Source organism: Pinus tabuliformis, chromosome Q, assembly GCF_031772625.1.
Source record: "Pinus tabuliformis cultivar Carrire ecotype Pingquan chromosome Q, CPIR1, whole genome shotgun sequence".
Lineage (NCBI taxonomy): Eukaryota > Viridiplantae > Streptophyta > Pinopsida > Pinales > Pinaceae > Pinus > Pinus tabuliformis.
The window spans coordinates 459,361,274-459,433,362 of NC_142296.1; positions in this window are offsets into that span (position 1 = coordinate 459,361,274).

The window sequence follows — 72,089 nt, forward strand, 5'->3', positions numbered from 1 at the left end:
GTTGCCCCCTTACTTAACTGACTTCTTCTTCTTCTTCTCCTTCCCTTTCTTCTTCTTCTCAGCTACTTGGTTACTAGTATCACTATTTTCACCAAGCGAAGAGGAAGAAGGGGAGGGAGAAACAAACGAAGAAGAAGGCGAAGGGTCAATTTCAGTATCAACTGGTTGCTGATTCGATTGCTGAGGAATCACAGTATTTTGAACGACAGAGGTTGAGAATAGCCATACCGGCAGACCAATTGTGATTCCTGGAAGGGACAATGTGGCCATATACAGAGCACCAATATTTCCCCAAGAAGAAAATGGACTAGGATTCCCCTCAAGAGGGATTCCATGATTGGTGGACTCCATTATCTCAACCTAAGATCAATGAAGGAACAATGATGTTATTCAGAAAGTGATAAATTTTAATGATGCTTTGACACAACTTTGCTTTTTCAATTTTTAAGAGTCGAGAAAAAGCTAAAGATGACTCTAGTCCCCTTCGATTTTTAATGAGCCTGAAGTGACAAGTGCTTAGATGGAACTTTTCTTTTAAGGAGTCGAAAAGGAATGAAAGTGACTACTTTGGAGATCTAGACAGAGGGATTACCAAACCAATCACAAAACTACAAAATAGACCTTGGTGATAAATTAAAGAGAAATTACCAAGGACTTATGTACATCATTCAATCTTCTTGAATGTTGTGTTCAATGCACTGCGATCGATAGGGCGATAGACATGACTTCTTATGGATAAAGGATATAAGCCTATTGTGGTCTCCCAATATATACTCGATGGTACGGGGAGCACAAGTCCGTGCTAGACCTCTAGATGTGTTGCGTTAGGTTCCAAAACGTTGTTAAGTTAATTGAAATTTATTTTAGAGTTGATCTTGTTTAGAAGTTTGCCTTTCAAGGTTCACCGCGTGATGTAGATGTAAAATTCCTAAATATGCAATCTAAAATGATAAACAATCATTGTTTATTTTTAGCAATGAAAATCCTAGCTACTAAGGAAAGAAGATTACGATTCTTTCAAACAAAGAGCAAAGAGCACACACTAAATGCACTTTTCTTAAATCAGTTTTTGCACACAGTCTAAATGCAAATGAAAATGCATGTATTTGTTTTGCATTCCCCTTAATGTATAGAATGCCAAAAGGAAAACTAAGTATAGATCTGAAATATTTTCTTCAAAGTGACACTTCGACAATTTCTTTTCAGAATGAAAGGAAGGCTAAATGAAACTTTTCAATTTCGAATAGAGAATGCTTTCGACACTTCAAAATATCAATAAATCAAATCAAATACATGACAAAAATTTCAATCGACTATCCATGGAAAGAAGAATCAACGACACTTCTCTTTTTTGATACAAAACGACAGTTACAACACTTTTTTGCACCAAAACAATAGTTCGATTTAAGCAACTTTTCAACAAAGGATTACAAATGATGGACAAATACATAAAAACATTTGCTAATCCTAATCAATGGAGGCTGAACTATGTAAAGCAAGGAGCCTTTAGCAATGAGATACTGTTCATAAGTAGTAAAACAATTGAACAGAGCTGAAAACAAGGACAAAAAACCCAAATTTCAAGGAGAGAAATAGGACTACTCAGTCATCGCACATGTGCTTCACAGAAACAGGGATGCATCTGACTTGCTACACTTGGGAAGTGCAATGCATACTGGTTTCCAGTGATAGATAGTGCGATGGGCCAGGGAGTGCAACTGAGGTGGGTTTTGGCTCAAATTTGCAGCTAAATTCAGTGAGTTAAGCTGAGCTATTATGGACAGTAAAGAACAAAGTACATGGGTATGATCTTGGAAGGTTATTGAGCTACCAAAAAGGCATCTAGAATGCTTGTAAGTCAGATTTTCAAATCATAAACTAAACCGGAGATCGACTAAAGCAGCATTCATCTACTTTGCAATTGCAGAGAAAGAGCAGTTCGAAGGCTATCTGGCTAACATCGGGCTCCGTCTATAGTTTATAAAACAAACAATCAACAACAAACAAACAAACTATTCACTCCCCAACAGAGTCACCATTTTGTTTCTGGGAAAACTAGTGCCTTTTCGATCTACTAGTCCCACTAGGATTGGTAGTTATCCTAGAAACAACAATCAAAGCAATTTGTGATTTCCTTTATGTATGATAGATAAGAGAGAAGCAAAGGGACCAACCTGGATCTTCCACTTGACTCCTTGCTCGATTTCTCTATCCCTTGATAGAGCTTGCACCTCTTCTCCTACTTATCCCGTTCAGTGAATACCTGTAGAGACAAAGTAAAAAAACACCATCAAAGCATCTTGATCTATTATATCATAAGAAATGCAAGATCAAAAATACATTGAACATACAATGGCATTCACAAATAACAATATTCACAAATACACGATTGTATGGAGGAAAACTCAAATAACTTTATTAATAATAGAAGGGAGAATTACAACCCAGCTGTCTGATCCAGCATCATCCTCCCAGCATCAAAGCCCTCTTCACCTCATGAAAAGCAAGATCACCCAACAATACAATGCCTTTTCTCAAAGACAAATTATCAGCACTTCCTTACAAAATTACCAAATTCCAGCCTCTAGATCTCTCATATGAGGGATCCATTAATAGATGTTTGCAAGGGTGTGAGTCATCTCTGGGTTTTTTATTAGCATCATTCCACTTGTTGGTCTTGGTTCCACTTGGAGATTTTTTGGATCTCTTACTCATCCCTGGGCGAATTCAGAGAGGCAAGTGTCATAGGAGAAGTTTTTGAAAGATTCCATGAGCATCCACTTAGCAAACTGTCTCGGACATTTTTCCATCCTTGCTTGTCGCACCCTATAGAAGGCCTATTCAGTATGCATCGCACCTGGATAGTGTAGAAGTCAGTATGCATCGCACCCTAACTATGGAGCAGTCAGTATGGTCCAGTTTTGGCCAGTTCTGAGTGGTTTTTCAGGTGGAACTTTTTGGGAATGATGTAATCAGTTGACCATGATCCTTTAGGGTATGAAGCAACACTTTTAGGTGTTAAAGAGCCCTTGGTTTATCGACATATAAGATTGGGTTTGCAGTGCCCAAATATGTCTTTAACAAGGTGTCTGCTCAAAGTGGTTGCAAAACAGAGATTTGAAATATGGGCTGGTATGCCTTGATAGAAGGTGGAGAAGACTTAGGTGACACTGATTAGATGAGTTCCTCCATGCAGATCAACAATCCCTGCAATAAAACTTGTTTTTATTTTCATCTAGGCATCACTACATATCAACATGGAAAAAATGAATTGAATTTGAGAAAGCTGATCTATATATTTCTAATGACTAGATCTATGAAATGGAATGCCTTTTTAAGCTATAGAAGACTTAAGAAACAAAAAAACAACTACAGGTGCATCCAAGAAATCATATATGGTGATCTATCTAAAAATGAACCCTAAGCTATGCAATGACCAAAAAATACTCTGTTTTTGGGGTTGTGAGAATGAGATCCTCTAATCATGATCCCATGAGGGAAATGAGGAAGAGGCCAATGTCACAAGATTTTCTGGAGTACCTTCCTTCACTACTGTACTTCTAATATACTTCTTGAAACTAATGGAAACAAGATTAAGTAATCATTTAATTACTTGTTAAGCTAAACAAAACATAAACAACTTCAATAACTAACTATCATTTTAATCTAAGAATACAGGTACAAAAAGAGGAAATTCTGCTTCTAGGCTGTTGGGTTGTGTTATATTCTTTCCATGAATAGCTCCCCTAGTTAACCAGGGGGTTATGGGGGGGGGGGGCGGAGCCCTCCCTTCGTTGCACCGATTGCACAGTGGGGGGGTCACAAGGGGGTTTGAGGGGGGTGGTTAGCCCTCCTCTACCGGGTCTGGGGTAGCGCCCTTGGGATTTTTTTTTTGGACCTTATATTAGGTGGGCAGACATAGCTATGGTTTTGTGCATGGTTTTAGGCACGATGGTTTTCGGTCCATGGTATTGGATGCTTCGGCATGTATATATATGTATTGTAACATTGAAAGGAACATAATGAAAAATCAAGTTGTTAGTCCTGGTTTTTGGGATCCAGGGAAAGATATTTGTGTATATGTGTTTTATGTGTTATGCTCTTGCATTGTTTATTTTCCATGTTTTAGAATTCATATGCAGGTAATTTCCGTACATGGTTAAAACCTACATTTGGTATCCAAGGTGTTTTAGCTTCAAGGGGACGCCTTTGTTGCTAAGGGGTTTCACTCGGGCCAATGGTAGATCCTGTTCAGTGGGAGATCTGCGGGATCAATTCTAGTGGTGAAAGAAGATGGCAAGTAGTGGAAAGATAATGATTGAGAAATTTAATGGTCAGAGTTTTGAGTTGTGGAAACTCAAGATGGAGGATTTATTGGTGGATAAAGATCAGTAGATCATGGTAGATCCGGGTACTAAACCAATGTGAGTGTCTGATGAAGAATGGAAGAAGTTGGATCAGAAGGCAAAGAGAACAATACGATTGTGTGTCTTAGATTCAGTATTGCTAAATGTATCAGGGGAAGCTACAACGAAGGCTTTGTGGGACAAGTTAGGGACTTTGTACCAATCTAAATCTCTGGTGAATAAATTGTTCCTACAGAGAAAGCTGTATAACCTGAGGATGAAAGATGAAAGATGGAGACTCGGTGATAGAGCATCTGAACGCATTTAATAATGTGATAAGTCAGTTATTATTTGTTGATATTAAAATTTCAGATGAAGATAAGTGCATCAATTTATTGTGTTCTCTACCAGATTCGTGGGATAGTCTGGTTATTGCAATAGGTAGCAATGCAACTGCCTTGTAGTTTGATGAAATAGTCTCATCCTTACTGATGTAGGAGATGAAATGGAAAAATATGGAGAGCCAGAATGGTGATTCCTTGTGTAGAAATTTCTTTACAGATCAACTATCTCTGATACCATGTAGAAATTCTCACTGTAGATCACCTGATAATGCAATGTAACTAAAGAAAAATACTTGATCTACTTCTACTATCAACCTTTGCGGAAGCTTAATTGATTTTAGCAAGATCAAACGAAACACATATAACAGAGAAGAAGAATCAATACACATGAAACACATAAAATACTCTGGGGAAAGCCTCAGCTAAAAACCCTGTTATTTGTATTATCATACAAGGTGGAAATACATCAAGATTACACAAAGCTTTAGCTCTCACAACTAGCCAGCTCTTAGTACAATTCTCCTTGATGCTCATAGGCAAACAAAGCTTCTCACAAGCCTTCTCCTTTGCCCTCCAAGCCTCTTATTTCCTTGCGCTGTTTCTCCTGGGTGATCCTACTATTACCAAGTGTAACACTGATCACTCACACTGATCTCACACCTTGTAAAACTGCACAATCCTCAAGGAACCTTATTCCTTCTGCATGGATGAGTTTCCTTTATAGGAAAACTCATGCAACTGATAGTAACCTGTCCCTGTCTTTAATCTCAACTAGGTCTTTCTCTAAATAGACACACATGAGTTATTTATGAGAGAATCTTCAGTTATCTGGAGTACACTAGTTTGATGCATGCATGCATTAACTGACTAAACTCACAATTAGTTCCTCAAACTGTTTGGAAGTAATTTTAACTGGACTTAACTCAATTAACCGAGCTAACAAATTACAAATCAAATACAACACACACTTATCTCCTTAATTAAGGGATAACTTCCTCAATCAAAGGGATAACTGTTGCATGACTTTACAAAGACTTCACGTTTGAATTTCTCCAACTAATTAACTCAGGATGAACTAATTAATTATTTTTCAAACAGTTGGTGAGACTAAATTCGAATTTTAATTCTCAGTTTTAATTCAAAGACAAATTAAAATTGGAATATCCTGAAATGCTATCCTTAGGAATGCTATTTTAACATTTCTTGTTACTATTTTCAAAACTACCTCTCAACAAGAAAGGAATTCAACTCGATCCCGATCCTAAAACTTTGGAAATGTTCTGCATGCAACACTTCTCTCAAGTGTTATTGCTCCAGCAATAAAAAAGACATCCAACCTAAATAAGAATGATGCCTTTGTCGATGTTATTGAGGACACGCTGCTTCGGGTGGGCGGATCCGGTTGGTTCGGCCTCGGCTCCCCTATTCCCCTGCGCTGTGTCTAATTTCTATTTCCTCTGCGGGACTCGTGCCTCGACTGGTGTTCCTGGGGCGGCTGTCTGCACGAACCTCTGCCCATCATCGGCGGTGTTCCGGAGTTTTTCTTAGTGTATTAAGCAGCGCGGCGGCGGTGTCTTTTCTCTGGTTCATCGGCGACTTTCTGCACCTCCAGACCCTCGGTCTTGCCGGCTTCAACTAGGTTTTTGGCCCTACACTGTGCTATCCTGCTGAACGGGGACTGGGGTTTCGGACCTCCTGATTTTTTTCATGGGGGCGAGGTGGCTGGCCTAGCCGCCTCTGCCCCCGGAACCGGCCCGCCTCGGCTCTGATCGGGAGACTCCCTTGCTGATGCGTGGGTTTTTTTTGGTTTTTTGCACGCTACCAAAGCAGCCAAGGCGAGTGTTGAGGGATCTGAGCTACATCGATTCGTGCCGCTTTTCTATGGCTGCTGCTGGATAGCTTCTCTTCTGACTTCTATGGATTTTGGGTGGTTTTCTTCCACTGGGTTCTGAGGATGTAGGTGGAGAGTCGAGGGGATGGAGGAGGTGTGGCTTCCTCGGCTGCTCTCAACCATTTCGTGCCTCTCTCCTCTGTTTTTGGCTGCCGTTTCGAACTATTTCTGCTCATTTCATAGGAGCTTCGTATATTTACTGTTTATACTTTCTGTTATTTATTTAGCTTGTATGGGTAGGGTTTCACCCCTGTTGGGGTTTACATACCCAGTTTCTGACCCTGTTTCTGGAGGCCCTGTCTGAGGGCTGTATCAGCATACTTCCCAGAAGTATTGGTTATTGTAAGTGGTTTTTTACCACAGTACTGCATATGCTTTGGCATCTACAACATGTAATCTCTATTTTCTTTTTAATAGAAATTACAAACTCTATTTTCCCCGGAAAAAAAAAAAAAGAATGATGCCTTTGTCATCAAAGTCTCTGACTGCTATTGCCTTTGTCGACTGAAAACACTGCACCTCTTTGCTCTTCAATATCTGACTGCTCTAGCCTCTGTCACTTTGATATCTGATTGCATCAATCACACTGATTCCTCCTACTGCATCCGTGATGCTGTTGGTCCTATCTCCCAGTAATGCATCCACACTGCACCTCCTCTCATCATGTTGCATCGTGCTGCCCACTGCTGCACTGCAAATCAGTTACTGAGAAGTAAGTAACTGATCTCCCAACTGACCTCCCTATTGGGCTAGAAATACCCTTTGATGCTGCAATTCCCTCTGCCACTCCATCCGCATCTATCTCTACCCACTTAGCCAGTCCTGCTACTCCTTGTCGGGGCACCCATAGCAAGGTCTAACCATAGCAAGGTCTAATTAAAGAGGCTGGGTACCTCAAGGATCCTACCCCTATTTCAACCTTCTTGGGACTATCACTTAACATCACCTCACCTCACCCTTGGAGGTATGGTTGCATATGATCCCTCTGCTGACTTCTCCAATTATGGCTCCTCCATAATTGTTTGAGACTTCTTCTGGCGCTGCATGTTGAGAGGTAATTTACTCTCCCTCTCAACCACCAAGTCTCTAACATTGGCCTTGCTCCTCAAGGCTTTGAATGCATCTTGAACCTCAAGAGCATACAGGTTCTATACCCGTGAGCCAATCTGTTTCACCTGTCCCGTGGTGATGTGTCTAAGGAAAACCTTTTCTTTACTAAAGACAACATTGTAGCCTTTGTCCTCCATCATCGTGATTGATACCAAGTTTTTCTTCAGTCTAGGCACATACTTCACATCTGTCAAGGTGATAGAAGCTCCATGCTCCCTCTGAAAAGTAACCGTGACCACTCTTGAAACACTATACTTTCATCGTCGCCCATCTCTATAAGTATCTTGAGGTCTTTCTCCTCCAAGGTATTGAATAAACTTTTATCGCCGGTCATGTGAAATGAGGCTCCACTATCAAGAAACCAACCACAACCCATCATCAATGAAACCATGCATGCGACGAGGGTGAAGTCAATTTCGAATTGAGAGGCTAATGCCTCACCTTTAGATCCATCCGAGGATCCCTTCTTGGACTTCTTCGATGGGCAATTAGTCGCATAATGACCCATCTCGTGACAATTAGAGCATCTCACTTTAGATTTGTCACCCTTATTCCCTCCATGAGAAGAACTTGATTTGGGATGAGAATCCTTCTCCTTCCCTTTCCTTACCTTACTTGCTAAGGCTATATTTTACTCATCATCATGCTTAGATGCAGAACCATCTCTGGTGCTCCTCCTGATCTCCTCCTACATCAGATCCAACCATAGTCGTTCCCAATCCAACAGTTTCTCTCTTCCATTCATTGAGTCCTGGTAGCTATGCCAGCTATTAGGAAGACCGGGGAGAGCAAGAATCACCATATCATCATCGGCTCTCATTATTCCTACACTTCCAAGCTTATCTCTGCAAGTGGTGAGCTTGTTTAGATATGTAGAAATAGTGTCGCCCTTTTCACACTTGATTTTCCAAAGCTTGTCCTTTAGCGCCAGCTTCCTTTGGTCGTTGCTATTCTGATATAGGTCCTTCAATGTATTCCGCATTGAAAACGGAGTCTCCTTCCCATGGAGGCTAGAGACAATATGGTCTCGAACTCCCTCCAGAAGAATCCTCCTCACTCTCATGAAACATTTCTTCCATTCCGCCAATTCTTGGGCATTAGCTACTGCTAGCTTGGGGACTTCTTGATCAATGAAGTCCTTCAAACCATTGTCTTCTAATACTTCTTCCATGCGATCCTTCCATGCTATGTAATTCGAGCTGCCATCCAATGCATACTCGAGTCTCAAGCCATTGAACGCCATTGGTGATCTTTGAGGTGTGATAAGAATTCGATTTTGTACCTGCAATCAAGAACTTCAAACTTCGACTTTTCCCGTCTTAGTATGCTGTTCACAAATTTGATCACCTTTTATATGATAAAATCAGCTCTAATACCATGTAGAAATTTCTTTATAGATCAACTAACTTTGATACCATGTAGAAATTCTCACTGTAGATCACCTGATAATGCAATGTAACTAAAGCAAAATACTTTATCTACTTCTACTATCAACCTTTGCGGAAGCTTAATCGATTTTAGAAAAATCAAATAGAACACATTTAACAAAGAAGAAGAATTAATACACATGAAACACAGAAAATACTCTGGGGAAAGCCTCATCTAAAAACCTCGCTATCTATATTATCATACAAGGTGGAAATACATCAAGATTACACAAAGCTTTAGCTCTCACAGCTAGCCAACTCTTAGTACAATCCTCCTGGATGCTCACAGGCAAACAAAGCTTCTCACAAGCCTTCTCCTCTGCCCTCCAAGCCTCCCATTTCATTGCACTATTTCTCCTGGGTGATCCTATTGTTACCAAGTGTAACACTGATCACTCACACTGATCTCACACCCTGTAAAACTACGCAATCCTCAAGGAACCTTATTCCTTCTGCATGAATGAGTTTCCTTTATAGGAAAACTCATGCAACTGATAGTAACCTGTCCCTATCTTTAATATCAATTGGATATTTCTCTAAATATACATGCATGAGTTATTTATGAGAGAATCTTCAGTTATCTGGAGTACACAAGTTTAACGCATGCATGCATTAACTAACTGAACTCACAATTAGTTCCTCAAACTATTTGGAACTAATTTAACTGGAATTAACTCAATTAACTGAGCTAACTAATTACAACTCAAATACAACTCATCCTTATCTCCTTAATTAAGGGATAACTTCCTAAATCAAAGGGATAACTATTGCATGACTTCACAAAGACTTCATGTTTGAATTTCTCCAACTAATTAACTCAGGATGAATTAATTAGTTATTTTTCAAACAACTGGTGAGATTAAATTCGAATTTTAATTCTCAATTTTCATTCAAGTACAAATTAAAATTGGAATATCTTGAAATTCTATCTGTAGGAATGCTATTTTTAGAATTTCTTGCTGCTATTTTCAACACCTTGTCTGTATGAGGAAGGTCCCAAAATAGAAACAAAAATAAGTCATTGAGTGGGAGATCTAAATCTCCAGGAAAACCTATAAAAAGGTGTGCTGGAAATGTGGAAAGGAAGGGAACTACAAAACGGACTATAAATCTAAAGCTCCTGACAAAGGAAAGGGATCTGATGATGCTCCTTCTGCAGAGGCAAAAACCACCTTAGATAAAGGTGGGGATGTGTAATTGGATTCTTCAAGTACACATGTAGATCATGAGGCATGGTTGATTGACTCAGGTGCATGCTTTCACTTCACTCCCCATAGAGAGTGGTTCTACGAGTATGAGAAATATGATGGTGGTGATGTCTTCTTGGGGGATGACATGGTGGCTAAAATTTTTGGTCGCGGAAAAGTTAAGTTTAATTTGCAAGGTGAAAGGATTAGAACACTTCTAGGTGTTTTGCATATTCTTGCATTGGCCAGAAATCTAATTTTTGTAAGCAAGTTGGATGCTGCAGGTGTAAGAACAATGTTCGAGAAGGATACCTGCAAGATGGTTTGGGGAGCACTGGTATTGATGTGGGGAGTTTTGATTGGAACGTTGTACAAGCTGCAAGGTGGCACTGTTATTGATGAGTGTAATAATTTTGTGGTTCTTGAAGTGGAGCATAAAATCTAGTGGTCTCTGGAGAAAAGACCATGCTATGGCATCAAAGGCTTAGACATATTGGAGGGAAGGGCCTTCAAATACTTCACGGTAAAAGTATGGTAGAAGGTATGACTAATAGCTCTCTGTATTTTGATTTATGTGAAAATTGTGTATATGGGAAGCAGAATCAGGTGAGTTTCCCTTCTAGTGGTAAGACGTCGAAACAAATATTATAGTTTGTGCACAGTGATGTGTTTGGACCTATGAAGGTTCCATCACTGGGTAAGTCTGTGTATTATGCATCATTTATAGATGAATTCTCAAGGAATACATGGATATATTTCCTTAAGAATAAATCTGAAGTCTTTGACGAGTTTAAATAATTTAAGGCTCTAGTGGAAAAATAGACAGAGAAGAAGATAAAGGTGCCGATGATAGATAATGGTGGAGAGTTTTTCAAGAAGGAATTTGAAGAATTCTGTAAGAAGTGTGGTATAGCACGGCAGAAGAATACTCCCTACACACCTAAGAAAAATGGAGTTGCAAAAAGAATGAATAAGACATTGATGGAAAGGGCAAGAAGCATGCTCAGTGGTGCCAGGTTAGGACAGGAATTCTGGGTAGAGGTGATGGAAGGTACATGTTACCTGGTCAATAGATCACCTTCATCAACATTGGAGGATAAGACTCCACAAGAGGTATGGACTGGTAAGAAACCCTCTCTTTCACATCTGATGGTATTTAGATGTGATGCATATGTACATGTTCCAAAGGAGAAAAGAACAAAGTTGGATAGTAAATCTGAAAAGTGTATCTTTATTGGGTATAAGGATGGTTTAAAGGGTTATAAGCTTTGGAACCCGGTAACAAGGAAGGTTGTGTACAGCCGAGATGTCATGTTCAGAGAGTTGAAATATGTTATTAAACATGAAGTCCAAACAAAGGAACATGAGAATATAGAGTTTGAGCTAAAGGAGGAAGAATCAGACTCTATAGCAGAAGAGGAATCAGAAAATGAACATCCACAAAATCCGGTTGTGAGAAGATCAATTCGAGAAAGAAGGCAACCAAAAAGGTATAGTCCATCTACTTTCTGTTAAAATTTTTCTTTATCTATTACTGATGATGATCCCATAACTTTGAAGGAAGCAGTAGATTCGAAGGATGGCAAACTATGGAAAGAGGCCATGGTTGATGAAATGGCATCTTTGCACAAAAATGAGGCTTGGGATCTAGTGGAGTTGCTGATTGGAAGGAAACCCATTGGAAGCAAATGGGTGTTCAAGAAGAAGACAAATGTAGAAGGAAAGGTGGAGAAATACAAAGCTTGGTTGGTAGCAAAAGGTTATTCCCATGTGTCGAGAATTGATTTTGGTGATATTTTTTCTCCTGTTGCCAAGGTGGCTTCTATTAGATTACTTTTATCTGTTGCTTCTGCTTTCGATTTTGAGGTAGAATAGCTAGATGTGAAGACAACATTTCTTCATGGGGATCTGGAAGAGGAGATCTACATGAAGTAACCTGAAGGCTTTGCAGTGAAGGGTAAGTAAGAACTGGTATGCCAGTTAAAAAAGTCTCTGTATGGGTTAAAACAATCACCAAGGATGTGGTATTAGAAATTTGATACATGTATACGGGGAATTGGCTTCACTAGAAGCAAAGCAGATCACTGTGTGTATTTTAAATTAATTTGTGACCATGTTATTTATCTGGTCTTGTATGTGGATGATATGTTGCTGGTTGGAAATGATAAAGAAATTATCTAGGATTTGAAAACCCAATTGTCCTCCAAATTTGACATGAAAGATCTTGGTGCTGCAAACTATGTTTTGGGCACGAGAATTAAAAGAGATCGGGCAAAGAGGAAGCTCTGGTTAAACTAGAGGAAGTATTTTGAGACAATACTGCAAAGGTTTAATATGCAAGATAGTAAACCGGTGAAGGTTCCTATTCCTGTAGGTGTAAAGTTATCTGCTGAACAGTGTCCCAAGACACAAGAAGAGGAAGAGGACATGTCCCATGTTCTATATGAAAGTGCAGTCAATGTCCTGATGTATGCGATGGTCTGTACTAGACCACACATTGCAAATGTAGTGGGACTATTGAGCAGGTTTATGTCAAAACTAGGGAAGGAGCATTGGACAATAGTGAAGCGGGTTTTTAGGTATTTGCGTGGCACTAGTGATTACGGTTTGTGCTACTAAGGAAGACCAAGATTGGATAGAGTGTTGGATATTCGTGGCTTTTTTGATGCAGACTAGGCTAGAGATCTGGATCAAAGAAGATCTACAAGTGGGTATGTGTTTAACCTATTTGGAGGTGCAGTCAGTTGGATGAGTAAGAAACAATCTTTAGTGGCACTATCAACTACAGAGGTAGAATACATGGCAGCCACTCATGTAAGAAAGGAAGCAGTTTGGTTGCAAAGATTGTGTTCAAGTATGGGGTTAGTACAGGGAGCTATAAGGATAGACTGTGACAGCCAAAGTGCAATTTTCTTGGCAAAGAACTCTGCTTGTCATTCAAAGACAAAGCACATTGATGTTCAATATCACTTTGTGAGGGATATTATAGAAGACAAAAAGGTGTTGCTGGTAAAGGTGGAAACTTTGAAGAATATTCCAGATACATTGAAAAAATCTATGAGCTCTGATAAGATCTCTTGGTGTAGAGAAACAATGGGTGTTGCAGGGCTGGAAAAATGACTAAGCTCTCCTGTGGCCCCTTGTGGAAAGAAAACAACAGGTGGGATAATGTTGGGTTGTGTTATATTCTTTCCACGACTAGCTATCCCAGTTAACCGGGGGGTTAGATTGGGGGCAGAGCCCCCCCATTGTTGTGCCAATTGCACAGCGGGGGGGTTATAGGGGGTTTGAGGGGGGCAGTTAGCCCCCCTCTACGGGTTCCGGGGTAGCACCCCAGGGAATTTGTTTTTTTGGATGCTATATTAGGTGGGCGGACCTACCTATGGTTTTGTGCATGGTTTTCGTACATGGTTTTGGGCGTGATGGTTTTTGGTCCATGGTATTGGATCCTTCGACATGTATATATATGTATTGTAACATTGAAAGGAACGTAATGAAAAATCAAGCTGGTAGTCTTGGTTTTGGGATCTAGGTGAAAATCTCTGTGTATATGTGTTTTATGTGTTATGCTCTCGCATTGTTTATTTTCTGTGTTTTAGAATTCGTATGTAGGTAATTTCTGTATGGGGTTAAAACCTACATAGGGTTGGGCCCTAAGCCAAGATATTTAGCCCTCTGAGTCAATTCAGTGCTAGATCAAGGTGAAATTTATTATTATCATCAAAATGTCAAATACAACAATATAATAATAGTCACAATGTTTCAGTTCAAATTTACTCTTGGCTACATCAAAAAATCGAATCTTAATGAGTCCCTTGGCTCTCTTACTTTTACAAAACTGGAGCTCTGAACAACTCCCTAGAAAATATGGAGACTTGTCCCCCAAAATCAAGAATGAATCTTTCTTAACCATCATTGGCTTGGCTGCTAGTAACTCTGAGTTGATGAGATATGGTGCTGGAATCTTCGAATGATTTGAGGAGTTATGGAGGGAGACCAATCTCCTAAAATATCTCTTTCTTGCCCACTTTGAGTTCCTACACTTAAGTCAACCCAAAAATACTCCAATTCCTGCATTTAATACATATTAGGCCACATGATATAGTAGCTCACCTTCACCCTTCTCACTAAGAAAAATATAACAAAATATGTAAATAAATGTGAGAAAAATCAATTTCAATAAGCTGGAGAGTGCCGTTGTGACCCATATAGTTTACCTATTAATGAGCCTCATCATCACCCCCTACTGAAAGTGTTTCTCATCCTTTAAGAAACTTAGTCTATACCCATATATTTCATAGCTTTTGTGGCCTCCCTGACATCCCAGGCCTCTATTGATGGAGTTTCCTCTTGAGGATAGAACCCTACATTTTTCTCTATCTCTTCCCACTGCTTTCTTTCCTCTTCTTCCTTCCTACCTTCTTACATACCCAACAACAAGTGTGGATTGAGTTTTAGTCCAATCCAATTCATCTTTAGTCTCTGCATGGAACTCTTATATAGGGGGGGTCCTTTCTAATGCATTTCTCAACCTCTCAGGCATGTGGTACTCTCTGATCCTTACACAGTGTGGCAGGTTTCTCCATCTCCTTTAGCATGCTTTCTGGATTTCACTCCCTAGCAATCTTAAAGTGTTCTAAAAATGGGAGATGGTCTGTTCTTGTGTATCCAGGTATCTTGGTGCAAGTTGGGCATCATAATGATGTTGTGGTTACTAATGACATCCATGGAATTTATCTGTTCTACTTTGATGTAGAGGGGATCTCTTTTCTCCTTTTCTACTATTCTTTTTACTTCCTAATCCTTGGCCTTCTCATGACCCAACCATGATGAAAGGGCCATCAACTCCAAGTCCCCCAAATTTTCATTGGGTTCCCACACATTCAAACCTATCAAGGCAAAGTTGTGTAAGTAAAATTTAGATATTTTGGCCTTGTCTTCTAGGGTGCTCTTATCACATAGCTCTATGAATTGTCTATAGTCTTGGAATGGCATGGTCCCTTTTTGTGCTAATTTCTTCATTTGAAATTGCAGCCATTTATCCTTGAGGTATAGTGCATATGATTTGGATGACATCCTACACAGAAGTGCCTCCATGGAGAGGCTTGCCATGGTGGCCAATTGGCTCTCGTTTTCTTGCAACTGCCTCCTCATCCATGTGTTTTCTGCCTGTAATTGAGATCTCATGATGTGTTCTCTTTATCTAAACTCACTTAACTCTCTTCCCATCTCTAGGATTTTTTCTTCCATATGGGTCACATATTCTACTTTGTTTGACTTGGAAATTTGCATCCAGTGATGTGTTCTTGCCCTTTCCTTTTCGAGCTCAAAGAAGAGAGGGATTGGAAATTTCTGTGGTATTACTCTGCCTCCATTAATGAACTTGTAGTAAGAACTCACATTTGGCTATGGTCTAGGCTCCTACAACTTTGGAAAATCTCCCTCATATGCTTTTGGAGAAGCTGCCCCCTTCTACAGTTGTGGTGTTGCTTCCCTACCTTCTCTCTACCCCTGCCATCCTTCCTGTAGTTTTTTCTGTGTTTCATGTAGCACTAATAGTGTTTCTTGTAGCACTATTTGAGGATCCTGTAGCAGGCTTTTTCCTTTCAGTAAGAGGGTCAATGTGCCTTGGTTTTCTTTGCTGATGTTGACATGGTGACATGCCTCCTAACATAGGTGATGGGAGCCTTTGGGGTTGCTTTTTGTGATGTGCCTTCCTCACTCTTCATTCCTAAGGAACCTAGTTCTTCCTTCTTTCTTGGTGACTCTTCAATTAGGATGGGAGTTCTTGTAGGTGTTTGTGGCTTCCCTTGCTTGATCTTGGTGCTTATTCTTTTTTTTTAAAATAGAGGGGAGTCTACCTCTATCTTTTTCCCTTGGACTTGATGGGTGTGCTTAAGGCAACTAAGGCAACAACTGCCTCCTCTTCAGTGTGCTCAGGAGAAAATATTGGAGATTTGTGCCCTTCTCTGGTATGTTCCTCAGGTTTGGTCTCTTCCTTCTACTCCTCCTCTTCTCCTTTCTCTTCTTCCTCTCCTCCTCCTCCTTCTTTTTATGTTCCTGCCTCCTCTTCTTTTTATACTTCTTCTTCCTCTTCTCTCACTTTCTCTTCATCACTAGAGGTTGGGGTCCCACCATATTCAAGGGCTTGGATTTCAAGGACAACCTCTCTTTCCATGTCTTTAAATGTGGACTAGAGAATAGGAATTCTCAGTTGGATCAAGGAATCCTCTAGTATTAGTTTAATGAGTACATTATGTGCCAATTGCTAGTGTTTCCCTTCGTGTACCTTTTGGCTCATGTCTATCTTTGGCTGTAATAGGAAATAAGGCACACTGAGCCTTTGGTTTATGGGTAAATCCTCTCCAAATCTCAACTCATGGAGGAGTCTGAATTGGTAGCCATAGACTACACTAAGCCTCCCTTCACAAGAAATGTATTTGAGGATGTGGTTGTTGGGTGTGGAGCCTGATTATCTTCTGTATTCAAAGGTATCGCCACATTGGACCACAGTTCGTAATGGGGTGGCAACGCCGCCCGTAAAATATTCACTGCAGGGGGGGTCCAAGGGGGTGGCTGTGACCTTTGGGAGCCTCCCCCTAGCGGGGGGATCGGGGGAAGCACCCCCGAAGCTAAAAATAGATGTAAAATTGACTTGTAAAATGTTGTGATTTCGTAGTCAATCGGGGCCGTTCATTAGGTGGAGATATGATGGTAGAAGTTATGTTTAATTTAGGGTTTTTTTCCCTAGAAGACAACCCCTCTCTATATATGAGGGAATTGTATTGTGTCTAGGTATATCTGTATTTTGAGTGAGGAAGAGAGAGGAAATTGAAAGCGAAGAGGGAATTACATTGGATTTGCTGTAGGTTATATCTCTTCAGTTTGTTGGATAATATAAAATGAAGGACTGGTTATTTCTCCGTGGACGTAGCCCAAACTGGGTGAACCACGTATATCTGTGTCTCTCTTGTTTTATGCATTTTCTGTGTTTATATTTCTGCAATATTTTATGTGTTCCATTGCTCTGTAATATATAATTTTCTAACAATTGGTATCAGATCCGAAGGTATATTTGGCTGGTAAACTCGCAGGAGAGAAGGGTTCCTAGTTCGAGTGGGAGCAATGGTAGAAGATGATAGGTTTAGGGTTGAAACATTTAATGGCCAAAACTATCAGCTGTTGAAGATGCAGATGGAAGATTATCTGTATAGAAAAGAACTGTACATACCATTGAGTGGAAAGGAAAAGAAGCTGACGAGTATGACAGACACAGAATGGGATATTCTCGGCAAAAAAGCACTTGGAATAATACAGCTGTGCCTAGCGGCGTCGGTAACATTTAATATTTCAAAGGAAATGACAACAGAGGGTTTAATGTCGACATTGGCCAAACTATATGAAAAACCCTCGGCCTCAAATAAGATATTTCTTATGAAGTATTTATTTAATATGAAAATGTTAGAAGATGGATCTGTTTCTAATCATTTAAATGAATTTAATATAGTTACCAGGTAGTCAAGTTCTTCAGGGGTAACTTTTGATGATGAAGTTAGGGCTCTGTTATTTCTATGCTCATTGCTAGAAAGTTGAAATGGGTTAGTTATGGCCATTAGTAACTCTTTCTCTGGATCTAGTACTTTAAAGTTTGATGATGTTGTCGCTGCAATCCTTAGCAAGGAAATGCGACAGAAAAGCTCCGGTGAGACATCAGGTAATGATTTGACTGCAGAGAATAGGGGAAGAAAAATGGAAAGAAGAAAGAGCCCTCGATATTGCAATAAGTCAAGAAAAGGCAGATCCAAGTCCAGATTGGGGATAGTGTGTTGGAAATGCGGGAAGAAAGGACACCTGAAGAAAGACTGCAAGTCTTGGAAGGGAAAAGAAGGAGATGTGCAACAAGAAAATAATCATGAAGTGAATGTAACATGTGATATGTTGGAAGTTGCTTTGATTCTTTCTTTAGAAAATATTATTGATGCCTGGGTGATAGATTTAGGGGCTTCATTCCATGCCACACCTGATAGGAAATGTTTTCATGATTATGTTCAAGGAGATTTTGGACAGGTTCGATTGGGCAATGATAAACCCTGTAAAATCATTGGAATGGGTATAGTTTTCATAAAACAGTAGAATGGAAATCAATGGCTATTGAAGGAGGTAAGGCATGTTCTAGATCTGAAGAAAAATCTTATTTCAACATGGAAGTTGGGAGGTGAAGGCTATGTCACTACTTTTACAGATAAAACCTAGAAGGTCACTAAAGGATCCCTGTTAATAACAAAAGGAGAAAAGCTTGGTACATTGTATTTATGCATTGGTATTTATAATTCTGTTAATGCTTTAACCTCTACAGGAGAAGACACGACATTATGGCATCATAGGCTCGGGCACATGAGTGAGAAGGGGATGAAGATTCTTCACTCAAGAAATTCGTTGCCAAGTTTGAAGCATGTTGATTTAGAATTATGTGATAATTGTGTTTATGAAAAACAGAAGAGAGTCAGATTCCTCAGAGTTGGGAAATAAAAGAAGAGCGAAAAATTAGAGCTTGTGCATACAGATGTATTGGGACCTACTCAAGTATCATCTCTTGGTGGCTCTCATTATTATGTTACTTTTATTGATGAAGCAACCAGAAAAACCTGGATTTATTGTATTCGAAATAAATCTGATGTATTTGATACTTTCAAGAAATGGAAAGCTTTGGTTGAAAATGAGACAGGAAAAAGGTTGAATTGTCTCATATCAGACAATGGAGGTGAATATTGCAGCAAAGAGTTTGATAGGTACTGTTTAGAGAATGGAATTCACAGAGAGAAGATAGTTCCAGGAACACCACAAGAAAATGGTGTGTCAAAAAGGATGAACAGGACAATCATGGAGCGTGCAAGGTGCATGAGATTCCATGCAAGATTAGCTTTGCAATTTTGGGTAGATGCTGTAGATATTGTTGTTTATCTAATAAACAGAGGGCCTTCAAGTTCCTTGGATGGTGGTATTCCAGAGGAGGCATGGACAGGTAAAAAGGTAAACTACTCTTTTTAAAGACTTTTGGTTGTGAAGCCTTTGTCCAAATTAATAAATAAAATAGAACAAAGCTTGAGGCAAAATCAAAGAAATGTACATTTATTGGATATGGTGTTAATGATTTTGGTTATCGCTTTTATGATTATGAAAAACAAAATATCATTAGGAGCAGAGATGTCATATTCAATGAAAAGGTTTTGTATAAGGATCAGCTGTAGGGAAAGAAACAGGGAAAAGAAAACAGAGAATACACAGTGCTTGACGAGATCATAGAAAAAGTGATGGTGCCTGAAAATCATATTGATCAACATCCAGAACAATAACCACAACAACAACAAGCACCTCAAACACCTGAAGGTGGTGTTAGATATACCAAGATAAGTAGACCCCCTAAATGATACTCTCCTTCATTATATTATGTATTGTTGACTGATTCTGGTGAACCAGAATTTTATGAAGAAGCAGTACAGGTAGAAACTAGGAAGAAGTCGGAGCAAGCCATGAAAGAAGAGATGGACTCAACACATAACCAGACTTGGGACTTAGTCAAGTTGCCTGCACGTAAAACAACATTGCAGAATAAATGGGTTTACAAGTTGAAGGAAGAAGATGGAGGTAGAAAAAGGCATAAAGCTAGACTTGTGGTGAAAGGGTTTGCACAGAAAAAGGGTATAGAATTTGATGAGATATTTTATCCTGTTGTTAAAATGACTTCAATTAGAACTATTTTAAGTGTAGTAGCAATTAAAGATTTGCATCTTGAGCAGTTAGATGTAAAGACAACCTTTCTCCATGGGGATTTGAAGGAAGAGATATATATGCAGCAACCACAAGGATATGAGGTGAAAGGGAAGGAGAAACTAGTGTGTAGGTTGAAGAAGAGCTTGTATGGCTTAAAACAGGTTCCAAGGCAGTGGTATCTAAAATTTGACAGGTTTATGTTTGAACAAGGTTATACTAGATGTCACTCTGATCATTGTGTTTATCTCAAACTATATGAAAAACCCTTTGGCCAATGTCATGGAGGAGTCTGAAGTGGTAGCCATAGACTACATTGAGCCTCCGTTCACAAGAAATGTATTTGAGGATGTGGTAGCTAACCTCATCCCAAGCATAGGGAAGGCTCTCCCTCTTGATCCCTATTTTGTCCTCAATTGGCTCTTCATCATTTAAGAAGAAATTTTTCTTCGCAAAGGTGCTACTAGCCTTGTCCTCCCTTTTCGACTGTACCCCTTGAGCAAGTGTGGTTAATCTACCGATCACCTTAGGGTTGATTGTAATTGAAAACCCTCTCACCATAGTGGTAGCACTTTTTCTTTCCTGAGGGTTGGGTGCCATGGAAAGCTCATGGGCTATATCATCATCGTACCCCCTCGGAAACTCAAAGAATTCCAACCAGTGATGCCTCCTAAAGTTATCTACCACAGGGGGATGTAGGTGAATCTTGGATGTATTTGTGGCTTCTCTTCTATTAATTAAACCCCCTCCCATTTCTCTTCTATGGTTAGCTAAATGTAGGAAGTTTTGTGAAGTAGATTTAGTATGAGTTCAAGGTGTCTGAGAGTTTAAAATATTTTTGGGAGATTACTGCAATTTATACCCTGTTCTATATCCACACAATTCTCTTAAATTCCCAAAATTCTGTCTAAATCTCAAGCCCACTGTAATTGCTAGAAGATTTCAGAGTCTTTTCCTCTTTTTCCTTTCTTTAGTTATTAAATCATGAACATAGGAGAGATGGGCTGCTTAATTTTCAATGTGATGCTTGGGATGATGAGAATTGCTGACCAATTTGACCCTAGGCACCCCCTTGCAGACTTCCTTTGGAATTCCAGTGCTTCCTATAACTTTCTGAGTTTCATATAGTTTCCTGTACCTCTGTTTCCTATAGGGTGTCCAAAAAAGGGTTCTCTTCTCCAATGGCTTGCTATGGTTGTCCCAGTCTCTTTGATATCGAAATGAATAATGAGTGCATGCAATTTTGGAATGTTATGCTATTTATGGTCGATTCTTTTGGAGTGTTGTGTTGGCTGGCAGTGGTACGAGATTTCCTCATTGGGACCGTTGACCCATCGTTGGTGATCATGCACTCTCACTCGTAATCATCACCCACTCTCACATGAATGAATCGACCACATTTTTGACTGATGCTCATTGATTTGACATTCCAACGTGGCATGGTGATTGGGAGTTCACTTTTTGATCTCGAACTGAGGGTGGCCAGGTTAACTGGCCACCTCTAGCTTATAAAAAAGAACTTTTTCAACATTCATACAGTTTTATCACATCTTTACTTGGGGAAGAGTTAGATGAGGTGCCATACCTGTGCTTACCTTTGCTAATCGATGCATGCTAGAGGATGTCTTACTGCATTTCTTTCTCAGGTAAGTGTTCCTTTTTGGTCATTTTTTGTTGATTTCCTCCTACTTATGTAGTTGTCTGCTTGTTGTTTCATGTGTGCAGGTGCTTGGTGTATCCCTATTGTTGCTGTTGCTGTGGAGATCTGGCGAGGAGAAATAAGGTATTCAAAGATGTTGGAGCTCCTTTTTCTTTGGTTGTGAAGGAGAATGTAGGCTTAGGTTGGTTGCAGTGATGACACAGGCTGCTATAGGAAACCTTGTAGCTACCTTTTTCTTCATTATTTATTTATTTTTTTCTTAGAGGGAGGATGGGTAGTGGTGTAGGAGTTGATGATGGTGATGAAGGCTCAGATGGAATGGTGGATGGTTGAGGCCAGTGAGGACATGTCCTCTGGACCTCTTTTTTAATTTTTTCACATTTTCTTGTGGTTTTTTTTTATGGACACAGAGGTAGGTATGAATATGACTTGATGTTGGGTGAGAGATGGTGAGATGTAGGGTCCCAAATTAACCTAGAATAGGCCTGCATAGTTGTTTTCCTATCAGGATCCCTTTCCTGTAGCATTTCAAGACATTTTGTAGTGCTATAGGATCTTCCTATAGCAGCTATTGGACATCCTGTAGCAAGCTAAAAAATTCTAAAAAAATTATTTTTGATGCCTGAAAGTGGAAATGAGTGATGGGGACATGGTAGGTATGAATGAGATGGAGTGGATGGAGGAAGAAGTGAGGTGATACTTGGTATGCTGTCCCTATAACTCTGAGTCCTTTATTTCCTTCAAAATCCTGCAAAATCACATAATTTTATTAGTGGGAAGATTTGAGGTCCCTGCAATGGCATTTTTGGTTTTTTTCTTCTCTTTTTTTTGAAAGATACACAGGTTGCCCCAAAGGAGGTTTTCAACCTGTCTGCCTGCCCTAGGTGCCTCAAAGGGGGTTTTCACCCAGGGATCTTTTTATTTTCTTTTTTTCATTCCCGGGCTACTTCAAGGAGGTTTTCAACCCAAGAGTTGGCCTTAGATGCCTCATAGAAGTTTTCACCTAGGCCCCTTATTTTTTTTACAAAAATAAAAATAATCCTCAAGAATTGTGTGATTTGGAAGCTAAGACACTTCCAATCACATTTACTTCCTTACTGATGGTACTAATGAACTCCTCCCTTGACAGAGGTCTTTTGTAGGCTTTCAATCTGTATTATTTGACAAGCAAGGGAATAGCTTCCTCATCAATGGTATTGATTTGAACATCCCCATTGTCATGGAACTTCTTTATCAGATATGGGTCCAACCACCTAGTCATCAATTTTCCTTTGAATTCCTTGAACCTGGAGTCATATAGCAGAGCCCAATCCCCTTCTTGAAAAACCTTGTCCTTGATGTTCTTGTCATGCCAAACCTTCCTCTGTACTTGAATAACTTCAATGTGTAGGAGGGCTTGCATCCTAAATTCATCCAAACCATTGAGTTGGAGCAACCTCTCCTACTGTGCCTTTGTAACATCCAAATCCAACTGTGCTACCATTCTCAAATTATTGTATTCAAACTCAATGGAGAGCATAACCTTCTTTCCATAGACCAAGTCAGAAGGGGTGAAGCCAATGGTTGTCTTCCAGGTTGTATTATAGGTCCAAGTGGCCTCCACAAGTTTGTCAGCCAAATCTTTTGTGCTGCTTCTCACAACCTTATGAGGATTCCTTCCAGTGCTCTGTTAGTGAACTCTACTTGTCCATTGGCCTGAGGATGATAGGAAATTGACTTCCTGTGTTTGATCTTATGCTGCCTTAACAAATTCTCAATTAGGTGTGATGTGAATTGAGCTCCCTGATCGGTGACCAATTCTCTAGGGTACCCAAACTTGTAGAATACATTCTCCCCTAAGAACTCAACAACTTTCTCTTCTATTGCTACCTTGACAACCTTGGTCTCATCCCACTTTTTCAAATATCAGTGCATACAATTATGTACTTTTTCCGCCCTGATGGTTGATCAATGGGCCCAATGAAATCCATGCCCCACTTGTCAAATGGCTCTAGAGACATCCGAGGCTGCAAGGACATTTCATCCTTGGGAGTAGGTTTCCCCATTCTCTAGCATTGATCACATCGACTGGTGTATCTTCTTGCATCTTGGTGGAGAGTGGGCTAGTAGTAGCCAACTTACAGTACCTTGAAGGCTGTCCTCTTGGCTCCATAGTGGCCTCCACAAGGCCCATCATGACAGGCCAGAAGGATGTCAAAGACTCCCTCCTCTGTGACACATCTCCTAAAAAGTTGATCTAGGCCTAGTGTTTCCGGGAAAAATAGTGTCTTTTCGATTGACTAGTCCTCTAGGATTGGCAGCTATCCTAGAAACAAAAAATTTAAAGCAATTTGCGATTTCCTCTATGTATGATAGATAAGAGAGAGGCAAAGGAACCAACCTGGATCTTCCACTTAACTCCTTGCTTGATCTCTCTCCCCCTTGACAGAGCTTGCAACTCCTCTCCGTACTTATCCCACTTGGAGAGTACCTATAGAAGCACAGTAACAAAGAACCATCAAAGCATCTTGATCTATTATATCATAAGCATTGCAGAATTAGAAATACAATGAACATACAATAGCATTCACAAATAACAACATTCACAAATACACAATTGTATGGAGGAAAACTCAAAGAAATTTATTAAGATAGAAGGGAGAATTGCAACCCAGCTGTCTGATCCAGCATCATCCTCCTAGCATCAAAGCCCCCTTCACCCCAGGAAAAGCAAGATCACCCAACAATACAATGCTCTTTCTCAGACACAAACTATCAACACTTCCTTACAAATTACAATATTCCAACCTCTAGATCTCTCAAATGAGGGATCCATTTATAGATGTATACAAGGGTGTGAGTCATCTCTAGGTTTTTGATTAGTGTCATTCCACTTGTTGTTTTTGGTTCCACTTGGAGATTTCTTGGATCTCTTACTCATCCCTGGGCGAATTCAGAGAGGCAAGTGTCATAGGAGAAGTTTCTAGAATATTCCATGAGCATCCACTTAGTAAATTGTCTCAGACATTTGTCCATCCTCACTCATCACACCCTACAGAAGGCCTCATCAGTATGCATCGCACCTGGCTAGTGTAGAAGTTAGTATGCATCACACCCTGATAGTGGAGCAGTCAATATGGTCCTGTTTTGGCTAGTTTTGGATGGTTTTTCAGGTGGAACTTTTGGGGATTGATGTAATCAGTTGACCATGATATTTTAGGGTATGAAACAACAAATTTAGGGGTTAAAGAGCCCTATTTTATCAACATATAATATTGGGGTTGAAGTGCCCAAATATTTCTATAATAGTTTCCCCCTAAAGCATGAAGTCATAAATATTTGATGTCAGGTGAAATGCTTTAACATGAGGATATGAGGTTTTCGAAACTGGAAGGTGACCTGTATAAGATACAATAAAATACATCATCATCATATAATTTTCATGATCTAGCTGAGGCGGGCATTCCCATGCTTAGCTTTATAAATTCATTTCATGTACATAGAATAGATAATCGTCTGCAGTTACAGACTGGTGATTCTTCATATGTAGGGTCATCGTCCCTGGCTTGGATGACCATCTGTGCAGCTTCTGTGTACATTTGGTGTCTTTATATCCCTGAATATATCATAGCCTGGATAGATGAAACTAGATCCGGGGTCTTCAAGCTCATTCAATCTTCGCTCGATGTACAAGTTGATCCATGTGAAAAGTTGTTCTAAAGTTGAACATGGAAAGACATCACCTGATTACTAGCCAATAATGTGAGCTATTAACAGATGCGAGAGGAATCACCTATAATGATAATGACCCTCGAGGTACTACAGTACAATTCACGTGGTGTGAATATATGATCCGATGTCAAACAACACGCAAAATCTTTCGGTCAAAGGCCATTGATGTCAACCTGTCGCCAAAAGTGAGAAACTTGCCATTAAGGCATGCAAGCTTCAAAGTACTAAAAGGGTTGTTCCTAAGTCAACTTCTTGGATAATGAGCTGATGTCGTCAAGAAGTGACCCATCGTAGGAGGGCCTTAATGTATCCCACATCTATGGCATGAAACAAAGCAAATGATTTTCTGGAGGTGAAAGCGATCGACAATATAAGGTTCAAGAATGGCGGTCATGAAAAATGGAGGTTGAAACTATTGTAGTGGATGAGGCATTAACTGGACGGTGAATTCTCAATTGAATGACTTCTCTTGAAAATATCGGCGACACTGAGATGGATTGGTAGTGTTAACCCCAAAAATGGATCGTGTGAAAGACCAATGGTGAAATGACCAGTGAATGGAATAACCCAACCCGACTCAATCATGGTGATGGAGTGAAAGTGTCATGTTCAAGAGCGACCTGCTACCATAAAATTCTTCAAGTTTTATTCCCTTTTTCCCCAATCATTGCTGACCAGTACCTCTTTATTTTTGTCAAGCTTGAGGATGATAACATATGCTTGTTCTATAATTTGCCCTTCGGGCAAACCTATCGCTATGTTTTAACGAGTCTAATGACAGTGAAACTCGTTCTCGTCTGGGTGGAAAAGTTTGTCACTATTGTTTTAATGATTTTAATGACAAAGATAACTCGGTCCTTTTCATGTTTAGAGAGTTTGAAAAGGGACGAAAAGGAAACTCCAGAAGTTTTTTTCGTAGTATAATCCCTTAGATCCGAAAAAGATTAAAATAATACAAAAGGGATGACCTTTTTTATCACTTTAGCGAGCCAAAAAAGACAAACGCTCGAAATTTTTCGTGAGATAATCCCTCAGGTTCGAAAAATATTAAAATCTACATGAGGGATGGCACTTTAAATTACTTTAGCGAGCTGGAAAGGCCAATAGCTCAACAATCTTTTCATATTTAACGAGTCTGAAAAGGGTTTAAAGAGGACTTGTTTTTGAGGAACGAGTGGTGTCTAGGGTAGCAACTGGTTCCGGGTAAGCTTGGAACTTCTCAAAACATGGTGATGTGAAGAGGGTGGCTAATAGTACCACTCGTCGCAACTGTTCCTCAAAAAGGTAAATAATCAAGTGGAAGCATATGATCAGCCAAAAGAATGGAGGTGATGGCAAGAAAATAACCAAGGCTCAAAAGGCTAATATAATGGCAATCACAAAGATTATTTACCAAAGGTAGGTTCATTTTTTAATGAGCTTGAACTCTGGGGGAACATATGCTCTATGTGGGTGCGGGTTCATTTTTTAACGAGTTTGAACCTTGCGGAAACTATGCTCAGTGGTGGATGCGGGTTTATTTTTTAGTGAGCTTGAACCTTGCGGAAACTATGCTCGGTGGTGGATGCGGGTTTATCTTTTAGCGAGCTTGAACCTTACGGAAACTATGCTCTGTAATATTTTCATTTCTATGCAAACTCAAAAGTAAAAAGCTAGAAACAACAAAGCTAAAAAAACTAAAAAAAAGAAAAAGCTAAAGAACTACTAAGGTTAGGTAGGATGGTTTTCGTCAGCAGTTTAGATAAAACACTTCCTTTGCCTTGTCCGCACCGCGGACGAAGGTGAATGGTGGTTGGACCAATAACCTAACCTAAGCAGCTAAACAACTAAAAAGCTAAAAACCTAAAAAGCTAAAAAAACTAGAGAATTAAAAATAAATGAAAATTTTGCATGCCCCCAACATGGTGAAAAGGAGAGTCTCCAGTGACCATATGGAAACTTATCGTGGTTATGCAGGATGGTTTCGTCCGCGGAACAGAAAAAACACTTCCTACACTTTGTCTGCAAAATAGACAAAGGTGAAATATTTCTTATGCCAATCACATAACTTACAGGGAAACTTATCTCTACAGTTGGGTTCATCTGCCAAATAGACAAGGGTGCATGGCCCCTAAGCTTCATTTAATTCACCAGACTACTCGCGGTAATTAGGTGGATGGAATGAAGGTTGAAGAGACATCGTGGATATAAAAGGACCATTTAGGGATGATGGTTGACTTGGAGCTATGCTTGAACTGGGAAATGAAAGTTGGTCAATGGTGACAATTTTGCCTTCATGTAGGAAACACATCTTTCGGAAGAGTGTTGAAACAATAGCTTCCATGTTATAAACATGGTCATGTCCAAGGAGTAGATTGTAATCTAACGGTCCTGGGACTACCATCACGTTTAGGTGAATTGTTTTCCTTCCCAAAGTTATCAGTAATTTAGGAAGGATCCCTAACAATCGATTGGTTCCTTTGTTAAAGCTTGGCAAATTTTGTGTAACAGGCATAAGCGATGGCGAACTAAGTGCTTTCCAAGCAGTTGAGTGGAGGATACTCACTGATGCACCCTCATCTATGATAGTGCCTGACATGATCATTTTGTAAACTTGTACTATGATATGGAAAGGTACATAAGAAGGAAGGTGAGATCTTGCTAGTCGATTCTAATTAAAGGAAGTGACTAGATTGCTTAGAGGGGGTACCGAATAAACAGTTGAATTAATCGCTTGAGTAGCGGGAACTGGGGGGTTCTCTTCCTGTTGTGAAGGAACAAGTGGATTTCCCCCAAGTTCATCGGACTCTAAAGTAATAAAAAGAATTTGAATGGTATCATTCTCACTCTCTTCAGGAAGGATATGATCTTCTGAAGGTGAAACTAGGTCAACTGTCATCTCGACCTATTGACTTTGGTCTGGTATGGACTTAGAAGATTCACTTTCAATGATAGGTGTTTCGACCGACGTTCAGTTAAGTCAGTCAGATTTTCAACCAGTAAAGGACTTGGGGAGAGTTTCTTGTATCCAGCTGGAAGTCCCTATGGTGAAGCAGGTCGGTTATGCAAGACTCTCTTGGCCTCATCCAAAAAAGGACAACAGGGAAGGGTATGGTTCGCTTCACATAACTCACATGGAAATTTGACTTTTCCTTTCTGTCCGTGGACTTCACTATCACTATTTGATTGTTTATTATCAACATGATCAACAGAGGTTGATGAAACTGGTTGGTGTGAATGGGGGGACCATTCTCTCAAGATTCGAGGAATGCACAGACAATCTCGATGAAAATGGTCTCCTCTGCAGATTATGTATCGAAATCTGGGTTTAGGAGCTTTAATGTGTGGATTTTCACCAGTTGATACATCCAAATCTATGGTTGTTTGGTTCCCCTTCACTAAATTGGCTTCTTCTTCTTCTCCTTACCTTTCTTCTTCTTCTTAGCCACTGGTTATTAGCATCACTACTTTCACCAAGCGAAGAGGAAGAAGGGGAGGGAGAAACAAACAAAGAAGAAGGTGAAGGATCAACTTTAGTATCAACTGGATGCTGATTCGATTGCTGAGGAATCACATTATTTTGAATCACAGAGGTTGAGAATAGCCATACTAGCAGGCCAATAGTAAGTTCCGGAAGGGACAATGTGGCCACATGAGGAGCACCAATATTTCCCCAAGATGTAAAAGGACTAGAATTCCCCTCAAAAGGGATTCCATGATTGGTGGACTCCATTATGTCAACTTAAGATCAACAAAGGAAATAGGGATGCTATTCCAAATTTAATAAATTTTAATGACGCTTTGACATAACTTTGCTTTTTCAATTTTTAAGAGTCAAGAAAAAGCTAAAGATGACTCTAGTCCCCTTCGATTTTTAATGAGCCTAAAGTGACAAGTGCTCAGATGGACCTTTTCTTTTAAAGAGTTGAAAAGGAACGAAAGTGACTACTCTAGAAATCTAGACAGAGGGATAACCAAACCAATTGCAAAACTGCAAAATACACCTTGGTGATAAATTAAAGAGAAATTACCAAGGACTTATGTATGGCAGTCAATCTTCCTGAATGCTGTGTTCAGTGCATTGCGATCGATAGGGCGGCAGACACGACTTCCTATGGATAAAGGATATAAACCTATTGTGGTATCCCAATATATACGCGATGGTACGGGAAGCACAAGTCCATGCTAGCACTTGTCGTATCAAGGAGGAGGAATCACCCAACCTTCAATGAAAACGATAGTTACTAGATTTTATGACGTCGGAACACGTCTCTAGCCTAGACTTCTATATGTGTTGCGTTAAGTTCCAAAGTTTTGTTAAGTTCATTGAAATTTATTTTAGAGTTGATATTGTTTAAAAGTTTGCCTTTAAATGGTTCACCACATGATGTAGATTTAAAATTCCTTAATATGCATTCTATAATGATAAACAATTGTTGTTTATTTTGAGCAATGAAAATCCTAGCTACTAAGGAAAGAAGATTACAATTCTTTCAAAGAAAGAGAAAATAGCACACACTAAATGAATTTTCCTAAATCATTTTTCGCACACAGTCTAAATGCAAATGCATGTATTTGTTTTTTGTTCCCCTTAATGTGAAAAATGCCAAACAAGGAAAACTAAGTAGAGCAAAGATCTGAAATATTTTTACTCAAAGCGACATTTCGACAATTTATTTTTCAAAAATAGAAAAGAAGACTAAACGACACTTTTCAATTTCGAATAGAAAATGCTTTCGACACTTCAAATATCAACAAATCAGATCAAATACATGACAAAAATTTCAATTGACTATGCAGGGAAGGAAGACTCAACGACACTTCTCTTTTTGACACAAAACGACAATTACAACACTTTTTGTACCAAAACGACAGTTTGATTTAAGCAACTGTTAGAGAAAGGATTGTAAATGATGGAAAAATACAGAAAAACATTTACTAATCCTAATCAATGGAGGCTGATATATCTAATGTAAGGAGGCTTCAGTAATGAGGTACTATTCATAAGCAGCAAAACAACTAAACAGAGTTGGAAACAAGGACAAAAACCCCAAATTTCAAGAAGGGAAATAGGCTCAGTTAGTCATCACACCTGGGTTTCACAGAAACAAGGATGCATCGCACTTTTCAGACTCGAGAGGTACGATGCATACTAGCAGATAGTGACAGACAATGCAATGGGCTAGGGAGCGCAACTGAGATGGGTTTTGGCTCAAGTTTGCAGCTGATTTCAGTGAGTTAAGTTGAGCTATGATAGATAGTAAAAAGCAAAGTATAGAGGTATGATCTTGAGAAGTTACTGAGCTACCAAAAGGGCATCTAGAATGTTTGTAAGTGAGATGTTCAGTTCATAAACTAAACTGAAGATTGACTGAAGCAACATTCATCTACTATGAAATTGCAGAGCAAGAGCAGTTCGAAGGCTATCTAGCTAACTTCAGGCTCCATCTATAGTTTATAAAACAAACAACAATAACAAACAAACATCTATTCGTTCCCCATCGGAGTCGCCATTTTGTTTCTGGGAAAACTAGTGTCTTTTCGATCGACTAGCCCTCTAGGATTGGCAGCTATCCTAGAAGCAAACAATTTAAAGCAATTTTCAATTTCCTCTATGTATGATAGATAAGAGAGAGACAAAGGAACCAACCTGGATCTTCCACTTAACTCCTTGCTTGATCTCTCTCCCCCTTGACAGAGCTTGCAACACCTCTCCGTACTTATCCTACTTGGAGAGTACCTGTAGAAGCACAGTAACAAAGAACCGTCAAAGCATCTTGATCTATTATATCATAAGCATTGCAGAATCAGAAATACAATGAACATACAATAGCATTCACAAATAACAACATTCACAAATACACAATTGTATGGAGGAAAACTTAAATAACTTTATTAAGATAGAAGGGATAATTACAACCCAGCTATCTGATCCAGCATCATCCTCCCAGCATCATAGCCCCCTTCACCTCATGAAAAGCAAGATCACCCAACAATACAATGCTCTTTCTTAGACACAAACTATCAACACTTCCTTACAAATTACAATATTCCAGCCTCTAGATCTCTCAAATGAGGGATCCATTTATAGATGTATACAAGGGTGTGAGTCATCTCCGGGTTTTGATTAGTGTCATTCCACTTGTTTTTTTTGGTTCCACTTGGAGATTTCTTGGATCTATTACTCATCCCTGGGCGAATTCAGAGTGACAAGTGTCATAGGAGAAGTTTCTAGAAGATTCCATGAGCATCCACTTAGAAAAAATTCTCAGACATTTTTCCATCCTCGCTCATCGCACCCTATAGAAGGCCTCATCAGTATGCATCGCACTTGGCTAGTGTAGAAGTTAGTATGCATCACACCTTGACATTGGAGCAGTCAATATGGTCCTGTTTTGGCCAGTTCTGGATGGTTTTTTAGGTGGAACTTTTGGGGAATGATGTAATCAGTTGACCATGATCTTTTAGGGTATGAAACAACACTTTTAGGGGTTAAAGAGCCCTAGTTTATCGACATATAATATTGGGGTTGAAGTGCCCAAATATGTATATAACACCTAGTTTGAATAGATTGCCCCAAATCCAAGTAAATGGGATGCTGTTCGTTATAATTATGCTCTTTTCCTTAGATCACAGATTTGGAGGGAACTGTGCAGCAACTAGGTAGTTGGCTATGTCAACAAACCATGGGGAGGGAAATGAAATAGAAAAAAAATTCTCATCTAGCAGCTTATCATCAACCATTCATTCCTCACTTGCAGACAAAGCAAGTCTAGACAAAAAATCTGCAACTACATTTTTCCTACCTGGCTTATCAATGATAGTTAAATCAAATTGCAGTAATAAAAGAAACCATATAATAATTCTGGCATTCACATTAGGTTTTTTCATTAAGTATTTGATGGAAACATGGTCTGTATGAACAAAGGTTTGATAATCAGTGATTTAGTGTTAGAATTTGTTCAAGGAATGGACAACAACTAGGAGCTTCTTTTGAGTCACTGTGTAGTTTAATTCAACCTTGGACAAGTTTTTGCTAATGAAGTAAATTCCATAAGGTAACTTGTCATCTATCTGGCCTAGAGTTGGTCCTATAGCTTTGTCAGAGGTTGTAACATGGATGTGGAAAGGAAGAGACCAATTTGGGCCTCGAAGTATGGGTGCAGTTGTCAACTTGTCCTTCAATATTTCTAGGGCCTCTTGGAAACTTTCTGACTAGCAAAATTCAGAGTCCTTGGCCAGCAATCCAAACAATGGTGAGGCTACTTTGCTGAATTCTTTGATAAAACTCTTATAGTATCCTTCTAAGCCTAAGAAACTCCAGACATCCTTTTGCTTTTGAGGAGTAGGGACCCTTTTTATGATAGAAATTTTATTTTGGTCCACTTGTAGTCCTTCCTAGGATATTGAGTGATCTAGAACAATCACTACATTCATCAAGAACTCACACTTCTTAGGACTAAGGGAGAGGTTCATTTCAATGCACTTATTTAATACTTTACCCAAGTTAGAGAGATCCTCCAGGAAATCATACCCATAGGGTGTGAAATCATCCATATAGATTTCTACAAAGTCACGGACTAGAACAACAAAGACGCTTAGAAATTCCCTTTGAAAAGTGGCAGGGGCATTACATAATACAAAAGGAAGGACCCTATAAGAAAAGGTACCCCAAGAACAAGTGAATGTGGTTTTATCTTGGTCCTGTGGGCTGATTTGGATCTGATTGTACCCACTGAATCCATCCTTGAAAGAAACGAACTTATTCCTTGAAAGACCATCCAAGACTTGATCAATGAAAGGTAGAGGGAAATGGCCTTTTTAGTGGTTTTTTTTAACTCTCTATAATGAGATCATTCATTTTCAATTCTTCTTTGGGACTAGAACTAGAGGAGACATCCACTCACTATCTGAGATGGGGTAAATGAACCCTGCATCCAATAACTTTTGTAGTTCTTCTTTGACTATGTCTTTGAGGGCTAGGTTCATTCTCCTCTGAGGTTGGTGCACTAGTTTGCAGCCTTCCTTGATGTAGATGTGGTGAGTACACACTTAAGGGTGCACTCGCTTCATTTCCTTATAGCTCTAGGAAAATGCATCCAAGTGCTCTCTTAGAATGTTGCACAACTTCTATTTCTGATGGGTTGAGAGTGAGGGGTTGATTTTCAATGTTTTAGATGAACCAAATTCTACCATTTTGATATAAGCAGCACTTGAGTCAACTAGGAACAAATTAGTCCAAGGGTTATCTTTAGATTTCTTTACCAGCTCATCAAGAGGCATGGTGTTGGGGGGCTAGTTCTGGAGGACTTGATCAATTAGGTCATCTTCATCAGGTTGCCCCCCTAATATAATAGTATCTAGTGCACATATTGGGTAGGATGTGGTATGGTACACTTCATATTCCTCTTCCTCTTCCAACCATAAGGGTAAGTCATGCTCTAAGGATGGTTGAGCAGGAGGATACAAGACCAACTATTTGGAAAAATGCCCATTATTAATGGTCATGTTCCTAGCCCTGCAAATTATGTAAGCATTAGAAGTGGCTAGCCATGGCCTTCTAAGGATGAGAGGATGACCATTAAATTTGGTCTGGGAATGGAAAATGAAGAAGTCAACAGGGTACTCCCAGGAATCAATAGAGACCATCACATCCTCAACAATTCCCTCAGGAGCTACTGTGGATCTGTCTGCAAGTTGCAATACTGTTGTGATCTTCCTCAATGATCCTTAGAGGTTCAGTTTGAGCATGGTCTCCTTATTCATCACATTGATGGAAGCACCAATATCAATCAAGTGGAGGAGGACAATGATTCCATCAATGTTCACATCTACCACAGGCCCCCCACGGTCTAGATACTTTGGGTAAAGCACTCTCCCCAACATTAAACCAGACAACTACCCAATGACATTAATGGTGGGGGTGTCTTTCTTTCTCCTCCTAGGATGTTTGAAGAATTTCTCCTTGATTATCTTGTTGTAGATTGGGACATCCTTGATGGCTTGGAGGAGTGGGATTTTAACACACAATTTGTCAATTCTCCTAGAAGTTCAGTCTCTTCTGGGGTGTTCTAACTAGAATGATTTCAGGAAAAGGAGGTGGATTGGCTTTAGGAACACTCTCTTTATTTTCCTCTTCAAGCTCCATAGGTGGATATGGAGGGTGGTTATCTGGAAGCACTCTTCCATACATGAGGTTGATTTCTTGAATTTCCATAACATAGGTAGGGTAGGATGTCTCTCCATTATAGACCTTCTATGCCTGTTTGCTGTTCGGGTTTAGATTTGGTTGAGTAGGAATCTAAGGTTGCTTAGGTGGAGTAGGATGAAGGAATTGTGGTTGAGATGGAGGTGGAGGTAGTAAGGTTGGAGATTGGTTGAATGGTGGCCTCCACACCTAATATGGGGTATTCCACTGAGGATATGGGGGAGAATATGGTTGAAATGACTTATTAGAAGGTTAGGAAGGGTATTGAGGTGCATAAGACCAAGGAGAAGGTGTGGAAAAATGAAGGATGAGCAAAAGAACACCAAGGGGGAAGAGATGAATTCTGATTGGGATTGTAATATGAATAAGATGTCCCTTACATGCCCTACTGGTATGGTTGAGGTCGTTGAGGCCTCCTTTGGTTGATATAACATAGTTATTCAACCCCACATTCAGTTCCTTGATATACAACTTTCAATCCAGGCAGAGAAGGGCACTTATCTGTGGAGTGGTTTTCCTCACAAACCGAGCAGACCTCTATAACATTCAATGGACATTAATTTATAGGGTGCCTTCTAGTGCATCTAGGGAAAAAGACAACTAAGGCTATCTCTGATTCCTCCTTCTTCCTCTTGATCTACATAGTGTCCATTTGAAGAGCAAGGGTATGCAACATTTCACTTTTAAAGTCTTCCAACATGTTTCCAATTTCACTCTTGATAGGTGTGTTGGAGGAAGAGGAACTGGCCAAAGATAGATTGGACCTACCCTTGTTTCTGGAAGCCTTAGAATGATTTTTGAAAACTATGTTGATATCATCATAAGATCGCTGATATATGTCCTCTCCAGACAACATGTTTAGGGTTTCTAGGATATCTTCCCTGATCCCTCTAAGAAGGAATAACTTGAGTGATTCAAGATCAAGGGTGCATTTGTCCTTTTTATAGCTGAGTTGGAACCTTTCCTCATAATCCTCCAAGGCAAGGTCATTCTGAAGATTTCTTCTTTGGTGTCCTTGGACCTACAACAATACCTATACTTGTCATTGAAGGATTGCTTCATTTGAGCCTAGGTACTGATGTTGTCCCCAAGTAAACCCATGAACCAGCGCAAGGCTACATCCTTAAGGGTGGATGGGAACCACTTAAAATTCTAGTCATCAGAGGTATAATCATAAGTTCTGCAGATGACAACAAACTCAAAAAAAAAGGTAACAAGGTCTTCTGAGGTTAAGCCATGGAAGTGAGGAAGGGCAGATGGGCTTATGTTTTTCATCCTAACATCTTTGTTACTCTCTCTAATGGGAAAATCACCCTCATTTATGTTTTTAACCATGGTGTGAGTGTGTGGAATGGTTTATTCTCCTTCTTCCCCAATAGGAACATTAGGGGAATCTTGAGGTCTAAAAATGGGCCTCCTAAGGAAATTATAAAATAATAGTGGAAATAGTAAAATAAGATTAGATTACATCATCAAATTTTAGAGGGAAAAAAGAAAAAATTATTTTTTCAACTCATATTTTCAACTTATCTCCGTATGGGTTTACTCAAATTTTAAGCAGGAACACTCGTTGGATGCATAATCTGATTCCTCATCCAAGAAGTATCCATGTTGCATACTTTCTATGGACCTTGCTACATGAAAAATGAGAAATACATGAAAAACATGATTGCAATAATGTTTTTTCATGTATTTCTCACTTTTCGTGTAGTAGGGTTCACCAAAAGTATGCAACATGGGTACTCCTTGGATGAGGAATTAAATTTTGCATCCAATGAATACTCCCACTCAAAATTTGAGTAAAACCTTAGTGAGAGAAGTTGAAAATATGACTTGAAAAAGTAGTTTTATTATTTTATTATTTTTTAATAATTTTACTCTTTTACTCCAAAAATAGTGAATCATCCCCCATGGTTGACATCATCATCTTGAATCCTATTGGTTCTTATAAAGTTTATTTTGGTTGTACATCTTTCTTAAGAGGTCCATTTTAGACCTCAAAATTCCCTAATGCTTCAAAGATTTCCGGTTGCTCACCTAATGGGTCCTCTAACTCCACTGCAGTTAGAGAGGGAAGTTGATAGCCACCAAAGAAGAGGGAAGGTTGTTTGTTTGATGCTGTGGGGGTATATGGAAAAAATTTCCCTAAATTTTCTCTACTCCTACAAGGCATGAAATAATTTTTTTCCTTTTATGTGTTTTTCAGAATCAATTGTAAAACAGAAAGGAAAGCAGAATAACATCTACCTACTGAATGTAAATTAGAAAGAAAAGAAGAAATTACATATACCTAGAAACCTCCCTGGAAACGACGCCAAAAAGTGATGAGCCTTAATATTCAATGATGCTGCAACTCCTATGGCTACCAAATTTACTTTATCAACCCAGGGTTTCATACAAACTTGGAGGTGACAGTGCTATATACACAACAAATGCAACATTATACTCATGTCACTTCTCAACTGGGGTGCTAGACCACTAGGGTCCCAGATCAATCTTCTATTGACTAGAAGGAGTTTGACCACTGATAGTGAATGTAAAGCTAGTTCTAATGCAAGAAAGTAAATGCTTTCCTATTTAAGAAATGAAAGTTGCTGAATGATAAATGCTATCAAATGCCATAAATCATCTAGCTAGGAAATAACGCAAATTACTTGCAGAAAAGAACTAGGTTAATTGTGCAATTGATCATCTAGATATTTGGACTATTTGGACATGGGAAGTTTTTCTATAGTTCTATGATTTATATATGCATGCACTAACTATTTCATTTTGTATTTGTGGAAAAAGGGTCTTCTAATTTCTAAATTTAGAAATGTAAATGCTATGCTTATTCTGTTTGATCTTGCAGGGGGGAAAGGTATGGGAGAGCTGATCTTAGGTGGCAATGGTAGGCATGTAATCCAATATGAAGGCCTAACTTACTCTCATACTATCATTTCTGGTCAAAACAGGGTCAAATAGGCTGCTACAGGAAACTGCTATAGGATGTCCTAGTTTGCTATAGGATGTCCAAGTTTTCTACAGGAAGTCAGCTAAAAGAATTAGGAGGGCAAGAATGGTGGAATGAGGTGCTGGAGATATGAATGATAGTTAGAGGAGGTGTAGGGAAGGTGCACATTCCCCGAGGCTAAGCCCACCAATCTAGGGAGGTTGGAATTGCCTGAGGTGGCTGCTCATGGTAGCTACAAAACGTATATTTGGACTATGGGCTGGTATGCATTGGTAGAAGGTGGAGAAGACTTAGGTGAAGCTAGTCAGATGAGTTCCTCCCTACAGATCAACAATCCTTGCAACAAAAACTATTTTTTCTCTTCATTAATGCATCGCTACATATCAACATGGAAGAGATGAATTGAATATGAGAAAGATGATCTATCTATTTCTAATGACTAGATCTATGAAATGGAATGCCCTTTTAAGCTATATCAAACTCAAGAAACAAAAAACAACTACAGGTGCTTCAAAGAAATCATAAATAATGATCTATCTAAAAATGAACCCTAAGATATGCAATGAGCAAAAGACAACTCTGTTTTTGGGGTTGTGAGAATGGGACCCTCTAATCATGATCCCATGAGGGAGTTGAGGAAGAGGCCATTGTCACAAGATCTTCTAGAGTACTTTCCTTCTCTACTACACCTCTTATATACTTCTTCAAATTAATGGAAATAATATTAATAAATCATTCAATTACTTGTTAAGCTAAACAAAACATAAAAAGCTTCAACATCTAACTATCATTTTACTCTAAGAATACAAATACAAAAAGAGGAACTTTTGCTGCTAGGGTTGGGCCCTAACCCAAGAGCTTCAGCTCTCTGAGTCAAATCATTGCTGGATCAAGGTAAAATTTCTCATTATCATCAAAATGTCAAATAAAACAATACAATAATAGTCACAATGTTTTATTTCAAATTGCCTCTTCGCTACATCAAAAAATCGAATCATAATGAGTCCCTTGGCTCTCTTATTTCCAAAACTGGAGCTCCTAATAGCTCCCTAGAAAATAGGGAGACTTGTCTCCCTAAATAGAGAATGACTCTTTCTTAACTGTCAATGGCTTGGTTGCTAATGGACTCGACTTGCTTGGCTGCTAGTAACTCTGAGATGATGAGATATGGTGGTGGAATATTAAAATGATTTGAGTAGTTAAGGAGGGAGACCAATCTCCTAAAATCTCTCTTGCTTGCCCACTTTGAATTCCTGCACTTAAGTCAACCCAAAAATTCTCCAATTCCCGGATTTAATATATGTTAGGCCACATGATATAGTAACTCAACTTTACCCTTCTCATTAAGAAAAATATAAAAAAATATGTAAATAAATGTGAGAAAAGTCAATTTTAATAAAATGGAGAGTGGCATTGTAAGCCATATAGTTTACCTATTGATGAGCCTCATCAACTCCCAGGTCTCCTACTATGCCCTTCAAATCTGAGAACTTAGTGGGAAATAATTCCTAGTACTCATGCAAAAGATTTGTTATCTCGCTGACTGTGTTTTCATCCCACTAATCTCCTATCATTGCAAACTTCAACTCATCCTATGATTCTATATTCACCCTCTTTATCTTTAGTGACTTCATTATATCAGGCATCTCTATTTCAGGTCTTTTCACTTCGCGGTGACCTTCAGATTCTATTATGTCGATATTGCGAGGATATTCCTCCTCTTTTGCAGTGATATTGTTGCATTCCATTACATTCTGTAACTGTGCGGTCCAATCAGGTTGCCAAATATCTGGAACTTCATTCTCAAAAATATTCTTCTTAACTATCTGAAGGGTTGCATCTATATATGGAAAATCATCTTCAAAACCAAATTTCATTATAAATCCATCAAAAATCTATGCCTAGCTTGCGATACCATGTCACAATTCTATTTCCAAATACCAATTCTGAGGAATTGTCCCCAAGGTATGGGTGAAGCCATGCACCCATTCTTCTCGTGGAATTTCTTTCCATGCTGTCTTCTTTAGGATCATTTTGACCGTCATACTTATTTGCCAGTTCTGTTTCTACTTGACAAAACCTTACCCACATCAATCTTCAACATTGCTATGTTCTTCTTATGTGTACCCCACCATCTAGCAGGAGTAGCTCTTACATATAGATCTAGAGTTAACACCCTTTGACATTCTAGCACCTTTCTTTCATAATCTCTAAAGAAAGTATCAACATTACCCAAACCACCATAAAAAGGTAAATCACATACCTCTACTGTCATACAAATCACTTATTTAGTGATCGTTGCACATTGTTGTGTAGACACTTCATGTAACCTATTTTGCCAATTTTCTATATCCTCTTATGAATATGAAGTGCAGGAACTGTCTTTCTCCCAACCCAATTTTCTATCTACAGTAGGGCTGACCCATTCTTCTCCTTTTGTTGTTATTTGGTAAATGTTGTCAATGTCATTTGCATTATACTACTCTTTGGCAGTTTCAATATACCTCGTTCCTTCTGATGGATTTAATGGAACAATGACTCTCACATTATTTCTTTCAAATATCATTTTCCTTTTCTTCATGTTAATTATAGCCATGTTATAAAATTTCCAATCCAATCCAAGCAACGCAAGATAGGGATTACTATCATCCAAAATTTCGATCACTTCAAAGTCAATAGTAGTGCATACTCCTTCAATGTATACCGTGATACCTGAAAACCTTCCTAGAGGGACAATCTTTTGTTGGTTCACCATCTTCAGCTGGATCGGTGACCATTGCAACTTCGTCTTACCCATCAATTCCCAAGTCAGATTCGACAAGACGTTGGCATTAGATCCTAGATCCAGGATAACCTGATCCATGTCATGCTGTCCAATCTGTGCAATAAGCCTAATTTATTTTTCAATCCTCTTCTTGTGTTGATGTAGGTTGTTTATTGCACGCATCTCTCTTTGGTAGTTCCTTAGAAGCACAAGAGTATATCAATTCCTGCAATCCCTCCACAACTTTCTGGTTTCTTAACAACTTCATGCAAGTCTGTAGAATAGACTTCAAAATATTCAGATCCACATATTGTGTCACAACTGGCACTACATCACAGTTATTCTTCTGAGTTGGCTGCGCAATAGAGGTCGAAGCCCCATCATCCATAAAGATTCACCTCGTCTCCATGAATACTTGATTTTCCTTGTGAATATCAAATTCAGGGGATTTTTCAGTAGTTGTTCTTACCCATGTATCTTCAACTTTCTTTTTCCCATCGTCTTTATCATTTCCAGTCGCAGCTCCGCTTCTTGTTACAATGCTGATGCACATTTGATCCTTATAATGGTCCTCTTATTTGCATTTTCTACACCATACTTATGCTATAGTCTCTTTAACTTTCTTGAGATCTTGCAATTCCAAGGTCAAATTTTCTAGCTGGCTCTGAATCTGTTGTACTCCTACATGAGTATCTCCGATCGAAAAAGATTCCAGTTTCATCACAATCTACAATGCTTCAGCTTGAGTCTTTATTCATTTTTAAGTTTTCAAACTTCATTCTAAAGGTTTTAAGTTTGGCGTGATTGACTTTATCATCTCCTTCATGACTTTGATTGAGCTTCACCCACACTTTCTTGGCAGACTTGTAGTGCATAACCTTTACAAGTTCAGATTGAGTAAGGCAAAAGAGAATTGCATTCTTGGATTTATCATTATTTGCATACAAATTTTTACCATCTGCATAAGTGGTAGGAACATTAGATACATCACAATCTACTAGTATGGAGCTCCAAACATCTACTCCTAGGGACATAAAATAAGCTTCCATCCTTACTTTTCAAAAAGGCATAGTTTATCCCATCAAAGACTGGTATTCTGCTTGAGTAAGCCTCTTGACTCTCTTACCTAGACATAATTCCTTATGGATCTACCTTCCAATGGTTAGACTATTCCTGAAGGAACTTCTCTCTCATACCAATTGTTGAAATAAGGAGTTACTGAGATGGGGGATGAATCAATAATAGTGAGGTTCTTAAATTTTTTAAGAATAAGCCTTTAATTATTTCCTCTACCGTTAGTTATTTGTGAGAGAATTCATACACAATACAAATTAACAACAAAACAAGGCATTTATATGTACATACAATCCATCACAAGAGAATCATACACATAATGGCACAAGTTTTTTTTTCGTGGAAATCCAAAGGGAAAAACCACCAATTTGTTTGTTGTTATGATGTGAATTTAAGCACCTACTTAATTACATCAATTTGTTTGTGAGCACCCACTCACAGGAGGCATCAACCCCCTTAAGATATCAATCCCTTACTTATAAAGAGGCACCAACCTCTTATGAATGTAGGCCACCACCTGCTCTAGCCACTATTTTACCTTTCATACAATTTTCAAACTGAAAACAAGGGAAAATACATATACAAAGAAATACAAATATGATTCGCTGTAATACCACCCTCTTCCCTTTAATAATGCAGATCTCCTATGAAATGTGCTCCCTACTTATCCTTCAGCTCTAATCATAGCCCTCTACAACACTATGTCTGAGTTTAACACTTGGTCCATTTGCACAACTTTCACATACTCCACTCCACACTCTTTAGCTTGCACACCAATACTGTATTCACCCAATATTCTCTTCTGCAATCACAGGTTTTGTTCCCCTGTCACACAGTGAATGATGTAGTCCCTGAAAACCATCAATGTTCTATACATGTACCCTATTTGTGTACTCTATAAATGGCTCTCCATATTACTGTAGCATCTGACTTCTTTCTACCACGATCATATTAAATGCAGAGCATGGGATTTTGAGCATTTTCTCATGCTATGCTACTCAACAACTGTAGTTGTAGCATAATCAATTTAGAGAATGGGTCACTACATGATTCTCCATATTGATAATTAAATCTCAGTTAGTCTATACTCCCTGGAGGTTCTTCCTTACTTATTAATTGCTCACAGAGCTTGAAATGTACTTCAACATGGCTTCTCTGAACTGTGATCCTCGTCGCCATTGTCCAACGATCTTGACAGTCGTTATTTATTCTAGCAACCAACTCTTCCACACCCATTTACTCTTAGCTTCCGACTCATTCATCCTTCATACACCTCTGTGCTGCAATCTCAGAGCCCCACATATCGTAACTTTATTAAGGTGACTATGTTCTAGGATATTACGAGATCCTGAGATTTTGAGCCTGGCCTCTAACCCCTTTTTCTTCACCTCCTATTATTTTTTAATCATAGGATCACATTTTGTGACTGATGACATAAAACTTAGGTCCTAAACCCTTTAGGATCCTACCTGGGTCATATCTCCTTGTGTTCTTTCTCTATGCACTTGGTTCTTTGGGCTTCATGACTAGATGCCAAGAACATTGGAAGCTCCTTGGTATCAGAACTTTCTCAAAATGAAATTATAGAGGAGTTAGGAAATATCCAACCTCCGAAATATACTTCAAGGATGATATCATGCTCTTATCATCAACCCCTCATGGTGTCTCCATAGCACTTAAGTGCTAAAACCTTTAGGATCCTTCCTGGGGGTCTATCTCCTTGTGTCCTCACTCTACACCCTTGGTTCTTTGGGCTCCATGACCAAACACCAATAACATTCGAAACTCCTTGGTATGAGAACTTTCTGGAAATGAAATTATAGAAAAGTTATGAAATTTCCAACCTCCAAAATATACTTCTAGGGTGACACCATGATCATTTCATTAACCCCACGTGTCAGCTCCTGAGTGGTGACATGTGACACCAAGATTTTCCCCATTAGGCCACTCAATAATGCTGAATATGACTACCATGTGTCCTCCATACAGCCATGCCATGCAGATGTCATCTGCCATTGTCAGCTCTTGAGGGCTAATCAAATTATGCCATGTGTCTTGTCTGAGGAGAGAGAAAAGGTTCCCTCGATCCTTGGTTTTTCAAATGATTTCCTTTGTAAATATTTTCTCCCCACAATCCTCGACGCTTTTAAAATAATTCAATTTGTAATAAGTTATGACGTTCCAAGGTTCTGAAACTCCGACCCTTTAAAGTTCTGAAGTTCCAAAATTCAGGTTCTGATATTCGACCTACTTCCGATATTCTAACCTTTCGATGTCCCAAGATTCCGACCCTTTGAGGTCCCAGGATAGTGGAGAAGGTCCGATGTAGTCCTTGAGCCCAATTTCTACCTAAAACATGTATGCAAACTCTCTGCCATTCTTTGCACATTGAATATTCTTCTTATGCCTAGAATCCTGGACTCCTCGACCAACATAGTGATCTTTTATGGCTTTTATAATAGGCCTTCTACTATGATGATTCTCTACTAGAGATTGCAACAACCATGGGACTGCCCCTGGAACAAACATGCTCACATCAATGCTAACATCTACTGCTTTTGACCTCAATTCTAGTCCGATTGACATCAATGCCAACATACCAAGTGCCACCAATTAATTAGACATTGTCAATTGTCCAACATTTCCCTTCTTAACTCCAAATGGAGATAAGGTTGGCATTTTTTACCCGATAAAGAGTAAATATACCCTTCCCTTTGAGAATATTGTTTAAATGGTTAGGAAAACTATAATATAATCCACATCCCACCCATGGATCTACACCAATTATAATCCTTTGGGCATCTCCAACCTTCCACATTAATCAACACCAAATAAGAGAAGAAGTTGCAATTGTAGCCTTGAAAATAGTTATGGCATTTTTACAAGACCTTGTTGTAGCTCCTATCTAATATTCTATTGAATTTTGCTCAATATATTTCTAAATTATCACTTTTCAACATAATATCTTTCCCAATATTAATATCCAAACATTTTAGTTGGATAATGCTTTGTAAAATATGAATGCCTTTTAGATCCGAACCTCCCATTCCTTGGGAAAAGCTAATGTTTTCCATTCAAACAAAGGAATGTTTTTTATTTTTATTTTTACTATTATTATTATTATTATTTATCTTAGTAGATAGACCATTATAACCTAGAGATGATTCTCATTATCTACTCTAATACTTGTTTCAAATAATAGATAGAGTCATCCATTACATTAGACTGCCCTCAATCACATAATTTACCAAAATAAGTCATGACCACTCCTATATAACCAATAATTATACTAAATAAAGAGCCTCCTTTCAACCTTGTAATTAACCATTCATATTCCTCCTTTCCATAAACAATTGGATTTAGATAAAATACTAAATATTTCAAACCTTTTTGAAGCTCGATATGTTGATAATGAAGCAACCCAAACATATATCTTACATCTTCATCATTGATTCCATAGAAGGAAATAATAAATTCCCACTATTTATCCTCATTCCTGTTGCAATTTTGATGCACTTCAAAGCACTATATCTCTTTTGCTATATCAAAGACATACTAAGACATTATAAAACAACCCAGAAGCATATTGGAGATAGATACAACCCTACTTCAGTCCTATACTTGGTATGAAGAAGGAACCGTTGTAAAACCATTGAATAAATTGAAAAGGAAACCATTGAACTAAAATGCATAACCTAGTTCACACACTACATGCGAAAATTCAAATGAATCAACATTAATGTTAACTATAACTAACTAACCTTCTCATATGGTTTGGATAGGTCACTTTTGACCACCATATCTGAAATCGTTTTTGTTTTAATTGAGTGCATTCCTTCTTTAGTTGCACCAATTTCCTCATGAATACAACCCCTTCATAAAAATGAAAATCAAATTTGATAGCCAACTCTTAACCCTTAAAGAAATAAACCTTTCTCTATTTTTAGTGATATAGTTAAAAAGAGATACTTCTAAATGCTTCAAATGATGTATGTTTATTTATTTATAGGAAAATAACAATAAAGCTAGTATTAAAAGTAGTCAACGTCCTCCCATTTGACTTGGAGTCCTTATTTACCCCCATCAAATATTCCTTAATGATCTCATTGAAACCTGTTACAAAAATTTAACAGACTAGCCAATAAGACTTGAACACTTGTGCTTTTTAAATATTTGTATCACTAGTCTTACTTATTCCTTTGATACCTCTTCTAGAAGCTTCCCATTGTCCTCTTCAGATACAGATTTATGAAACTATGAAGATATTTGAACAATCTCAAACATGGTTACCATATTTCATCTTTTTAAATTTCACTGAAATGTTCCACCCTAGTTTTAGTCTTTTCCTCAAATCTTGACATCTCTTTATAGGTTTTAACTTTAAACAATTAGATTCTTAATAAAATAGAAAATATGTAATAAAAAACACATAGTTTTAGTATTTTGCTCAAATATTTACATCTCTTTGTAGGTTTTAACTCTATACAATTAGATTCTTAATAAAATAGAAAATATGTAATGGAAAACACACACATTAACACAAAGATTCTATCATGGAAACACAAACTGATAAAACTAGAAATCTTTTTCAATATGTTTTCTTTACAATATTAAAATATATTACAACAATTGATACAATAGACACAAGCACATATCTCGTGACATCTATAAACGGTCAATCAATTTACCCTAGATTAGAATACAAATTACAAAACCATGGGCTAAACTACCATGCACCACAAAAATCAATGTTATCAACTTAACTAGAACTATAACTCAAAATGAGAACTCTAACCCAAGAAACTCCTAATTTTGTGCAAAAAACATGAAAAAGCACCATGAAATTGAAAAGTGGTGATGCTCCATCACTTTTTTTTTAAGGTTAAAATTCCTAACAATGGTATTAAAACCCAAAATCATAATCAATAAAAACTTTAAAATTCCAAATATTTTCAACCATGGCAGTAAAGATCAAATAGCATGACTTTGAAAAACCTTAAAATTCTAACATTTTTCAACCATGAAATTAAAACCAAATATCACAAGTACAAAAAGCCTTAATATTTCAACATTTTAAACCATGGAATTATAAACCAAATATCATGACTATTTTTGTTTTTTTTAAAACAACACCTAAATCAAAGAGTCACCAAGATAAAAAAAAATTAATGGCTAAAAGACTTAAAAAACAAGAGAGAAAAACATAGTTACACATGAAACCAAAATCTCACTATTTTTTTATTGATCATACAATGTTTATATATATATATATATATATATATATATATATATATATATATATATATCAACGATTAGATATGATAGAAATAGGCTTCATTAACTAAAAATAACTATAATTTATAACCCATAACACACCTATAAGCATTAATTCTAACTCCCTCCCTTAATGCTTGCATTAGAAATATTAAATTAAAAAATACAATAATTGCATCGAGAAGCACTCTACAACCTAGTATAGGGGTAGATGTGTAGGCGTAAATTCTTAACATTTAACGTTGATATGTCGGCTCAATTAAAAAATAATCAAAGGTTAAAAGTAATATAGAACTGAGTACAATGGAGATGTTGTAGTGTAAATATTTAAATCTTGGCTCAATTAATAATAAAAAATAATCAAAGGTTAGAAGTAATATAGGACAAGGGTAGATGTTTAGGCATAAATTCTTAACATTTAACGTTTATATGTGGGCTCAACTAAAAAATAATCAAAGGTTAAAAGTAATATAGAACTGAGTACAATGGAGATGTTGTAGTGTAAATATTTAAATCTTGGCTCAATTAATAATAAAAAGTTATAAGTAATAAAAATAATAAAATTCAATTTGTTATATTGTAATTTTGTTTTGCAGGGCATCTTGGCCTCTCCAACTCAAGTTAGAAGTTATTTTCTAGGAAAAATTGCATAAATACTTATAAGTTACATTGGTCAATGCTAAATGGTCGATAGAAAAATCATCTGATAGTCTTGCTTTTGCAGTGACTAATAAATTGAGATGTGAAGTGAATAAGTAAATTGCTTACTCAAGCAGAAAAATCTACACATTTAACCACTAATAAGTCTACACATTTACAATTTTACTTCTACATAGTAAATTGCTTACTCAAGCAGAAAAATCTACACATTTAACCACTAATAAGTCTGCACATTTACAATTTTACTTCTACATAAGTGCTAAGAAAACATAAATAATGGTGGGAAATAACTCCTGTAAGTATATTTTTTACATCTGATTCCTATCCATTTTTTATAAAAATACTTGCTTAAATTATGGTGGGAAGTAATTGATGGTAGATATATTATTTTCAAGTATTTTATTTTTGGATGGTTTTCCTGCAAAGCTTAAGAATAAAAAATCACTACACAAATATCTAAAAACCATGCATCAATGTTACAACTATATCCATAAATTATGACATAAAATATGTAAACCAATTATCCACATGGCATTATATTGCACAAATGTTGCAATAAGACCTTCAAGTTATGGTCCAATCAAATGTTTGATTTTTTTTTTAATCATTGAAAAATAAATATTTATTTTTCAAAGTTAAACATTATAATTTGCATTGGTCAATGCTAAACAAATTTTCCTTGGCAAGGACTAATAATGATTCCATAACCATATTTAAATTTGATTAATAAGTACATAAAAACTCAACACTTACAATAAACGTACAATATAACAAGTTTCTTCACCATGGATATCCAACCCCAATTTACCATGGATATTATTAAGTTGTACATAGGTTTTGCTACAATACCATGGGCCGATACCATGACTTATCAATACTACATGCCCAAACGCCATAACTTATTTCACAATAAAAAATTAAAATGTAAAATAGTTTAGACATTACATATAGCATTGATTACATAGAGTGAAAATTATCCATCATATGGATGGGGGGAGGGAGAGAGAAGAGAGGGAGGGAGATAGTGACATAGCTTGAGGGCACAGAGAGAGAGAGAGTGATGGGCATGGGAGAGAGAGAGGGAGGTGTAAGAGAGAGGGAGAGAGAGGAATGAAGAGAGAGAGGAGGGGATGGAGAGGAGAGAAGGAGGGAGAGAAAGATGGATTTTGATGGGGAGAGAGAGGGATAAAGGAGAGAAGGGAATATAGAGAGGATAGGTGAAATAAAGGGAGAGAAAGGGAATAGAGAGGGAGTGATAAGGTGGAGATGGAGAGAAAGGGAGAGAAGAGGGGAGGGAAGATAGAGAGGAGAGGTGAGAGAGAGGGAAATAAATGGAAGAGAGAGGGAGAGAGGAGAGGAGGGAATATAGAGAGGAAAAGTGAGTGAGAGGGAGAAAAATGGAAGAGAGAGAGGGAGACATATAGATGGAGGGGGAGAGAGGGGAAGAGAGAGAATGAGAGAGGGTTGGAGATAGTGATAGAGTTGGAGGGTAGAGAGAGAGAGCCAGGGGGAGACAAAGGGAGGCGGGAGAGAAAGGAATAGCGAGGAAGAGAGAGAGGACTTGAGAGAGAGAAGGATAGAGGAATGGAGAGAGTAGAGAAGGAGGTAAGAGAGAGAGACGAGAGAGAGAATACTTGAGGGAGGGAAGGATAGATGGATGGAGAGAGTAGAGGAGGCAAGAGAGAGAGAGAGAATAGAGAGAGAGGGAGAGATGGATCCCACCTAGATATGGTATGTGCATATAAAAACCAGCCTAGATCCATATTAACCCCGTATCTATCAAGCACCGAGAGGGATCAAATCTCTTTCCACTTTAAAAGAGGTTTGTATCCCAAGCTATTTGATCCCTCTCGGTGGTTGATAGATAGAAGATTAAGATGGATCTAGGTTGGTGTAATAAAACACTGATCTTTGTATGATATGGTCTTCATTAGTACTTCTACCCAATCTAAAGTTTCATGGACTGCATTCTTTCTTCACCATGACTTCTTTCTTCCCACTAGACTCATTTAAGATACAACCACTTCTAACCATCATTTACATACTTGTAGAGTTGACAATATTGATATACTCATCTCGTTAGGGCTTCCAAAAGAAAAGAATTAAAGTATCTGAATCACTCTATGAACATACCTCCATCTGTTTAATACATGGTCTTTCACTATAATCATCATTTATCTAGGAAGGTAGTCTGGAAATTGAATGTATTCAAAAGTCAATCATTTAATATGACCTCTTAAGCACACAAACAAAATAACTTATAAGCTAGTGTTCATGGCTCCACATGATGCCACCAACTTATAAAATATCATAAACATAATTAAATCAATGATTCATTCATGTCAGTGTGTGCATTAATAACCACCAATTTGGATTATGCTACTCCGTTCTATAATTTTCTTTCTTTATAATTTATTACAAATACAAAATAAAATCACAATAACAATCATGAACTCTGCACACCACTCAATAACTGTCAAACCCACACCACACAACAAATATGGATGTAGAACATACCAAAAATTTTAGAAAATTTTGAGAGGCTCGCAATTAAATTATTTATCACTGTTAAGTTCCATAGAATCTTCAAAGATGACATATGATATATCTTCAGAGATAAATATGTTAGTTGACCTTTTTTTTTTCCAGTTTTCCACTCAAAATATCTTTAGCTCGAATTTTGTAATTCAATGATGTATGTCCATGTTTTTTTTGACACCTAATGTTTGGGATTAGGAAATCCTATGTAAATATTGTAAATAGATAAATAAAGAAATCTGAAAGACGAAGATACATTGGGAGATGAAACCCAATAATCTCCCTCTCCTTATATATATTTGTATCCTCTTTTAATGCAAAACAAAAGTTTCATTCATGGAGTTACTCTTGGCCTAACATGGTATCAAAGCCAACTCCCAAATTAGCTTTTCTGTAAGTTACTCCTGCATTCTTTGCCATATTCTCTATTCCTCCACTCTCTATCTATCTAAATTGATCTGAGCAGTGTTGATACCACCATGAGAATGCATCAGCTATGGTCAATTTGAGCATTAAATCTCCGCATTCATTTTGGTGAATGCATTGGTTGTTTAAATTCTGGTCAAAACCCCAACGAGCTTGTGTATGCGTGTGGTGAAGCTCACTTGTGAACTAGACCTATGACCAACTGGTGAGGCAGTCCTAGCATGCGCTGGGCATAGTTGTTCATGTGTTGAATGCAGTGAATGGTGGAATACTAAAGGTGGAATCAACTGCATTGCATATTAAATAGTGAATTTATCCCTGGACTATATGTGCACCACATTGAGTTCTGTGCAGTCTACGCTGGTCAAGGAATACAAAGGGTTTATTTTTATGCATTAAATATTCTATACAATGGAGCGTTAAATTTGGTGTGACACCATCTTCTCTTTGCAGAATGCCTTTTATCTGGTATGTTGCCTGTTCTTGTTGTATGTACTAGATGCTAGTGTTGTGTTAAAAAAATAAAATTGTGTTGAATGTTGCATTGAAAAGGCTGAAGTTCATATATTTGTTGCAATTTTTTTTTTCATGGATGTGTTGAATAACATTTTTTTTAAAGGCCATGGATTGGTTTCTTTTTTAAAGCCATGAAAATCATTGGTCGTTTTGGTGCTAGTATGTATAAAAAAAATCATTGTGTTTTTTTGGGGTCATATTATATAATGGATATATGAAGGTTATGGTCCATGGATACATAAATTATGAACAAACATATATTTTGATATGATGGCATATATATCATACAAAGTGACATGAGTTATTATGAATGGTGAGTGGTGACATGGTATTAGGAGTGTTGATATCATTAAAAGGTTTTATTTTTATGCATTAAATTAATTTCTTATCTAAACAAGAAGGAAAAAAGAAGTAAGGTTGTAATTATTTTTGAAATCAAAAGCACATAGTCCCTTTTGATGATTCAATCACTCATCTCCATAGTGTTAGTAGTTCTCACTAGAAAAGAAAACTACCATGAGTGGTCCCAAAAAATAAAACACACCCTCATTTTCAATGAACATTGGAAAGTAATTTGTGAAGGAGAATGAGACAATGCACTTGAAAATCTTACTTCAGATAAGGAGCATGCCATTTGGGAAAACAAGAACAACAAGGCCTATGCCTTCATTGAAACATCATTAAATGAAGAGGTGAGTCATCATGTTTTACCATTTTCAAATGCCTTTAAAGCCTTAAATAAGTTGAAGGAATTGTATGAATCACTCTTTGAACTTGAAGTTGTTCAATTGATGATTAAGTTGTTCAATCTTGAGTTGATAAATGATGACCCTCTTGCCTTAGCATAAGAAATAAGATCCATTATGCATGAAATAAAGGACGCTGGTGCTAAAATAGATGTTCCTATCACATCCTATGTCAAGGCACTATATCCCACCTATTCACATTATCTTGAGTCATTGCAAGCAAGTCGAAAACTTAAGGATATTTCCTTTGACCCCCTTGAGAAGAAGTTTGCTGAAAGAGAAGGATTTTGGGAAGAAGACAACTCTTCAATATTCTAAAGAAGTTATGTGGCTTGCACAAAAAGAGAAGAATCATACACAATATTTTGTCATTGATGTGTGTTGCAGTGTTGCAGATGTGTTGTTGGTTCACATTGATGTCAATCTGGTTTCTTGTGTTGTAGGTGTGTTGGATATGCATGTGTATAGGTGGCTGCAGGTGGCTTGTGTATAGTTAAGGTGTATATGGTCATTGGAATTTATGCTAGCCTAGACTAGCTTGGAGATGATGATGATCCCCTTGATCATGTTAATGCATACAAATGTCAGTGGATGCTACAGGAGTTATAGTTGAGGATCCTTTTTGATTGGTCTCCATGTCCCATATTAGGTCTCTCACGTTGATGATGTTATAATTTGGGTTTGGAGAGGATCTACATGTGTTTATGGATGCTTGAGATGGTTGTGAAGGTGTTGGATGATGTTTGACAGGTTCTAGAGCTGCATACTAATGGAAAAGAAGTTGTAGAGAATGTTGATGGCCAAAATGTTTAATATGGTTGTTGGTTGGAATCCTAGTAAACCTAGTTTGATTTGTGATGATGACAGTGATGTTGCAGTGATTTGGTGAAGTGTTGTAGGGGTGCCAGAGACTTCCAAAGGTCCTGTAGAGGATTTCCAAGCTCAGAAAGAAGCTTGAGCAGTTTCTAAGTAGAGTTGACTGATCTTTGACCATCCTTAGCCCCAGTCACATGCATGCCGAGTCTTGGGAATGACTGAAAATATCTAGTCACATGGAGCCAAGCCTATGGGAGTGACTGAGGAATTCTAGTTGCATGGAGGATATGTTGTAGGAATGACTAAGGTTTTTTCACAGGAATTTATCTGCATTCCTTGCACTGCTCAACTTATTTTGGAGTTAAAGCGATGCTATTGATATGGATTTTTCAACATGTGGTCAAAAAAGTTCGTGGGCGCTCTAGAAGCTGATCAAGGTTGAAGATATAAAAGGGATAGTGGAGTTAGTGGATTGATTTGGTCAAGAATTATATCTCAACCAAATATGGAGCATGTGAATTTTTTTTTGAGTGTTCCATAACTTGTAGCATTTATTAAGTTACTCAACACAAAAAATTGATAAATAGAAGAAGGTTGTGAGTCTATTTCGTTGGTTGCTTGGAGGGTGTGTGAGCATGAAATTGTGAGAGAATTGTGAGTGAGTAGTGTATGTAGCAACTACTGACATAATTTGTGCAAAGATATATCATATATTTGTGACCAAAAATGAGAGATAGAGTTGGGAAGAAGATTCAGAATTTGTGTGTAGTTTGTAGTAGAAAATTGGCAGCTTGTGGTGTGTTTGAGAGCAGTATTTTGGTGTGAGAAGAAGGTAAGAAATTACCCCCTTTGGGCCAGAGTTTGATTCAAATTTTGTGTGCATAAAGATGGTGTTGTTGGGTTGCTCATGTTGAGTGAATTGAGAACCTAGTTTGAAAATATATGACACATGGTTCACATGGAGGAAGCGAAGGTGTGGAGGCTTCAATATAGACAGTGATTTTGCATTCAGTAGTAGGAAGATTTTTCTCCATCCAATAGGAGTTGGAAAATCCAATGGTATTTGGGTGAGGATAGTTGGTCATGAGAGCTTCCAGTGGATGGTAGTGTGTATATCTGCAAGAGAAACAAATTTACGAATTAATAGATGCCATCATACTGTATAGGAAGCCAAGTCTTCAGGCTTATGGGTGTAAGCTAATCCATGTACAATTTTTTCAGAAAATTAATAAGATAATTGAGCAGCGTAGCAACAACAAGGTGGTTTTATCCCAAAAGAGTTTCCACGAGAAATACTTGTGTTCTTATGTGTGCATTGCTTGTGTTTCTATTGATTGTTATGATTTGAGTTTATTGTTGTTTATATGTTTTGATGAACTAATGTTGTGGATGTGCATGGATATTTGAGTTTGTGGAAAAACTTGAATTGGTGAAAATTTATATAAAGGCCATCACTACTGATTCACCACCCACCCCGGCCCCCCACCCCCCCTTAGTAGTGATCATTATTTCCAACACAAGATTCTTCTATAGGAAGAGATGGCCAAAGAGGAAGAAGGAAGAACTTTAGAGGCAGGGGGGAAGAAATTTCCAAGGAGAAAGGTATGATCTTCTTTGCATATGATGCAATATTGATGGACATGATGCTTCCACCTATACACTGCCTTAGGACAAAATTGAACAGGAAAGAAATGAAGAAAGGGGCTAAACACCTAGTAAAGGGAAAGGAAATGCACCCTAGTTCGCTCATTATGTTGTGGCGCATTGCAATATTGGAGTAACCAAAGACTTATGCAATGCTTCACTTGTTTCATGGAAATATGTTTGGTTTCTTGATTCAGGAGCAACTTGCCACATGAATTTCAGAATATTTTTCTTTGAATAATTCACTAATAATGTTGATGGAGCAGTATACTTTGTAGACAAGTCAAAAATCAAGCCATCAGGGCTTGGAACCATTAGGGTCAAACTTATTGATCTTCCAAAATTTCTTCTACATGATGTTCTATACCTCTTGGAGTTGAGGAGAAAATTTCTATCTTTGGTCCACATCCGCCATCAAGGACAAGCATCAGATCACTCAATTATCATGACTAGATATAAGAAGAAGGACTTCTGAAGCTGTAAGGAACCTCTTCTCATGCACAAAAATTTTCATACAATTATCACTATGAAGAAGGCCCACTTCCATCAAGTATTTTATGGACAATTGAACTATGACAACCTTTGGTTGTTGAAGAAAAATGGTGTTACTAGTTTGCCTAAAATTCCTAGGAAACTTAAGCAATGTGATGCTTGTATCTTAGGAAAGCACAACATTTTTTTTCATGATTCTCATTCTAGAGCACATAGAAAACTTGAACTCATTCATTCTTCTTTATGTGGCCGAATGTCTGTTCCTCTACAAATGGTAACAAAAATATGATGACATTTATTGATGACTACACCAAAAGGTGTTGGGTTTATTTATTGAAGGACAAATCTGAAGCATTTGAAACATTAAAGAACTTTCATGCAAGGATTGAAAATGATGCACAATCTCATATTGGATCTATTTGTAATGATAATGGAAAATAATATACACCAAATGAATTTGAAAACTATCTTTTCCAACATGGGATTAAACATCAAACGACTGTGCCTTATAATCCCCAACATAACGAAATATCTAAAATAATGAACAAGACAATCCTAAATATGTACGTTCGATGATGTTTTTCAAGAATTTTAAACTGATGTTTTGGGTTGATGCAATTCTTAGTGTCATGTACATAAAAATAGGTGTCCATCTCAAGCTATCCAAAACAAGACTCCCTATTAAATATGGTATGGGCACATTCCTTTGGTGAGGCATCTCAAGGTTTATGATTCCACCTATTATTCCTTGACACCTAAGGAACAGAGAAACAAACTCGGTGTAGGTTTTAACCCCGTACAAAAATTACATGCATACGAATTCTAAAAACAGAAAATAAATAATGGCGATACAATAAAACATAAAGAAAATATGCATAAAGATTTTCCCCTGGATCCCAAAAATCGGGACAACTAGATTGATTTTTCATTATATTCCTTTCAATGTTACAATACATATATATACATATCGAAGCATCCATAAACCCAATCCATTAAACTTGGATTAGAACGTAACTGTAGTCCCCTTGACTAGATCTACAAAATACCATGGACAAAAAACCATCTTTCCCAAAACCATGTGTGAAATCCATGGAAAAAACAATAAGTAGACCTGCCCACCTAATATAGGGTCCAGATTTTTTTCCCAAGGCAGTTCCCTAGACCTCGTGCATGGGGGCTTTAGCCCCCTGCATAGCCCCCAACAGGGGGGGCAACCACCCCCCCTATGACCTCCCTGTTGAGCCCTGTGCAACGTACAGGGGGGCTACCGCCCCCCTTTGACCCCACCACACAAGGGGTAGTCATGGAAAGAATATAAAACACAACCAACACGCAGTGAAAGGAGTCACAAATGTGTCTTCTTGGGGTATTTAAATACCTCCAAAACATATGGTATTTATGATGAAGAGAATAAGAAGTTTATAATATATAGAAATGTTATCTTTCTTGAATCTTTCAGACATGCTAATTCTTTTCAAGAGTTTGATAATGACATTCCACATATTCAAGGGGAGGGGTCCCTATGTTGGATCAATCTATGGAATATCTTTCCAAAGCACTCTCTCCCCTGCATGAAGCTCCAACCATTGATGACACTTTTTGTGATTTTATTGACAAAATTGGGAGACTAAATATTGATTCAGCCCCATATTAGTCAGCTGAGTAGCCTGGGCCATCTCATAAAGGTCCTCCAAAATGGTTGACAAAGACACTTGAAAGTGTTCACCCTGATGAAGTTGGAAAGACAAGAACAAGAAGCTCAACCAAATAGAATGGAGGTGATGTAGACAATCCTAATTCACCTATTGATATGGATGTTTCTTATGATTGTGAATTTAATTGAAGTCGCTTCTCATGATGAATGGAAAGAAGCGATGTAGAAAGAATATGATGCTTTGATAAATAATGGCACTTGGAAGCTGTTTGATCCTCCATTGGTAACCAAACCAATAGGCTGTAAGTCAGTCTTCAAGAACAAGTATATATTAAATGGATCACTTGATAAACACAAGTATAAATCAAAGGGTCGACTATGAGGAGACTTTTTCCCCCATAGAAAAATGGGCTACCATTCAGGCACTCTTTGCCTTGGCAGATCAGAATGGTTGGAATGTCCATAAGATGGATATAAAGATGATTTCTTGAATGGTGATCTGAAAGAGAATGTTTTTATGTCCCAACTAGAAGGATTTTTTGTGAAGGGTTAGAAACACAAAGCATGCAATCTTTTAAAATCCTTGTATGGTCTGTCATCGGGAAATCTAGTGTCTATTCAGAACTGCTAGTCCCACTAAGATGGGTAGCTATCTTAGAAACAAACAGATTAAAGTCACTTGTTTTTCCTTTACGAGAGAGAGATGAGAAAGAAGCAGAGAGTACCAACCTCAGTCTTCCGCTTGGCTCCTTGCTTGTTTCCTTTCTCCTTTGATAGGATCTCACCACTGCTTCCTTACTTGTCTCACTTCAAAGAGCACCTGTAGGTTCACAACAACATAATACCATCAAAGCATAGAGATCTATCACTGTAAAAAATATAGGATCAAATATATATTGACCATACAAATGCATATATCAACACAATATTCAAAGATACACAAGAATATGGAGGAAAACTCAAATAACTTTATTAGTAAAAGTAGTAGAAGAGAGGATTACAACCATTTGGTCTGACCCAGGACCATCCTCCCAACTTGAAAGCCCTCTTCACCTCGTACAAAGCAAGATCACCCAAAAATGTCTTCAAAGAGAAACCAATAGCACTTCTTTGAAAATTACCAAATTCCAACCTCTAGATCTCTCGGATGAGGGATCCATATGTAGATATTTTCATGGGGGTGAGTCAGCTTCTAGGATTTTGATTAGTGTCATCTCTCTGATAGTTCTTGGTTCCACTTGGAGATTTCATGATCTCTTACTCATCCTTGGGCGAATTCAGGGAGGCAAGTGTCAAATGAGCAGCTTCTAGAAGATTCTCAGGGTCTCCACCTAGCAAACTGCTTGTGCCATTTGTCTGCTCTCGCTCATCGCACCCTATAGAAGGGATTTCCAGTATTCATTGCACTTTTTGCATGTGACAGGTGAGATGCATCGCACCCTTTGCACTGTGCAGTCTGTATGGTCCTGCTTTGACTAGTTCTGAGTGGTTTTTCATGGAAAACTTTTGGGAGATGATGTAATTAGCTAACCTTGCTCCTTTAGGGTATGAAACAACACCTTTAGGGACTTAGAAGCCCTTGGTTTATGGACATATGTGATTGGGGTTGTAGTGCCCAAATATGTCTATAACAGTTTCCCCCTAAAGCATGAGGTCGTAAATCTTTTGATGTCGGGTGAAATGCTTTATAATGAGGATCTGAGGTTTTTTGCACTGGAAGGTGACCTGTAATAAGATACAATACAATACATTATCTTCATAATATTTTCATGATCTGGTTGAGGCGGGCATTCCCTTGCTCAACTTGATAAATTCATTTTCATGTACGTAGGACAGACAACCGTCTGTGTGTAGACTGATGATTCTGGTAGAGCCATCATCCCTTAGTTTGGATGATTATTTGTGCAGCAATGATGTACATTTGATGTCTTTATTTTCCTGAATATATCGCAGCCTGGATGGACGAAACTAGATTCGGGGTCTTCAGAACTCGTTCAATCTTCACCCGAAAGTACAAGTCGATCCATGAAAAAAGGAGCCTTCAATCAAGAAGGAGCCTTCAATCAAAAAACTCCCTAAAGACCATATCATGGGTGTGAACCTTCCTTACATCCAAGGGACCACAGATAGGATTGCGAGGGTTCTGAAGAAGTACGATGTGCCCGCGACTTTTAGACCTCTCCGCACGATCCGTAGCTCCCTCAGGTCTGTGAAAGACCCTGTGGACCCTAAGGACATGAAGGGCGTCTATGTCATTCCCTGTTCCTGTGGGACCCCTTATATTGGTGAGACTGGTCGCTCTATCAATCAACGGATTAGCGAACATTCGGCTGACTTAAGACATGGTAGGACTAAGTCCTTAGCCCTGGCTGAGCATGCGGGGAAGACTATGCATCATGTATGTATAGAAGACGCTCAAGTCATTGCCAAAGTTGCGCAGTTTCACCATCGTAAATTCAGAGAGGCCCTGGAGATTGAGAAAAGGCCGAACAATCTTAAGAGGGATGATGGCTGGAAGATTAGCAGTTGCTGGATCCCAGCCTTGTCTTCCTAGCCTCCTCTTTCCCCTTCTGTTAGGTCTTAGGGTTTCTGTCTTCCCCCCCCTCCTGTTCTGTTTTTGGTGGGTTTGTCATGGAGTATAGGAGTTAGTAATAGGTTTTTAAGTTTTTTCGAGCTTTATTTGGCATTAACCTTATCCCAGGGGGTAATTTTTTAAAATTGGATTAGATTCTTTACATGGTTTTTTAACCTAGTTATTTCCGTTAACTGTTTTCCTATATATTGATAAGTAATAACATAGTTAATTTTTATAAAAATTTAGTAATACATATAGATATAAATTTCTAAATTAGATAAGCATGTACTTTGATTTTGGTATTTACATAATAATGTTTTAACTAGAATACGATTTTAATATCAAAATTATATATTATTAGGTAAATATAGATCATTTAGTAAACATAAATTATTGTATGAAATAATAATTTAATTTCGAATGGGCCATTACATTAAAATAATTAATAAAAATGATTTATTGGACCCTTAATTTTAATAATTATTTTTAATAAATTCACAGTGACCTATTGTAACTATATAATTTTGGGAATAATAATAGTTATAGATTACCATTATTCAGTTTACCATAATTTATTAGTGACCATTTATCTAATTTACCATTGGACCTTTTGATTAAACAATTATTATTAAATGAATACATAGTTACCTATTGTAACTAAATTCTAAGAATAATAATATTTTAATACTATTTATTTGTATTTAAATAATTTAGGGATAATAAATATAGGTTAGGCAATAAAGATGAAGATATAATGACCATTATGACAATAAAAATATTTATTATTCAATTAAATAATAATATTATATGCTTCTATTTTTAGTAAAATCTGGGTTTGACTTTGATCCTCAGGTCAAAATTAGCCGTTACAATATAGCCGTTGGAGTCTTTGCACACTCTATTTAATCAAGCTAAACCAGATCAGTTCTTCAACTTGTCCTGACGATGAACCACACTGGTTGGTTCGAAACGCGTCGACAAACGATTGATTATGTGATTTTGCCGAAGAGTATCTAAACAAGTTATGGATCACAGAAGTCTAAATTCCTTAATAAGTCGATCCATGTGAAAAGATGTTCTAATGTCGAGCATGGAAGGACATCACCTGATTACCAGCCAACGATGTAAGTTGTTAACAGACGCGAGAGGAATCACCGATGATGATGATGACCCTCAAGGTACTGCAGTACAATTCACGTGGTGTGAATACATGAGTCGATGTCCAACACCATGTAAAATATTTCGGTCGAAGGCCATTAATGTAAACCTGTCGCCAGAAGTGAGAAACCATTGAGGCATGCAAGCTTCAAAGTACTGGAAGGGTTTTCCCTAGGTCGGCTTCTTGGATAATGAGCTGATATCGAAAAGAAGTGACCCGTCGTAGGAAGGCATTAATGGATCCCACATCTACGACATGGAATGGAGCAAATGATTTTGTAGAGGTGAAAACAATCTAATGATACAAGGTTCAGGGTGGCGGTCATGAAAAAATGAAGCGTGAAGTTATTGTAGCGGATGAGACACAAGCTGGGTAGGTGAATTCTCTGAGCAACTTCTCTTGAACATATCAGCGAAACTGAAATGGATTGGTAGCGTTAAGCCCAAAAGTGGATGGTACGCTGGACCAATGGTGATATGACCGGTGAACGGAATAACCCAACCTAACTCAATCATGGTGATGGAGTGAAAGTGTCATGTTCAAGAGCGACTTGCTACCAATAAAGTTTCTTCAAGTTTTCTTCCCAATTTTCCCCAATCATTTCTGACCAGTACCTCTTTATTTTTGTCAAGCTTGAGGAGGATAACATATGCTTGTTCTATAATTTTCCCTTCGGGCAAACCCGTCGCTATGTTTTAACGAGTCTAGTGACAGTGATACTCGCTCTTGTCTGAATGGACAAGTTTGTCGCTATTGTTTTAACAAGTTTAACAACAAGGATAACTCGATCCTTTTCAATTTTAGAGAGTTTAAAAAGAGACGGAAAGGAAACTCCAATATTCCTTTTTCGTAATATAATCCATTAAGTCTAAAAAAGTATAAAACAATGTGAAAGGGATGACTTTTCGATAGTTTTAACGAGCTGAACAAGACAAACGCTCGATCTTTTTGTGTAATGATCCCTCAGGTCCAAAAAGATTAAAATCTAGAGGAGGGATAACACTTCTGATCACTTTAACGAGTTGGAGAGGCCAATTGCTCGACAATCTTTTCATATTTTATGAGTTAGATGAAAAGAGCTTAAAGGGGACTCATTTTTTGAGGAACGAGTGATGTTTTCGGATAGCATTTGGTTCCAGGTAAGGTTTGGAACTTTTTCAATCATGACAGTGTAAAGAAGGTGGATAATAGGATCACTCGTCGCAACTATTCCTCAAAAGGGGCAAACAATCAAATGGAGGTGAATGATCGCCTAAAACAGAGTGGAAGTGATGGTAAGAACACAACCAAGGCTCAAAAGCTGATGATAATCATTCACAATGGTTATTTACCAGAGGTGGGTTCATTTTTTAATGAGCTTAAACTCTGGTGGAACATATGCTCATTGCTAGGTTTAATTTTTAATGAGCTTGAACTTTGCGTAAAACTACTCATGGCGGGTTTATTTTTTTAACGAGCTTGAACCCTGCAGTAACACTGCTCGTGGCCTAGTTCATTTTTTAATGAGCTTGAACCATGCGAAAACATATGATCAGGATCGATTTCATGTTTACACAAGCTTGAAACGAGAAAATATGCTTGTTGTAAGTTCGCATGCCCCCAGCATAGTGCGCAAATCGAGATGCATGCCCCCCAAACTTCATTGCATTCAACGAGGTGGTTGGAATGAAGGTTTACCTTCGAGATCTTTGAAAGACTCGACTTGGATTTTACGAGATCGTAATCAAAGACTCAATTTAGAAAGGGAGTTATTTCAATTTTTAATGAGGTTGACACAGTAAAAGAACTATCCTCATAATCTACCATATTTATAGTATTTGATAGAAAATCAAAAATTGAAGGATGATTAAGGTTGCTGGAATAATCTTCGTGGTGATCCGGAAGATGGGAATGATGGTGGTAATCTTCCCATGGTGCCTCTGCTATCATCATTGACTGAATGATTCCTGCGTATGTAGAATGTACATGCGACCAAGGATCTGAAGAGGTGCCATATTCCTTAGACCTATCTATCCAAACACTTAATGAGTGTTGATTTGGGTTTGCCCCCCAGGCCAAGAAAATTGATTGCTACAATATTTCTAAAATGGCGATGATCCATGTTGACAAAATGTTCGGGAATCTTCTGAATCTTTTAGATATAGAAGATATCATATTGCAGGTTTCCACCATGGCCACTTCTGCCAGATTACTCTGAGGTGGTAGGGCAAAAGTACCCATCAATCTAGGGTCTTTTAGCAGGCCTACTCCGATATTTTGAAGCGAATGAGAGCTTCCATGGATCATCAGGATGCTTCCCGTAATTTGTGAACTGTTGGGGAGAAAGGTTTGTTGGTTGACAATTGTAATTCCTCCTTGAAAAGGAGATGCAATCTTTTTGAAGTATGTCGACACAACAGCGGCCATAGCATAAATCCAGGGCCTTCCTAATAGGATGTTGTAGTTGAGGTTTCCATCGATAACTTCAACATCAATTTCTACTATTTTACCCCCCAGTTCAACTTGCAAGTTACTTAAAATTCCGTATGGAGTGTATTTCCATCCATCAAATGCTTTTAACGTCGTTGACGATTGCGAGAAGGGTGGTGAGCCTAAATTTTTCCAGCAACTCATTGACATAATACATGTAGATGCCCCCTCATCAAAAATTGTTCGATGAATAGTTTTGTTGAGGGATTTCACTTGAATGAGGAAAGCGAGTTGAGATGGTAACTGAGGTTCATATCCTTTATGATTAAAGGCCACAAGATTGGAATCCGCTGGGTCAACCCGCCTATTGCTGATAATAGAGCCTGCTTTTGGGAGAGGAAATTTTGCAGTACTTCAAGTATTGACATAGCAGACGGCGATTGGGACGGTCCTCTATTATATTATAATTTTGTGCTGCTCTGGCATGAGGATTAAATGTCGATTTGTGTAAAACTCCCTTTGGCGGCTTTATTGTTAGCTCAGGAATGATAGGTGGCATAACTTCGGTCGAAGTTGTTGTCGAACTACTAGGTTGATTAGTAGCCTTGTTGTTCGACAACTGTGGATTCCTGTAATCTTTATTCCTTGTCGATATCAAAGCATCATTTTGTTGTTTTGAAATAGACAACATAAGCACTTGGGATGGGGAAGCATTGTTGCTAGCAACTAGATTGGTTCCTGGGTTTGGAAATGGGTCAGTCAATACTAATGAAGTTCTTGAATTCTTAAAGATTTTCTTAACTTCAGCTTTATATGGAAAATCTCTCGTCCAATGACCGTCATTGCATATGAGGCATGGCTGACCAGGTTTCTTTTGCCCAGAAGGGTTTGCAGAAGATTTTCCAGTAGACGAAGCGTCCTGTTTCTTCTTTTTGCTTTTCCCTTTCTTCTTGCCCCCTGGTTGCTTTGGTTCTTCGCCTTTGTCGGTTGACACGACAATAACCTCCAAGGTGAGAAGTTCTTCATCTACATTTTGACCAGAAACCTTACGGGCTTTCTTAGACACAACCTTTGTCGATTTCGTGCTTGTCGTACCTATCACGTCATTGCTGGCATGAGAGTCCTTGTTTTATTTAGGAGTAGGAGGAATGGTAAATTCTGGCCTTGGAGCATCAGGGATTTTGTCATAGAGCGTGCCATACTAAGTATAGATCAAGTCTAGATATTGCGCACAAGCAATGACCTGCTCTTCAGTGACGACTCCTCCCTTTGCCACATCTTCTGTAATAGAAGGTAACAAAGACTTAATAAACCATTCAGCTAGTAGTTGATTAGGGACATATGTTTTTACCATTCTAGGACGACGTCGCCATTCATGAATGTGATCAGATATGTGAGTGGCCGTCGTTTGTTTGAAATAGGTAAGAAGCTTTGTTCTTGTTTCGTACCTTATTGGTAATTGAAAATGGGTTAGAAAGGTGGTGGCAAGGGCGTCGAAGTTATCAAATGAATCTCTAGGCAATTCGATGTACCATTTTGCTGCGGGACTAGTTAACATTCGCTAAAAAAGGCGAAGCTTAATCGAATCATTATTTAGAGTGTTGGAGGAACACCATAGATGAAAGGTCATCACATGATTCTATGGATCTTCACCCACATTTCCATTGAATTTAGGAATATCTGACAGAAGTTTATGAGGAATCGCTGGCCACCAAGAGGCATAAGCGACTGGATCATTTGTTAGTCGATTTAGATCTGGTAACTCTAAAGTCGCCACAAAGGGAAACTATTGATTCAGGTTCGGCGAAGCGTACCCAGGACAAGGTGGGATCGCTTGAGCAGTGGGTCTTTGCATACCAACATAATGCATTTGATGCTGATAACTTTGATAGGGCTGTTGGGCATAACCAATTTGGGATGATTGATGATAACCGTTTTGAATATATGGCTGCCCATTACTCGCAAAGCTTTGTTGCTTAGGTCCTTGGTAAGCTTGTTGGAATTGCGGTTGTTGATGTTGCACCAGCCATGGTTGTGAACCTATTTGCTGTTGCCTAATACTGGATGTTTGACCAAGATAAGGGGTAATAGTACCCGTTTGAGCTTGAGTCACTTGAGTTAAGGAGCCACTAACTGGCGATTGCGGTTGCGTCGTGGAGACAAGAGGCTGTTGTACTACGACCTGAGAAACTTGAGGTTGGCATACAACAAGTAACGCTTGTACTTGCAACACTATCACAATAGCTGGTGTAGTGGGGATATTCGACACAGGTAGACTTGGTTGCATTGAGTATACAACTCTTGGTTGTTGAGGCAGTATTGGCACCCAACTGCTGGATGTGATTCCAATTTGACACGAATTTGGTTGTGAACTCTCATATGGTTGTTCTCCCAGAGGGAACAATGAAAGGGTATAGTGCCCTCCATACAGAGGCAATCCAGTGCTCAAAGGAATGATTGGTCTTTGGAGACCAGACTGCCCAAATTGATACTGTTGTGAAGGATCAATTTGCTGAGATTCAACGTAAGAAATTCCAGATACTATTCCGGACGAACAAACGGGAATAGACCATACTGTTGAAACGGTCCCTGGGTGGACTCCCTCTAGAGGTTGAGAGCTAGTTGGGACAAATGGTATACTAGCGAACATTGTCAGAGTGGTGGCAGGAGGCTTTGCTACAGCTGTGTCGGACGACACAGTCCTAGATGTTGATGGTTGTCCAGACATATCGAGTCTATCCAAAAGAATTCCCAGCGATTCTACAGGAACTTGTGATGAAGGAGTTCTAACTTCTGAAGTAGAAGGATATAGGTGGATCCCAGTTCCAAAATGCGATGGAGTACTGGATGGAAGATCCTTCGTAATCTCTTCTATAGCAATCAATCAGGGTGGAAGAGGCAGACCGTTAGGTCCGTAAAATATTTATGGTGCCAAAGAAGGTATAAATTCTACAACGACAGATGCCGGAGGGGTAACACCTTCCGAATCAACTCTAGATGGAGCCAATTTAGGAATAAAAGTGTTTACTGTTACACTAGGATCAGTTCTAATGTCCTCTTGTAACTGCGGAAATTCTTCTATAGAGGCAGGGATACTATAAATGGTTGGAGTAACTGGATTCTCAGAGGATGTTGAAACACAAGTTTCAAATAAACCAGGAGACTTTGACATAGTTAAATGAGTTCGCTTGGCTCGGAATGGTTTCATTTCCGGAGTCAAAGATTGCTGACTCGTCAGTGTCCGCGAACGACGGGGTTTTGATTGACTTTCTTCCACGTTTACGGATTATTTGATCAACTCAAAATAAGAGGGGGAAAATTTTATTCCGAATTAAATGAATTTTAGACGCTTTGACACAACTTGCTTTTTCAATTTTTAAGAGTTGAGAAAAAGCTAAAGATGACTCTAGTCGCCTCCGATTTTTAATAAGCCTGAAGTGAAAAGTGCTCAGATGGACCTTTTCCTTTAAGTAGTCTGAAAAGGAACGAAAGAGACTACTCTGGAAATCTAGATAGAGGGATTACCAAACCAATCGCAAAACTACAGAATACTTTTTATGGTATGATAGTCAATCTTCCCAAATGTTGTGTTCAGTGCATTGCGATCGATAGGGCAGCAGACATGGATTCCTAAGGATAAAGGATATAGCCTATTGTGGTCTCCCAATATATACTCGACGGTACGTGGGAGCACAAGTCCGTACTGGCACTTGTCATCTCAAAGAGGAGGAATCACCCAACCTATGATGAAAGCGATAGTTACCAGGCTTTACGACGTTGGAATATGTCTCTAGCCTAGACTTCTAGATGTTGTGCGTTAGGTTCCAAAGCATTTTTATGTTCATTGAATTTATTTTACAGTTGATCTTTCTTAAGAAGTTTTCCTTTAAGGTTCACCGCGTGATGTAGATATACAGCTCCTAAATATGCAATCTAAGATGATAAATAGTCGTTTACTCTTCTTTTTGCAATGAAAATACTAGCTACTAAGGAAAGAGAAACAAAATCCTTTCAACATAGAGCAGAGAGCACACACTAGATGCACTGTCCTAAATCAAAATCAACAAGCAATCTAAATGCACATGCATGTATTTGTTTTCCGCTTTCTCAATGTGTGAATGACAAAAAGAATTCTAAGTACAAATCTGAATTATATCTTCTTTCAAAGTGACAGTACTAACGATTTTCTTTTCAAAAACGAAAAGGAGACAAGACGACACTTTGCAATTCTGAATTGAAAATTGCTTTGGACACTTGAAATACTATTAATTCAGATCAAATACAAGAGTGACAATGTAATCGACTATCAAAAAGAGAAGGATTCTTTTCCTTGACTGAAAATGACACTTGCGACACTTTCAAATCAAAAGACGACAGTCCGATTAAGCTACCATTTTGTAAATGAGAACTGTGAATGGCGAAAAATACATAAAAAGATTCAAAAATATTTGTACAATGGAGGCTGGATGATGTAAAGGAATGGGGTTTCAACAGCGGTCTACCGATCACAGACAAAAAAAATCCTGAATAAAGCTGAAGATAGTGAAGAAAAAACCAAAATCTGGAGGCAAGAACAGTCTTATCTCATCATCGCACCTATAACACAGGGAAACAGGGATGCATCTCACCTACTGCACATGGGAGGTGCGATGCATCTAGATTGCCAAGAAGAGAAGGTGCGATGGTCCACGGACGAGACTTTAACTTGGTTTTTGGTCACAGTTTATAGCTTAGTTCAGGGATTTAGGCCAAGATAATGATAGTCAGTAAATACAAAGTATAGGGGCTGATCTAATGAGGTTACTTGAGCTACCTCTAGGGCACTTAGGATATTTGCAAGTCAATTGTTCAGTTCATAAACAAACCTAGAGATTGATTGAAGCAGAATTGATCTACTTTGCACTTGCATAGCAAATGCAGTTCAAAGGCTAGCTGGCTTAACTTCAGGCTCCATCTGTGGTTTATGAATCAAACAAATAGAGACAAGCAATCAAACTAATTCGTCCCCAGTATGGTCGCCATTTTGTTATCGGGAAATCTAGTGTCTATTCAGAACTACTGGTCCCACTAAGATAGGTAGCTATCTTAGAAACAAACAAATTAAAGTCACTTGTTTTTCCTTTACAAAAGAGAGATGAGAAAGAAGCAGAGAGTACCAACCTCAGTCTCTCGCTTGGCTCCTTTCTTATTTCCTTTCTCCTTTGGCAGAATCTTGCCACTGCTTCCTTACTTGTCTCGCTTCAAAGAGCACCTATAGAATCACAACAGCATAATACCATCAAAGCATATAGATCTATCACTGTAAACAATATAGGATCAGATATATATTTACCATACAAATGCATATATCAACACAATATTTAGAGATACACAAGAATATGGAGGAAAACTCAAATAGCTTTATTAGTAAAAGTAGTAGAAGAGAGGATTACAAACACTTGGTCTGACCCAGTGCCATCCTCCTAGCTTGAAAGCCCTCTTCACCTCATACAAAGCAAGATCACCCAACAATGTATTCAAAGAGAAACCAACAACACTTCTTTACAAATTACCAAATTCCAACCTCTGAATCTCTAGGATGAGGGATCCATATATAGATATTTGCAGGGGGGTGAGTCGGTTCTGGGATTTTGATTAATGTCATCTCTCTGATAGTTCTTGGTTCCACTTGGAGATTTCATGATCTCTTACTCATCCTTGGGTGAATTCACGGAGGCAGGTGTCAAATGAGTAGCTTCTAGAAGATTCTCAAGGTCTCCACCTAGCAAACTGCTTGTGCCATTTGTCTGCTCTCACTCATCGCACCCTACAGAAGGGATTTCCAGTATGCATCGCACCCTTTGCACTGGGCAATCTGTATGGTCCTGCTTTGACCAGTTCTAAGTGGTTTTTCATGGAAAACTTATGGGAGATGATGTAACTAGTTGACCTTGCTCCTTTAGGGTATGAAACAACACCTTTAGGGACTTAGAAGCCCTTGGTTTATGGACATATGTGATTGGGGTTGCAGTGCCCAAATATGTATATAACATGGCCTCAAGAAAACACTGCGAGCTTGGTACGAGAAATTAAGTAAGCATCTTTTGACTAAAAAATTAAGTTGGCAAAAAAATTGTGTATATTGTGGTGTATGTAGATGATATTTTGATGACAGGGAACAATGAGAACTACATTTCATCCAGAAAGAAATAACCAAGGAAAGGATTTGAAATGACAGATTTGGGCTATGTTCACTATTATCTTGGTATTGAAGTAACCCAACATCTGAAGTTTATATTCCTCTCTCAGAAGAAGTACATTGGAGATCTGTTGAACAGGTTTGGCATGGCTGAGTGCAATCCTTTGAGTACTCAAATGGAATGGAACTTAAATCTCACATATAGTGGATGAAAAGAATTTGAGGATGCAACAAAGTATAGACAACTCATACGAAGTCTCAACTACCTAACTAATACCTGCTATCTCTCAGGTTGTCCCAAAGCTCCTTATGGGATACAGCCAAGGTAACCACAAACCAATATTTGGACTGCAGGTTCTAGCCCACCTGGCAATCAAAGAGGGCTCTCTCTTAATGATTTAGCTTTGTTGATGATGATTTTAGGCTAGTTATTGAGTTCAAGGGGTTTTGTTTGAGTTTGGTGGGATAGATGAGGCTTCCAAATAGAGAGGTAAGTATAGTGTGAGAGTTTCAAACCATTGGGCGTGGAGTTAGGGAGTGGGACTGCTGGTGCGTTTTCTTGGTCACAAGAGGAATATGGAGCAAGATAGCTACACATGAAACAATTTTCAAGCTAAATGGAGATGGATTGAATGCTAAGGAAAGAGAGGCAATTAAGAATCTCTCCTTCAGCTTAATAGAGGGAGGGTGAATGAGCTCTATCCAGGAGCAGTAAAGAATCCCTAGATAACTGTCAAACATGGGTGAATTAGGGGAAATATGAGCCAAAGGGAATTCATATTCATTACCAATTCAGAGGAAAACATAAAGAAACAACAGAAACTGAGCATAGAGTGCAATCAAGCAAGTTCCAAGCTAATCTTTTTATCTGCTATTTAGATAGCGATACATATATGATATGAGCATATATCAAATGGAAAACAGAGGGAGAAAAAACTTATTGAGTCATGTTGTAGCACAAGAATTCCATATTCAATCTTCAGAACAGTAATAACACATGAGACAGTCCATCCTCCAAGCTTTTCAGCAGTCTTTGATTAATGAAAACATCAAGTATACAGAGTGAGTCTCTCGTGGAGCAACTCAAACAACCAACCCTTTAAAACAATGAATTAGGGTGGTTTATATAGGGAAAATATCTAAAAATATCCATTACAGCAGATTTTAAACAGATATGAGGGAAATGAGTTTTTAAATCTAATCTTGTCATGGAATTAATGCAAGAAGATATCTAAGTGCTGCGCTGGGGCAGCTGCCTCAAAAAATGATTTGAAATCTGTCCTTATGGCTCTGTGCGGTTCACTTAGCCATAACTATGCTTTGGGCTTTGATCCCCTGCTCTTGAGTGTTTTTGATGTGTATTAACAGTGATCTGAGAGCCTTTAAATGGCTGTACCACTTTCTTTGACTTTGCTTGGGGGCTTTTAGTGTTCGCCCACTTCGATCTGATACTCTTTTCCGCTTCATTGATACTATTTAATTTAATCAAGGCTTCATCTTTCCTCTGATACTCTTTGACACTTGAGTCGGGCCATTTTCTCTCCCTCGGCGTGTTTGAAACTGTCAAATCGCCCCTTTTCTGCCCTTTTAAGGTAAGAATGGCTCCTGCAAATGATTTCTGTGGCTTCTAGAATGCTACTGGCGCTGGCCGATTTGAATAGGAATCATAAATGAAGAAATCCTGTTAAAACTGCGAATTTTCGGGCCTCTTGGAAGCCGAATGATATGAGGCTTTCCATTTTGGTCATTTTTTCTTAGCAATGCGCGATTAGCGCTAAGCGCTAATCGCGCATCGAAAACTGCCTCAGATTTTCATTCCGGGCTCTCTTTGCTGCGATTTGCGCCCTTCGCGCCTTCCTTTAGTGATGACGTCAGCATGACATCAGCGGGGGGTCTCAGTACGGTAGTGACGTGGCAGGGTGATGTGGCAGGGTGACGTGGCAGTACGGCGGGGGTTAACTCAGAGATCGGCAATCGGCCGGGACAGAGGGCAATGGCTTTCATATATGTGATGCGATGGGAGCGATCGCCGATTTCGGAAAGGCGACAAGGCATGCGGCTGTGTGATAATGGAAAATATTGCGAAAATGAATGGATCATGATGCGATATGCTTTTGGATGCGATAACAATATCGCATTGGCAGACGAGAGGGGGCGTATTTATATAGGTAAAAAAAACCTTGCGATTGCCGACCGCGAAATTGCATCGGGGAAGTGATATCGGGAAGATATAAAGGGGCGGACCGATGATTGCATGCTGCGACCTCCAACAGCGATTTCGCGTTGGAGGAGAGGAAAACTCATCGGAGGAGGGTTAATGCGATCAGAAGAGGCTTTTTAAAGCTTTGGAAGAGTTCATGATGCATCGAAATGAGTTCGATAGCATTTGAAGGGGGTTTTTTGTGTTTTGGAAGGAGTCCAAACACCTTAGGAAGATGGTTTTTTGAGAGCAATGAGGGTTCTTACTAAGTTTCAAGTAAACTTAGTAATTCCCAGGTGATACTTATGGTTATATTTCAACCAGAGGAAGGGATAAGTATATAGGGGAATTATTAACATAGTGTTAGTCGGGGGAGGGGAAAAAGATAAGGAGTTACATAATAAAGTTAGCAGTTAATATGAAATGTGATGAGAGAGTGCTAAGTATGCAAATCTTAGGCTATTAAGGGGAAAATGACTCGTATAAGAAATATAAGCATGCTTAAGCAAAGCAGATCTTTACTTAGGCAATGATATGGAAAATGATGAAACTTAAGAGATATCAAGCAGATCTTGACCTCTTTAGGGAGGTTAGTGAATGATTTTGGGGAATAAGAATAAGGGGGAGTTAGTCATGCCTCGCTTGAAGTCCTCCAAGGGAAAATTGCATTGCATTTGTGATCTGAATAGATATGACACTGGCAAAATGGGTCTCATGCCATGATTCTGCAACCACCAAAGCTACCTACCCGACCTACTTGCCTAGCATTTTCTCTTCTTTTTGGTTTGGGTGCACTTGAACTAGCATACCCAGCTTTTCAACCTTTCTTTCTTGCTATCCTCCTATCTAAATCTACAATTATTGCATCCAGGGGCTCAGATTAAGCTGTTGAGCACCCTTGTTTCTCTACCTATCTACAAATCTGCCAAGATTAAGCTATTTGGACAGATAATTATTCTCTATATTCTACAACAGGAAATTTAAACCTAGGGAGGCCAAGATTAAGCTGTTTGGCCCTCCCTTAACTGAAAACTCATCAAAATGGATCAATTCAGCAAAAATGCAACATAGCAGTGGCACTTAGACTAGCACATTCTCATGGACACTTTTTGGCCTTTGTAGCAAATATGGAACATTGCAGTATGCAAAGTATGACGTATTTGGCATGTAAAAATGTCGATCATGAAAGATGAATACCTGCTGCAGCAGGAGGCTAATAGTGGCTCCACTTGGGGATGGCTTTTCCTTGTGAAAAGCCAAGAACAACAGGTCAGACTGCCTTGATCTTCTATTGTTGCTGTAGGACAGGGACTTTCTTTGTGCTGACTGTTAAATCAATGGGACTTTGACATATGAGCAGCACTTTCCCTCAACTGAATC